The sequence below is a fragment of the Delphinus delphis genome, chromosome 15, assembly GCF_949987515.2.
Source record: "Delphinus delphis chromosome 15, mDelDel1.2, whole genome shotgun sequence".
Classification (NCBI taxonomy): domain Eukaryota; kingdom Metazoa; phylum Chordata; class Mammalia; order Artiodactyla; family Delphinidae; genus Delphinus; species Delphinus delphis.
Window position 1 is genome coordinate 66,491,438 of NC_082697.1, and position 60,948 is coordinate 66,552,385.

General features: G+C 50.1%; 2 protein-coding genes, 2 non-coding genes and 1 pseudogene across 4 annotated transcripts in view; 3 read left to right on the forward strand and 2 right to left on the reverse strand.

Moving 5' to 3' along the window:
* Nucleotides 1-24,666, forward strand: part of VWA3A (von Willebrand factor A domain containing 3A) — a 45,400-nt gene extending 20,734 nt beyond the window's left edge. The window contains exons 14-30 of the mRNA XM_060033068.1: nucleotides 664-799; nucleotides 909-1,012; nucleotides 2,634-2,714; nucleotides 3,166-3,260; nucleotides 4,721-4,840; nucleotides 9,196-9,270; nucleotides 9,468-9,612; nucleotides 10,052-10,247; nucleotides 12,589-12,659; nucleotides 15,581-15,733; nucleotides 17,524-17,614; nucleotides 18,278-18,388; nucleotides 18,940-19,037; nucleotides 19,851-19,988; nucleotides 20,913-21,021; nucleotides 23,794-23,938; nucleotides 24,408-24,666. Of these exons, the coding sequence (XP_059889051.1) occupies nucleotides 664-799; nucleotides 909-1,012; nucleotides 2,634-2,714; nucleotides 3,166-3,260; nucleotides 4,721-4,840; nucleotides 9,196-9,270; nucleotides 9,468-9,612; nucleotides 10,052-10,247; nucleotides 12,589-12,659; nucleotides 15,581-15,733; nucleotides 17,524-17,614; nucleotides 18,278-18,388; nucleotides 18,940-19,037; nucleotides 19,851-19,988; nucleotides 20,913-21,021; nucleotides 23,794-23,938; nucleotides 24,408-24,666 (2,127 nt within the window). The remainder of the gene's footprint in view (nucleotides 1-663; nucleotides 800-908; nucleotides 1,013-2,633; nucleotides 2,715-3,165; nucleotides 3,261-4,720; nucleotides 4,841-9,195; nucleotides 9,271-9,467; nucleotides 9,613-10,051; nucleotides 10,248-12,588; nucleotides 12,660-15,580; nucleotides 15,734-17,523; nucleotides 17,615-18,277; nucleotides 18,389-18,939; nucleotides 19,038-19,850; nucleotides 19,989-20,912; nucleotides 21,022-23,793; nucleotides 23,939-24,407) is intronic.
* LOC132439076 (U6 spliceosomal RNA) lies at nucleotides 7,805-7,912 on the reverse strand. Its single transcript, XR_009522305.1, has one exon. It is a non-coding gene; the product is annotated as a U6 spliceosomal RNA (small nuclear RNA).
* A 9,673-nt stretch (nucleotides 24,667-34,339) lies between the features above and the next one.
* Nucleotides 34,340-52,027, forward strand: SDR42E2 (short chain dehydrogenase/reductase family 42E, member 2). Its single transcript, XM_060031010.1, has 12 exons — nucleotides 34,340-34,425; nucleotides 34,714-35,509; nucleotides 35,989-36,084; nucleotides 37,357-37,414; nucleotides 38,104-38,222; nucleotides 38,916-38,991; nucleotides 42,909-42,991; nucleotides 44,582-44,719; nucleotides 45,235-45,300; nucleotides 46,923-46,986; nucleotides 48,692-48,765; nucleotides 51,788-52,027. Exons 1-12 carry the CDS (start codon nucleotides 34,340-34,342, stop codon nucleotides 52,025-52,027), a joined length of 1,896 nt encoding a protein of 631 aa, XP_059886993.1.
* Nucleotides 52,028-58,472: 6,445 nt separating this feature from the next.
* Nucleotides 58,473-58,554, reverse strand: TRNAL-UAG (transfer RNA leucine (anticodon UAG)). The gene has a single exon. It is a non-coding gene; the product is annotated as a tRNA-Leu (tRNA).
* Nucleotides 58,555-59,288: 734 nt separating this feature from the next.
* Nucleotides 59,289-59,666, forward strand: LOC132438796 (large ribosomal subunit protein eL22 pseudogene; annotated as a pseudogene).
* The last annotated feature ends 1,282 nt before the right edge of the window (nucleotides 59,667-60,948 follow it).

The window sequence follows — 60,948 nt, forward strand, 5'->3', positions numbered from 1 at the left end:
GATCTTTCTAAAGTTATTTAAGTACAAAAAAAGGAAGTCAAAAATTAAAATTAACGTTAATTTCAATTAATATTATTATAATTAAAAAGATTTAATGTTATATGTTTGATTTTTTTAAATATTAAGTAAATAACAGTACAGTGGTACTCGTAGCAAAGTTCATGAAGGAGGTGCTCGAATGTCTGGAGTTTGGGAATTGCTGTTCGGTGTTTTCCTCATACGTGAGCTATCTGTGATTTAACCTCTCAGAAGCTCAGGTTTTTGGCTGTAAGTGTGGGCGAGGGCGGGTGGGCTAGATCAGGGCTCCCTAAATGATTCGGTGCAGGAGATACTTTTTAGTTCCCTGGAGCCTTATATTTGAGCCCTTGGCAAGACCACCTGTCATCTTGGAGTCCGAGGTGCTTACCTTAATGGTAAGGGTGGGAAGGCGTGAGGAGGATGGACAAGTGAAAGAGGAAGGGAGTTTCTGGGTACACCTCTCTCTTCTCCTGGAAATTCCAGAAATCTCCTGAGAAGCGGATGGGGATAGTGGGAGGGGAAGGCAGAACTGCCTTTAGTTTACCAGGTAATGTTTTAAGATGCTCCCTTGGATGGGTGGGGGAGACCGTGGACTTTCCAGCTCTAAAAGATGATGATGTAAGGATGATTTTTCATTTCGATTAGATTTCCACAGAGGTTGCAAAGAGGCCACTCACGAGTCTCTTGCCTAAACCCCCAAAACATGAGGATCCCCTCACTATTGAGTTCCCAAACTTGGACAAGACTTCTGCAGAATGGCTAAAGACCAATAGCCTGAAAGGTAAATACCCAAAGAGGGAAGAACCCAGGACTCAGGTGACTAACGGAAAGGAATGAACCCTTTGGGGCTTCATGAGTGGTGCCTCAAACCCCACCATTTATTTTTACAGCCAAGAAGCTAAGCCTTTATCAGGTTCTGGCACCCAATGCATTCTCTCCCGTGGAGGAATTTGTGCCTATTCTCCGGAAGACAGTATCAGCAACTATCCACGAGGTAACTCAGATTCAGAGTTCTGTCCAGTCCTTTGCAGGGGAGCTCCTGCGTGGTACTTCCTTTCTGAAATGTTCAGGAAATAGAAGTCATAAGACAGAGCCCAAGGAGCAAGGGCCTGAGGGCCTGGAGTGGGATGGAGGCGTTCCACCCAGGACTCTAGAACCCTCATCAAATCTACTCTAACTGCTGTTTTTCAAAGATACGAAAATGAAACTTGGGAGACTGGGGTAAGAGGGAGTATCTTGGGCACCACGGTCATCTCCTCCATGGAGGTTTTCCTCCTCCCCATTCAGAACACACTCTCTTTGTGTCCTCGCTATACCTTGTACAGACTTCTACTATCGCTCCTGTAATGCGCTAATGTGTGTATTTGTCACATGTCTAATCCCCACCAAAGTATGAGCCCTTTAAAAGAAAAAGCTCTTCTCCAACCCTCTATCCCCGATATCTAGTACAAATAAGCACTCAGTGAATGGTGGCTGGAAGGAAGGATGGAAAGAAGAATGAAAAGGATGAATGAGCGGATGGATGGAAATGATGAATGAATAGGTAAAAGAATGGATGGATGGTTGGATGGATGTATGGATGGAAAAGTGAACAGATGGAAGGATGGAAGGGAAATTGGAAATGGATGACAGGATAAAATTAAAAAGATGAAAGGATGGGGACTTCCCTGGTGGTCCAGTGGTTAAGACTCTGCACTCCCAATGCAGGGGGCCTGGGTTTGATCCCTGGTCAGGGAACTAGATCCCTCATGCCACAACCAAGATCCCTCACGTAGAAATAAAGGTCGCGTGTGCTGCAACTAAGACCCGGGCACAGCCAAATAAATACATTAAATAAATAAATAAATATTTTAAAAAAAAGACGGAAGAATGAAAGTAAAGATTAAAGGAAGGGTGGAAGGATGGAAAAATGGAAGGACGGTATAATGGTAATGGGCAAATAGAAAGATCAGTGGAGGAACTTCCCTGGTGGTCCAGTGGTTGAGACTCTGCGCTCCCCCTGCAGGGGACATGGGTTCGATCCCTGGTTGGGGAACTAGGATCCCACATGTCGCACCGTGTGGTCAAAAAAAAGAAAAAGAAAAGGAAGGAAAAGAACGATCAGTGGAAAGGCAGAAGAATGAAAGGAAAGAGAGAGTGTGGGCATGTAGAGTTCTGGCAGCCCATGGAGGGATGACTAGATGGAAGGAGTGATAGGTAGAGATATGACAACTTGGTGGAGGATGAAAGAACAAAGTGAACGAATTTGATTTTCAAAGTGTCCGTGAAGGCGCATCTGGGTTCCCAAACCTAAGAACTCATGGCTGGTATGTTTTAAGGTCTCCAACTCTGCTATTACCAAACCTCCAGCCCTATCTTGTAGTAAAGACCCTGATGTTCAGAAGAGCCTCCTGAGAAGGGAGCTGGCTTGCTGTCAGGCACAGTTCATGCAGGGGACTGCATCCCGAAGGCCCTCTGCTGCCAGCGTGGGGAAGAATCCAACCCCAGATGTGCTAAGAGCCCATTTCCCTCTCTTGCATCTCACTTGGAGAGCCCAGTGGCCAATTTACACTTCAAATCCTTCCCCACCTGTGCTTCTGTTCACCTGCTCCCCTCCTGGCCACACCTGAGTGCAGAAGGCAATGGTACAGTTTGAATGGCATGATGGGACAATGAAGAATATTCACGTGGACCTGCCCTTCCTGTATGAGTACCAGGTCAGTGGTGGGTCCCATTAGTCAGAATATGGGGTGCGGGGAGGGAGATGGGTGGAAGTGTGGAGGCACCAAGCCACTGACTGAACTCCCTCTCTTATAAACAGAGACTGTACTCCACCCACAGGCCCCTGTGGGACTTTCTCCACCTCCTCCCCAGGCAGGGACCTGGATCAAAAGCCTCTGATCCAAAAAAAAAAAAAAAAAGCCTCTGATCCTTTGGGTCAACATTTACCTCCTCCCCATCTGAGGCAATGAAATACTTTGACTCTTCCCTTCCTGATCCTGTGGCAGACTCGTCCATGCTTTAACGGAATGTCTGTACTGCCTGGATACCCATGGCCTTGACATACCATTCCCAGAAACCAAGTGGGGTACACCCCCTTCCCCCCAGACCCCTTAATCGGCCATGCTCTGCGCAGTTGCTCACTGTGTGTGGCGCATGAGTTTGCAGAAACAGCTCAGCAGAGCTATGCGGATGTATGAGAGACGGATCGAGTGGCTCTCCTTGGCCAGCAGAAGAATCTGGGGCACCGTCTGTGAAAAAAGGTACCTTCCCCCAGTAGTGTTCTTGTCCTTCATGGGTGTCATGTGTGACACAGCACTCAAGCAACTCATGAATTCCCTGTTGGTAGCATCAGAAGCCAACATTTAGATTAAGGATCAGTAATCACTCAGTAGAACCCCTGGAGGGAAAAGTCACCACCATCATCCCCAACATCAACAAGCATCACTCAATACCAACAATGTCACTCAGGAATCTTTCTGCTAAAAAGCAACAGAAACTAAGTGCAAATTGACTTAAACAAATCAGGGAAGTCTGGTTAAGGTAACTGAAAAATCTAGACTAGATTTGATAGCTGTCTTCAGGCACGGCTTGATCCAGAGGTTCATGCATGTCAGGAATCTCTCTCCATCCCTCAGCTCTGTTTTCGTCTCTGTTCTTTTTGTTTTCAGGCTGGCTTTCCCCTCCAGGTGGCGAGATAGCCGCCCAAAGCTCCCAACTTCCTTCCTTCCAATTTAGCACTCCCAGGGCTGGGGGCAAGGGTCCATCCTTGAGCTATTCACTAGGGCCAAGAGGGTTTGATGTTCTGATTGCCTGGGGTCAAATGTCCACTCTTAAAGCTTGGGCTGGCGTCAGCTCTACTCAACTCAAATGGACTGTTAGAGACAGAGGTATTCCCCCTCCTCGCCCCCCAAAAATCAAGATGCTGCTGTGAGAAGAGGTAATGGATGCTGAGTAGGCAGAAACAATAGGTATCCAAAATATCATTATCGCTTCCATACCTTACTTGATGCCTTACCACCTACCAAGTATTATGCTTTGTAATACTATTCATCTATTATATCATTTACTTCTCAAAGCAACCCTATGAAGTCTCATTATAAGTAGTTTATAGTTAAATATGCCAAGGATCAGAGAGGTATTGCGACTTGCCTAAGGCCACACAGGAAGTGGGACTTGAACCAAGGCCTTCTGACTCTCTATCCAGTGGATTTTCTTTTGCTATCCATAGCTGTCTCAAAATGAGGATGTGGGGGGAGGAGATGGGACTATAAGATTTGAAGTAATAAAAGGAGAAGGCTGAATAGCACTAGAGATCTTAAAACAGAGAGAGAAAATAATGATACATTTCCCCAGAGGCCCCAGTTACGCCTAATTTCCCATCTAACTTGCTTAGCTTGTTTCTGTTTTCCCTTCATAGACCCAAACCTATAATAATATTGAATACTAGTAATTTAAAACAAGGAAATGTACGAAATCATTATATGCAGCCCTGCCCTTAAACCATCTCCACCACGAGGCTTTATACCATGATAGACCCTCCTGGAGAGAAGGTTCTACTGTTGTAAACCCGCCTGTGTTGACTTCAGACCATGGAGATTTGGCCAGCTATGAATTTGGCATGCAGAACTCCCCTGGAAAAAACGTTAAATAGTAAAATGGAACAAAATAAACATTATCTGAGAGGTTCGGTTCTCCTCTTAAAGCTTGTGTTTCTTTTTAGGGTGGTTATACTGCTCGATATCTCTGTGACCAATTCCATGTACATTATTCATATCCAGCACTCCCTGAGACTTCTGCTGGAGGAGCAGCTGTCCAACAAGGACTGCTTCAACATCATCGCGTACGCTCCCGCTTCCTGCTTCCCGCTTCCCGCTTCCCGTGGTGGGGAGGGCGTGTGCACTCGGATGCCATCCCTGGGCTGAGGCTCCTGGCAGGACAACAGATGTATGGGCACCCAGCATCCTAGGAGGGCCGTCAGTTTATCTGATTTGAATGATCTTGTTTGGGGCATTGAATAATTAAATGGTTGCAGGACAGTCCCACTGGGGCGAAGGTGATAAGCGGACCCAAAACACATTGCTTGATCAGCCAGGATAAAGTAACTCAGCCCATTGCCCCATTTGGCTACCAAGCTGATAAACACAAAAGAGAAAAAGAAGGGCCCCCAGGCTTGGCTCCTAGCTCAGTTCTAGCAAGCCACAGTATTTCAAGCATTCAGAATTCCAATTATAAATTTTAATTATACATAGATATATCAATATAATTTTTGTATATAGTTATATGTTGTGTATTATATATAGCTATATAGAATTAAATTATACAGTTATATATAAAACTATATGATTTAATTATATATAAAACTATATATTTAAATTATATATAAGTATATATAGTATAAATTAAAACTATATAACTATTTAAATTATATATTTTATATATAAATTTTAAATATAAATAAACTTAAATTTAAAATGTAAATATTCAATATATAACAAGTGTTTAACTACATATACATTTAAATTATATATGACTATATATAATACTATATATATTTGTTATACTTCTGTCTACATAGTTACTTATATTTTTAATCTATAATTATATATAATTTAAATATATGTATAGTTATATATATACATTTTTTAATTAATTTTATTTTTGGCTGCATTGGGTCTTCGTTGCTGCGTGCGGGCTTTCTTTAGTTGTGGCGTGTGGGCTTTCTCTAGTTGCGGCGAGCAGGGGCTACTCTTCATTGCCATGTGCGGGCTTCTCATTGCAGTGGCTTCTTTTGTTGCGGAGCACAGGCTCTAGGCACGCAGGCTCAGTAGTTGTGGCTCACGGGCTCTAGAGCGCAGGCTCAGTAGTTGTGGCGCACAGGCTTAGTTGCTCCGCAGCACGTGGGATCTTCCCGTGCCCCTGCATTGGCAGGGAGATTCTTAACCACTGCGCCAGGGATATATATTTTTATATATATATTTATTTATTTATATATTTTATAAATATATATGTAAATATATATATTATACATATAAAATATTTATGTATATTTTTATACATATAAAAATATATATATATATTTTTATACAACTTCACATGAAATAGGAAGTGTTCTAAACCTAATAAGTCAGCAGTTTAATATTATATATTAAACTGTACCAGGGTCTAATCTTTCCCTAATAAATTCTACAGAAAAAATGCTTAGAGAAGCATTTTGGACAATATTTTCATTCATTCATCCATCCATCCATTCATTCATTCAACGAACTTTTATTGAAAGCCTGCCATGCACCGTCACTATGCCAGGCATTAGGGATACAGAAGTTAAAACACACAATACCTATCCTCAAGGAATTTATGGCCTAGTAGTAGGAGACAGGTGTGTCAAAATATAAGTGCTATTAAATGTTTTCTGAAGAAATAAGTAAAAGGGAGGATATGGGACTTCGAGGGCTCAAAGGCAGGGTCAGTCTATTCCACCTGGGTAGAGTAAGGTCAGGAAATCTTCACAGAGGAAGTGACCCTTTAGGTGAGTCTTGACAAATGAGTAAGTGTTTGCCTAGCGCATGGGAGTGATGGAGGAAATGGGGAGAAAGGGCGTTCCAGGTGTAGGGAACAGCATAAGCAGAGGCACAGGGGTGTGACGGACGTACTACAGAACCCTGGGAACTGTCAGTGTGAATAGTTCAGTGTGAGTAAGGGGTGAGAGGGAGAGACTGGGCATGACCAGAAAACAAAATAAAACACCAGGGGATGGAGGCTTTATATAGGAGTTTTTATACTCCAGGACGTATAGGTATTGAAGGATTTTAAGCAAGAGTAATAATCTTGAAACGCTCGAGCTACCAGGGGAAGGATGGACTGAAAGGATGCGATACCGGTGGGGAGACCAGTTAGACCACTGCAGGGGTAGAGGGGGCTTGAGCCAAGGCAGTGGGAATGAAAGACGGGGAGGCCTGTGAGGGGTGCGGGGGAGTTAGAATCTACAGAATGCAGTCACTGTTTGGCTATAGGGGATGAGGGAATGGTGAGGAGAGGATGTGCCAGGTGGAGCAGAGCTTGGAAGATAAATGTATAGAGGTTGAGATCCGCAGGAGTCTGGGGATTCTCCTGTTAGGAGCTCTAGCCAAGAAGTACGGGTTTGCGAGCCATCAGCATTTTGGTTGAAGACATGGGAGGGCAAGAATTACACCTGTGGAGACGTGAAGGGGGAGAGATGACAACCAAGGACAGAACTTGGGAAGAACTGCCATTTGGAGTGTGGGCAGAGAGAGGGAACCGCCAAAGAAACAAGAGAGGAACAACTAGAAAGCCAGGAGGAAAACCAGGAGAGAAAGGTGTTTACGCTTTCCCAAGGGAAAAAAAACAGAGTTAGAGCCTGCAGAAGCAAAGAAGGAAGGGGAAGAATGCAGGAATCCACTGAATCTGGCAGTGGCGCTCCCTGATAGGAAAACAATGAGATACAATGTTTCTGCAATTCATTTTGGCAAGTATTTAAAAGATTGATAATACCCAGTGCTGATGATAATCTGGTGAAAAGGGCACTCTTGGAAAGTACTGGTGGAAGTGTAATTTGGTATAGCCCTTGTATTAAATGTTTTTATTCCAGTATAGTTGATTTACAATGTTGTGTTAGTTTCAGGTGTAGAGCAAAGTGATTCAGTTTCGTATATATATATGTATATATATATATTCTTTTTCAGATTCTTTTCTCTTATAGGTTATTACAAAATATTGAGTATAGTTCCCCATGCTAGACAGTAAGTCCTTGTTGATTATCTATTTTATTTATAGTAGTGTGTATCTGTTAATCGCAAACTCCTACTAATTTATTGCGTGTCAACCTTGTGCAGGGACCATGCTAATCTTCTTGGTATCGTTCCAATTTTAGTATATGTGCTGCTGAAGCAAGCACTAAATCTTTTAAGTGTATGTTCTTTGTTCCTTTGATTAAGCCTTTCAGTGCAGAGTTCTAATGGTTGGCAAACCTGGAAAAAAGCAAGAGGAAATTGGTAAAATAATCCTGACAATAGAATTCTATTCTATTGAATAGAATAGACTATGCAACTATGCATATTTTAAAAATATGTATTTATTTTAAATACATTTTAAATACATTAAAAAATATGTATTTGTCTGCGCCGGCTCTTAGTTGCAGCCCGTGGGATCTTTTAGTTGTGGCACGCAGGATCTAGTTCCCTGACCAGGGATTGAACCCGGGCCCCCTGCATTGGGAGCATGGAGTCTTAGCCACTGGACCACCAGGGAAGTCCTACACTTTTTTTTTTTTTAAATCCAAAAGAATATAGGACAAAGAGTTAACAGAAATTGGGGGGAGGGGGATAAAATTGGAGGAATTTTCACTCTTTGTATATTGTTAGAATTTTTATCCAACTGAAATAGAGATATTTCCATGGGAGGGGGAAAGGAGGTCCTTGTTAATATTTATCAGAGAACTGGGGAGGAAGCTTAACTGCAGGGGGTTGAGAAGCAGAAGATGAGGAGGACGTGGTAACACTGTTTTTCTAGGGAGCATGTCTGTGAGGGGGAAGAGGAAAGAGAGAGAAGTAGCTGGTAGACGAAGAAGTTATATTTAAGAGAGGCGATGGGGAAGACGGAAGTAGACGCTGGGCATGTGTGTGGGAGAGAGGTCACTGTGGGACAAGGTCTCAGAAGAGATTGGTGGTGGTGAAGTCAATAGCCCAGGAGGAGGAATCGCTCTTGAACCAGAGAGAGGACATCTTTTCCTTGATAAAGGGGATAAATCCTCTTCTCAAAGATTTAAGTTCTGTCTTATAGGGAAAATGAGCTGATACATATACAAAAGAAAAGCTATAGTGCAGATGGAGAGTGAAAACTGTGTTGTGAGGATGAATCAGAGCTAAAAAGGGAGAAACGACTTCTTCCCTGGGGGTGAGGAAGTTCACACAGAGAAGGGCGTGACCCTTCTTCAGGAGGGAAGTCTGGCCAAACTGGTGCTGACTGTGTCTCCACTGAGGGCACAGCTCTGCTCCCACCATGAATGTGCTGAGACGTGTCATGACCAGCAAGGAGATCTTGTGGCTGGCCCAGGCCAGTGGCATCCTAACATTCTGGGGGTGTAATCAAAATCTTGCCCCCTTAAAATCCTGGGGAGCCCAAAGTGCTGGGGCATGGATTTCCCCCCTAAGAACAAGCCCTCTTTCCTTTTTTTCCAAGGTTTGGAAGCACCATTGAAAGCTGGAGGCCCGAGATGGTTGCCGCGAGCCATAGCAACTTACAAAGTGCCTGGCGGTAGGTGACCTGCTGGGTCTGACGTCAGCCTCCCCTGTGCTATTATTTTCTGGGCCCCCTCCCCCAGAAAGTAGCTCTCTCTAGAATCTTTGCCATCCGAGGGACTCAGGCATAAATCAGGAAACAAGCGCCTTCCATTCCCCGCCCTCCCCTTCAGCATGGCCCTCCCTCTCAGCATGGCCCTCCCCGCCCCCCAGGTGGGTCCTGAGCCTGCAGTGTCAAGGCAGCAGGAACGTCCTCAGCGCCCTGCGGAAGGCTGTGGAAGTGGACTTCAAGGACAAAGACAAACAGCAATCACAGGGCATCTACCTCTTCACCGGGGGCATCCCTGACCAGGACGTGGTGGGTAGGCCAGTCCTGGGCATCCCTTATCCTTCGCGACCCCACATCTTCCGCTAGGACGCCTAGCAACTGGTTTCTCCAGCATGATTTTTCCAGTCTGGACTTTATCGTGCCAAAGAATCACCTGGAGATGTTGTTCAAATGCAGATGTTGTTAGACCTGGTTCCGAAGGGGCCTGAGAGTCTGCATCTCTAACAAGCTTCCACGGGGCGTCGAGGATGCTGGTCTAGGATCTCAGGCCCAGCTCCCCGGCCAGGCCCTATTAAGATAGTAAGAGAAATGGTGACCCAGGCTCTTTCACCTTTCCATCCTCAATGCCACATACTTACTAGACCAGGTACACAGTAGGTCCTCAAGAAAGCAATTAGGCTGAATTGACCCGAGATCAGCGGCTTGGAGAGCCCTCAGCTGTGGGCCCCTCCTCCCTGTCTCCGCACAGGCCATGCTCAGCGCCTACGTGGCCGAGGCCCGTGTGGGCTGTGACTTACAGCTGAACGTGTGTCTCTTCTACGTGGGCGAGTCACAGATGGACACCACGCCCCCTGCCTGCTATGCCAGCCGCAGTGACACGGCCGCCGCCTACCGGGAGTTCACCCGGGCTGCTGGGGGCCGCTTCCACTGGTTTGGAGACACAGGTGCGTAAGGGTTGGCTGAACTCTCCACATCTTTCTTTCCAGACAGTTGTCTCAGTGCCAGTATAGCTCCCTATGCTATAGACATATTCCAGGAAAGCGGTATGTGAAAATCACATTTGCAAATGTAAAATTACTGTTCTGGAGATGGATGGTGGCGATGGCTGCAAGGCAGTGTAAATGTACTTAATGTTGCTGAACTGTACACTTAAAAATGGTTACAGTGGTACATTTTATGTTATGGATATCTTCCCATAATTGTTTTAAAGTGAAAAAGAAAAAAAGTAAAACACTTAAAAATATTTTAGGGCTTCCCTGGTGGTGCAGTGGTTGAGCGTCCACCTGCCGATGCAAGGGACACGGGTTCGTGCCCTGGTCCGGGAGGATCCCACATGCCGCGGAGTGGCTGGGCCCGTGAGCCATGGCCGCTGAGCCTGTGCGTCCGGAGCCTGTGCTCTGCAATGGGAGAGGCCACAACAGTGAGAGGCCCGCATACCAGAAAAAAAAAAAAAATTATATATATATATTTTAGAATGTCGGGGCTGGAAGGGGCCCTAAAGGTCCCTTAGTTTAGCGTTTCTCAAAAGGTGATATGTTCGGAGCAGGTGGTTGGCAAGATAGTTGTACATGGAACACAAAGCAACAATTTTTGGCCATAGCTGTAGGAGATCAGAATATGCCACCTCAATATGTGCCACTTTGGCATAAGGATTATTTTGAGCTGAAGACAATTAAGGAACAGCAGATGCCACAAAACCTCTCTGCTCCCCCTTCCCCCATTTGCCTAAAAGCAGGACATAAATTTCTATGTCCTGCTTCTGTGCCAGGAGGAGAAGGGTGAATCTTAGACTCTTAAGCTCTGGTTGGCAGCTCTGGGCTCTCCACAGCACCAAGAGGAATCTACGTAACAACCCTCACCTAAAAAACCCTTGTCTTCCATTAGTTCCCCCCAAATATTTACCTTCCCACAGTTTGCCGGCCCTCAAAGCCAAACCCCATTTCCTTTGTCTTGTCATTTCTATTGTTCTTCGTTAAGATGCTACAGAAGCCCCAAGTTCCAACCACTCCCTCTGAGTAACTCATCGCTGAGTTTCTCCCCCATGTATGCACACCACATGCATTAATAAACTCTATTTTTCTCTTGTTAATCTGTCTTTCGTCAGTTGGGTTTCCAAGGCCCCAGCTGGAGAATCTAGGAGGGTAGAGGAAAATTTTTTCCCTCCCCTAAATGATTATATGATTGTTTTAATATTTCATTTAAAAAATGCTAGCATTCATTGTCAGCAGTGACATAAATTTTCTCTTTAAAATATGCTTTTAAAGGATGTTAACCAGACTTTTATGGTGATCATTTCACAATATACACAAATATCAAATCATTATGTTGTACACCTGAGAGTAATATAGTGTTATACGTCAATTATATCTCAATTTTGTATATGTGTGTACTTCTAAGTAAATGAAAGTGAATTGATTAAAAATATATGTTAAGTAAATTATGGTTTAGATGATGTGCAGACAAAGCAAAATTGTGACGTGATTCAGGAGGGACTGAAGCTTGGGACATGCTAGTGCATTCTGACCTCTCTGATTTATGGATGAAGAAATGACTCCCAAGAACATGAGGTGCCTGTGATTACAAAATTAGTGGCATAGCCAGGGGTGGAACTCATGAAAAGTGCTAGGCATATACATTTAAGTTATTATTGTTGATTATTATTAATAATAGCAGACATTTATAGACTAGCTATTATATGCCAGACACGGTTTTAAGTGTTTTACATATGTTGTGATTCGTTCCTCACAATAACCCTATGAAGTGTGTTATTACTATTATCCCCATTTTACAGATAGGGAAGCTGAGACGCAGAACCCAAAGCATAGATGTAGTAAGTAGTAGAACCAGGATTTGAACCCAGAGTCTGTCTTGTTAGTCATTATACTCTAGTCCCTCTCAAATGAGTCATATTTGAGATATTACTAGACATTATTCACTACAGACATTAGCTACTTTAATTAACCCCAAGGTGGATCTTTTTATTCACTGGAGGAGCAGGACCTTTCCCCTGACCTACGCTTCCTGTGGGTGAGAGCTCTTGGCTGGGTGCCAGGGTGCTGGGTCCCAAGGCCAGCCCCGCTCTTGGTATCCTCACTATACCCATCCATCCCCTTTACCACCAGAAAGTATGGGGGGTGGCTAGTCAGCTAAGCCCATTAAGACCCCACCCTGCCCCTTAGGCTGAGGTCACCTCCACATGGCCCACGTGTTTACAGATGTGGACACTTGCCAGGATCTCCATCCCTTCCCCACGATCGATCATGACTTTGTTTGCTTCGTTTCCAGGTATTTACGAAAGCGATGATATCAGTGCCATCACGTCTGAGATGGAAAAGGCTCTCAACTACTCCCAAAAGGTATGCCTTAGGTGTGGGGCAAATGACTGCGCTGGCTTCTGTGTTAGGGTCCTGGGGCTGCCATATGAAGTACCACAAACTGGGTGGCTTAAAACAACAGACATTTATTCCCGCACAGTCCCAGAGGCTAGAGTCTGAAATCAAGGTATCAAGAGGGCCATGTCCCCACCGAAGGCTCTGGGTAGAATCCCTCTTTACCTCTTCCTAGCTTCTGGTGATGGTGGCTGTTAAAGAAAATGAAATTGCCCTGGACACTTGTTAAAAATGGCAAGGAAGGGCTTCCCTGGTGGTGCAGTGGTTGAGAGTCCACCTGCCAATGTAGGGGACACGGGTTCGAGTCCTGGTCCGGGAAGATCCCACATGCCGCGGAGCGGCTGGGCCCGTGAGCCATGGCCGCTGAGTCTGTGCGTCCGGAGCCTGTGCTCTGCCACGGGAGAGGCCGCAGCAGTGAGAGGCCCGCATACTGCAGAAAAAAAAAAAAATGGCAAGGAAGACATTATTCAAGACGACTGCAATAGGGGAGAGAGATTGAACTCAACTCCGATTATACAGCAAAGATAGCTGGACATTTATAGCCAATGAGCAGAGTGAGAGGGTCAGTGGATGGAAAATTACTAAGATGAAGTTGACCAGATATCGAGGGTAGGGGGATTCTTGCTAAACAGGTTCAACAGGATTCTTTGCTAAAACTGGGTTCAGCAGGCCAAAGTCAAAGCCCAGTCAAGAAGAGGGCTCAGAGGAACATGACTAAAGTTTGGTCAAGGAGGGAGTCCTTGGCAACAGCAATCCTTGCCTGTCCTTGGCAGCAGAACCCCAATCTCTGCTTCCATCTCCACATGGCTCTCCTCCCTCTGTGTGTGTGTCTGTGTCTCTTCTCCTCTTATAAGGACACCAGTTGTATTGGATTAAGGGCCCACCCTCCCACTACAACCTCATTAACTTACATCTTAATTACATCTACAAAGGCCCTGTTTCCAAGTCAGGTCATGTTTATGGGTACAGGGGAACTTCAACATGCCTTTTTGGGGGACACGACTCATCCCACATCAGCTTTCCACCTTTGTGCTGATCCACAGACACCAAAGGCTTCCAATGAAATGTGAGAGTGTCCTGTAAGTCACTGGTTTCAGGTCCGTGTGCTCTACGTCCTGGCCCGTACGTTCTTGAACACATCAGTCTCATTCCTAAACTCAAGGCCTTTGTACCTGCCACTTCCTTCACCAACTGTTCCCCTCCCAGGTCATCCATGATTGCTCCTTACGATTCAAGTTTCACTAAAATGTTACCTCCTCAGAGAGGGAGTTGAGCAGTTCAAGGTGAGACGAGAGCGGGACCAGATCGCATCGGAAGCAGTGAGAATGGAAATAAGGGAACAAATGTGAGAACATGTCTTTAAGGAAGAATTGACCAAACTTGTGGCTGATTGAGTGAATGGGGTGAGGAAGAAGAAGAAATCCCAGGATGACTCCCAAGTTCCTTGTGGTGGGACCTGGTAGACAGGACCCAGAGAGAGAAAACAGGTGGGGATTCGGGGAGGGTGGGCCTAGAACAAAGGTGAGTTTGCGGGGCCTGTGAGATAACAAGTGGGGGCATCCTTCAGGCAGGTGGATAAAGATGAGGCCTGGACATAGAGGTGTGGGGCAGCTCAAGCCATGAGGTGCACAGAGGACACGTAGGTGGACGTGACTCACATTTCAAATACGACCATTGTCAGGACTGCCCGTCTCCCCAACTACATGGTGAGCTCTTGGGAGGGCAGGGCCATAGATTGGCAAACCTGCAGCTCCCCTAGACGTGCCTGAGCTGTCCTCCCAGAAAGGGTCCCTCTTTGCTGCTTTATTCAACTGCTTCTCAGGTGCACAGTAGTCCTGCTCCCTCATCTGATAAACTCACTCACAAGGTGTTAATGGGCACTAATGGTTTAACCCACCCTTCTTATGATGTTAGTTACATTTGAGTGGTGTCTTCTAGTGCCTTGATTGAGAATAATTACTGAAGAAGCTTGCAGGCAGTTGAGAAATATATAGGCAAAGGAACGAATTATCACACCACTCTTCTGCCAGCATCCAGGGTCGGCCCTGGGCACATGGTGAGCTGACCACCACATGTGGCTGCTGGGTCCACATATGCAGAGAACACTGGCTTTGGAACAAGACCTGCCTGGGATTGAATGGAAGATCCTCTACTTACTCACAGTATGGCCTTGGACAAGTCCTTTAAATTCATAAGCTTTGGTTTCCTTACCTGTAAAATGGGGCTAGGATAGCCCTTGCCCTGCCAGTGTAGTTGCATGTCTTGTTGGCAAGGAGGTTTGAGACCCCCCAGGCAGTAACTAGCCCGGTGCCTGATGCATCCCAGGCCCTCCATACATGGTACTTATTATTTTGGCTGCATTGGGTCTTCGCTGCTGCACGCGGGCTTTCTCTAGTTGCAGCCAGCGGGGGTCTACTCTCCGTTGCGGTGCGCGGGCTTCTCATTGCGGTGGCTTCTCTTGTTGCAGAGCATGGGCTCCAGGCACGTGGGCCTCAGCAGTTGTGGCCCACGGGCTCAGCAGTTGTGGCCCGCGGGCTCAGCAGTTGTGGCCCTCAGGCTCAGCAGCTGTGGCACACGGGCCCAGTTGCTCCACGGCATGTGGGATCTTCCCGGACCAGGGCTCGAACCCGTGTCCCCTGAATTGGCAGGCAGACTCCCAACCACTGCGCCACCAGGGAAGCCCCATGGTACTTATTATTAACAGGCCTGATCCACAGTGCTCTTGGCCCCAGGCAGCACTCTAGGGACAGAAAGAGGAGTACAGGGGCCCCAGTGGCCCCAGCACCTCCTGCTGTGTGTGTGTGTATGCGCGCGTGCGCGTGTGCGCCAGTGCCCCGCGTGGAGACACGCTGGCTCGGGCGCTGCTGACGCTCCCAGTCCCCCTGCAGTGTGCCTTGATCGTGTCGTCTCTGAAGAACCAGTCCGGAAAACAACAGGAAAGTGCAGCCCTCCTGAGAGACAAGCCGAAGACGCTCCAGCTGAGACGTCAGCCCGGGAAGTTCTGTCCCTCCAAGCCCAGAGCACGCTCTGTGGCCAGAACGGTTTGACTCCCCTCCCCAATAACACACAGGGGATTCTGTTTCTGCCTTGTCTCCTGGTCTTTCCTAGATCTTGAAGTGGCCTGGGCCAGGCCCCCAGACCCCAGGGCCAGCAGAGGTGGGAGCAGGGTCCTCAGTGGTCAGTGTCCTGGCCTCCAGGGGGAGGGGACCCCCGGGGGGCCTGCTTCTCAGCTCTGGCCACCCCTCCACCCCACCTTTGGCTCTGCCTGGCTGTCCCAGCTTTGTGGTTCCAAGGGCTCCGTGGACTCGGCACCCTCCGTTACACGTGCTGGTTGTGAGGCAAGAGGGCTTGTCTGGGAGGGTCTCTCGGGGCAAAGGAATTAGGGGCTTGGGGCGTCTAATGGGTCCTTTCTGCTGCTGCCCGAGGCTTTTGGGGGCCTGATAGGAGCCTGAGGGTGCACCTGGGCCTGCCGGGGGCTGATCCCCGTTCACAGCCTGTCAAATCTGTCCCGCATAAAATACCCACCTCGGCACTCAGAAGGGGCCTCTAGAAGTGTGTCTGGGGGGACACCCCAGACTCCACAGCACTTGGGAGCAGAAGGGCAGTGAGATCTGTGAGCACTTCAGCATTTCACCAACTGACAGGCCCTTGTGAACACAGCACACTTTCAGAATGAAGAAATCCACCCAAACCGTGTGCAGCTAACTCCCTTCCTGCGGTCAGCACTTCTGAGCGGTTCTGTTCCCATGGGCACTGCCCTCGTGTACAGAACTCCACCAGGTTTTGGGCGCCAGCCCAGAGACATTGCGCCTTCCCGTCTTCCCAGATTCTGAGGTGAAACCCCGCGGTCTCGGAGTCCGCCTTGGGCCTTCAGTGGTTCCCAAACTGGCTTGGTTACGAGGGGGCTTGGGCTGCGCCAGGGCCTCTGGCAGGCCTCCTGAAATGCAGGTGTGGGAAGCTGGGTTGCTGGCGGGTGGCTCTCTGGGATGGCAGCTCTGGGCGTTTTTCACAGCCACCACCCAGAGGTCTCCTCCGCTGGTCCAGGCCCTGGGTGACTTTGTTTAACCATCACCACGTTCCGGTTGTACCCGGTAATGAAGGAACCCCTTCCTTAAAACCGAGGTGCCCAATAGGGCATGGAAGTTACCTGAGTGGTTGCTTGTCATGCTGGAGGCCCAGAAATCCCAGTCCAGTAGGAAGAGGGGCAGGTAACTGGTGAAGAAAGTTCAGGTAAATCCCCACAGTTGTCCTAGCAGGCCCTCTCTCATAACACACACACTCACACTCACACGCACACACATGCGCGCACACTCACACACGGATGCACGCTGTCACACTCCCACACACACTCACATATACATGCACGTGCACACGCGCACGCACTCTCACACACGCACGTGCACTCTCACACTCACACACATAACGCACACCCATGCACACACTCACATATACACACACTCACACGCGCACAGTCTCACACTCATGCACTCACGCACACACATACACACAATGCACACCCACTTTCACAACGCACACTCACGCACACATGCACACACACTGTCTCACACACACGCAAACACACTTAGTCACACACACACATACACACTCACACACACTCTCACTCACACACACACACACACACACCCTTTTCACCTCAAATCCCAGAGTCCTCTCCGAATGTGCAACAGGAGATGGGGCGAGTGTGTGAGAAGTCTACTTCCTGAGGCCTCGCCATGCAAAGGTTCCTACTTGACAGATTGAGGCTGGGATGACTGGGGTGCTGCCCCCCACAGAGAACAGACCTCTGATGGAAAAGACTGCTGTTTTCTAGAGCATTAAAGATGACCCTGACAGAGAGAAGAGTCCCCCCTTGAAAGCTCTGCTATGGAGTCCACTCAGTGGCAAAGCGGGTGTCCCCCCAGGTAAGGCATGGCCCCGGGGGTGGAGGGGTGGACAAGCACGGCTGAGGCATGGATTCGTGATGACAGTAACTAAAGTGATCAGCGATCGTGTGCCAGCCCTTCTGCTAAGATTGTCCCATTTAAAGCTTATAACAATCCGTCCTGTATGGCAGCGAATCTATTAGTTCCTCCATTTCACTGATGAAGAAATTCAGGCTCAGAGGGGCTAAGGAGAATGTCCAGTGTCAGCCGGTCATGACAGGGCACCAGTATTTTTATGAAAGTACTCAGCTCATAGAACCTAAGACCATGTGTCTTCTAATGTCAGACACATAGCAGAGCGGCTCAGAGCAGAGTTCTGGAGTCAGCAAGACCTGGATGGAATCTTTACTCTGCTTCTTACTGACTCTGAGTCCCACTTACCTCATCTGTAAGCTGGGGTACTATGAGGATAAAACAAGACAGGCTAGGGGAAGCACTTCGCACCAAGCCTAGTATATATCAGCAGCTCTGGCTTTACTGATCCAGGGGAGGCCAGAGGACCCAAAGGACCTCAGATCCACCTGGGAGCCCCATTTCAAGGGCAGAGCATAGTTGAAGTTGACTAGTCTCTAAGCCAAGCTGCACAGCTTCACCACATAAACCCTCAAGGCTGCTCCAGCCGACAGGCCAAATGTCCTCTAGCTACAGCCCAGCCAGTGAAAGAAGGGACTGCAGATCGGAGGAGGAAGACCAAATCAAGGGACGCAGAGACCTCTCTCTCGCTGTTCTATACAGAGACAGGGAATAATGTGGGTAAGTTGGAGGCTGCACAGATGTCTGGACAGCCCCCTTTCCCCGTGGGACCTGGAAGGTGATCAGGCCCCAGGGAAAGGAGAAATCTCCCGCAGTCCCGGGACATGGGCAGCAGTGCACCCCAAGCAGGCCTATCCTCAAACCACTCACATCTCCCAGCCCAGGGAAGTGAGCTTGCAAAGTCTTGACACAGGCAGGAGAGTGGGAAGAATTGATGCCGGCGTCTCCCCAGGTCCCTGGGCGCGGCGCTCCTGCTCTGTGCATGAGGGGCAGTGTCCTCAGACTGATGGGAAGGGAGTGGAGATGAGCCTCCCAGGTCAGTCGGATTGATTGCTGTGAAATGGCACAGGTCCCAGTAGCAACCCATTGACATGTAGAGAAGGAAGATCCCAGCATGCTTCCCCAGATCAGCACAACAGCCTCCCTCCTACCTCTCAGCAAATTGCACTTAAGGAATGTTACAGCTGACTTGATTGACAGAGAAATTGACATGGAAAAGGGAGGCTAGGGTAAGAGAATTGCACAAAGTAACCCTGCTCTGTTTCTCCCAGGCTTCGTGTACAGGAAGTACCCTCAAGGAAGAGCCCTAAGGAGGACTAGCTTTTCTATTGAGTTGCCCAGAAAGGATACAGTCTGCTCCAGCCTAGAGGTATTTTGCTGTCTGCACCAGCACATGCCCCCACGCAATAATTCCTTCCACCAGCCATTATTTCTGAGAGGGTGGGTATACTTGGAATTGAGGCCAAACCTGCTTAGAATGACTGTTTAAAGTGTCAGGATAAGGATTCAATAGAGCTACGTGGGAACCTGGGTCTGCCACTTCCTAGCTGGGTGACCTTGGGCAAGTCATTCAGTCTCAATGTCTTCCTTTATAAAATGAAAACAATTGTACCTAATAGGATTGCTGATTAATTGAAGTATATTTTGTGTAAAGTACTTAGTGGCGTCAGATCCTTTCGGACGCAAGCAGCAGAAATCCCCCTTCTTGTGCAGATCCAGAAGATAGATCATCTTTTCTTCCCACAACCGGTCAATAAAAGTCTGAGCTTGGTTCTGACCCAGGATGCCATGCTCTGATTGCTTTAAACCGAGCCATTCTTGTATCTCTCATTGCGACAAGGAGCCTGAGACTATCCTCATTGGTTTAGAGTCTAAACTTTAGAACAATCCCATTCAAGTTTCATGGGAGAGGGTTGAAATGGAAATTGGGGAGGCAACAGTATCCACCAGACTAGGGAGTAGTAAGTGCTCAATAAATTTTGTTCCCTGTTCCCCGTATTTCTTGTGCATCTCTCCCCAGCACAGGGGCAGGAAACTGAATGTGATGGAGGCTCAGTGAGGACCTGGGAACCCCACATTTCAAATACAAGACAGATTTCAAACATGAGGTTTTAAAAGATGAGTCAATCATTCCATTAAGCCTGAATTACCCAAGATAATAGTTCTTTCCTTTATTCTAAAGTGGGTAGCAAATTATGGACTAAAAAAACTGAAGATGGAGATCTCCAGATACCTCGGTCCCAAATGCACTCATCAAAAGTCAACACAGACGTCGGCATCAGCCAAATACTGCAGTATCTTCCCCAGCATAGAGATCAACGTAAGTCAAGATTGGTGTTGGTTTTTTTTCTCCCAGCTCCTGTCTCTTCTCAGGCACAAATGGCTGAGTGTGTTGGGGAAAACTCCCCATGAATGTATGCCCCTGGCTTCAATTCCTGCTTCTAAGAACCCCACCCCCCACAGGGGGACTGCGCTCAAGGAATAGGAGATGCAGAATCCTGTTGGAAGAAAAGTCAGCCCCTCAGAGTGCTTGAGACCATGCTCTAGGGTTAGAGGGGCTCAATGGAGGGGGAATTAGAAACAACTGCCGAGAATGCAGGGCAGTGGCTGGAATCCTCACTGATAAGAGCTCTGTACCCTGCCCCTGACGATGGTCCCATCAGGATGGTCGGGAACAGCGGTTATGGCAGGAGGTGAGGGGGTTCTCTATTTTCTCGTTTTGAGGTCATTTTTTTTATTGCTTTGACACTGGAACAGGTACATTTAGTAGAAAATGAAAATCTAATCGTGCTTTTAAAACAGAGACCCCATTTTCTCTCCTTGCCCTCTGATATGACATTGTCAGCTATAAAGCTAAAACGAGCCACCAGAAAAATGTTATGGGAGTTTAATCATGCCGCCCCCCTCCTCCATCGGAGGTCGTCTCTTAGTTTGAAATGCATCGACCTCCCATCCTACCATTAAGGGTTTTCTATTTAAAATTTAGAGATACTATGTCTTTTTCTTATTACAGTGACCGCATGTGCCACAGAAATCGTCATCCCAATTCCCACACACCTTCTGAGAACTGTGCATTTGATAGTTCAATAAAAGGGAAAAGCTTTTAAACGAACAGACAAAAATGTATGCTTCACAATGTTTTGAAAATTGTGAACCACGGTAGACTAAACTATTTTCGGGGGTAATGGGGAGGTGAAGAAATAGCTGACGGGGTTGGAATTTCCCTTTGCTTGCCGTAATCCAGGGGATGGTGAGACACAGTCAGTGTACACCCAGGGAAATCGAAGCGTACATCACACACCTGGAGAAGGTGATGCGGCGCTATGTCCAAAGGCTGCAGTGGCTGCTGTCTGGTGAGCCTGCCTGCTATCCTGGAGGGCGGACGAGCGTGATGGGCAGCGGGAGGGCAACCCCAGGGACCCCAGGGTCAGTCCTTCCCAGGCTAGGCACTCACAGACTGTCACCCAGGGGCAACATGACTTCTGGGTTCAGAGGTCAGGCAAGGTGCTGGATGACAGGGCGGTGGAGCACGAGCCAGAGCAGCAGGGAGACCCAGGCCTGGTCAGGCCGCTCTGCAGGCTCGTCTCCCACACCTCGCCTCCTGGGTGTGACTGAAGGGCTGCTGCCCCTCAGGAGCCTCAATTTAGTATTGATTGGGCCCCACAGAACCAGTCCATGAAGGTAGAGATGGGAGGGGCTCCGGACAGGGAAGATGCCCCTGTTCTTCTTTACAGAGAGCACCAAGGCCCCTCTGGGAGAGGTCAATGGCAGGGCTGGCTGAGAGCCAGGCTCACATCCCAGAGGAGGCTGGGCTGGGCATTAGGAGATGGTCTGAAGCATCCAGTCCAAAAGGCCGGGCAGACAGCTAGAACTGAACCGGAGGCTCAGTTCAGGCTTTGGGGCCTGGAGGGTTCCTGGGACGATAGAGGAAGGATCCCAGGGTGGGCCACTCAGGTGCCTGCTCAAATTCATTAAGTCCAGTCCTCTGCAGTAGAACCTGGTATAAACAGTCCTTGGGCTGACTGCTGCTTTCCAAAGCCTCTGGAGCGGGCAGCAAGCTCGGGTGCAGCTGTCAGGTCAGAGGCTGAGGCGGGGCGACGAGGTCGTGTGCGTATTCCCAACGCACACTTCCCGCCGGGGAGCGTGTGAAGGGCAGCCGTGCAGCCGCTTCTTGTGTGGTATGAGTCGCGCCCCCACCTCACATACAGCTACACACTCAACACCATCTAACGCCTCCGAACGTACCCAGGGGATGCTGCGCTGAGCCACTCATTCATTATTCAACGAATAAGTGTTGTTCTCCCGCTCCGTGCTGGGGAGGTGGTAGGGGAAACACTTCACAGGTTCCCTGAGCTCATGGTCTAGGGGAGACAGTTGTTACCCAAAAAGCAGGGTGACAGGTGTAAGGAGGAGACAGGCATGGTGCAGTGAGAGAGGGACAGGGGGCCTGCATAGAGAGATCACGGAGGGCTTCCCCGAGGAGGTGACATTTGAGCTGAGATCTGAAGAATGACTAGATGTCACCTGAGGAAAGAGAGGGAAGACTCTCAGGGCATGACTGAGGTGCTCAGCGGGGGAGGAGGCTGAGTACAAAGACTGAAGGAAGCAGGGTGGCTGAGATTAAAGGGTGCCACCACTCCAGGGAGATGAGGCCATGGCCCAGACTTTATCCTAAGAGCAATGGGAAGCCACTAAAAGATTTTAAATAAGGGGAAAGTGATGAAGTTAGCATCGGCAACAATCCCTCTGGTTGCTGCGTGCAGTATAAATTGCTGAGGGGACGGAGTGCAATCAGGGGAACCTAGTAGGAATCCAGGGGAAAGATTAGGATAGTTGGGAAGGGAAGTGATGATGGAGACGGACAAAAAAAGCAGAGTTAGGGAGGCGATAACAGCGGGACTCGGTGGCTTGCAGGGTGTTTCCACTGTCTGGTTCCCAAGATGGATCAGCTGGCCTTCTGTGGTGGGAGGCCCGTCGACCAGCTGGCTGGCTGTCCCCGCGGAACGTCCCACACACCTCAGGATGGCTCCCCTCATGTCCTCATGTTGCCATGAGCATTGCCAGAGAACAGCCCAGATGAGTCCTGGAAGATTCCTGGGCAGTGGGTCCAGCCAGCTCAGGCTACCTTTTCCTGGAGACCAGTGGACCCTTTTTGCAGCAGTTTTCCATTTTTTCTACTCCTGCCTCCAGTGAGGTCTGAGGTGTGATTCGGGAATGCTGGACATGCCATCTTCTTCTCTTTGGCTTCCCCCGTGTTACCTCCGTTTAGCCTTGGGGCACCAGAAGGGCTGGGGTTAGCGGTTGCCTTCAAGTGTGGATCAGAGGACCTGGATGTGAATCTCGGCTTCGCTGCCAGGCTGTGTGACCTTGGGCAAGTCACTGGCCCTCTCTGTTTCCCCTTGGGATAAATCCCAAATCCTTTAACAACCTCTCCAGCTTTCTCTCTGTCTCTCAAGCATGACATGCTCCTCTCTCCCACTCAGAGCCTTTCACAGTCTGTTCTCCCCGCACACACCCCCTCTCATCCTTCAGCCATAGCTTGTCTGCTCCCCACCCCACATCCATCAAATTCAGATTCTCCCAAGTAGGTACTCCTTAACTTTGTGTCATAACCCTCAGCAGAGTGGTAGCTGTTGGTATAACATCCGTCTTCCCTGCCTCACTGGCAGCTCCGTGAGGGCAGGGACACTCTCTCATCTCCACTGCACTTTGCTCAGTGCCGGGCACACAGTGCACGCTCACTTGATTTCTGTCAGCCAATCTACAGACTCCATGCCCTGTAACATCATTTCCAGCCCCAAACAATACTGTGACACCGCTTAACCCAATCACTAACTTTAGGGGTGAGGAAACTCAAGCCCAGGGAAGTTATAATCATTTGGGCAAGTCATCCGAGGCAAAGCCATAGCAGAAACCTCGACCTCCGAAAGCCCAGTCCACGCACCAGCTCTGCCCTTGGACAATGACCCCTCTAGCAACACCACAGAGGCCATCTCCCAGTGGGTTCACATCTGATCCGTGATCACTCAGGCAACGGGTGTGGCAAGACCTTGGATTTTATAGCTGCAGTGAGGAGAGCCACCCTCACTCCTCCCCTGCCTCTGCCTCCACCCGCCTCCGAGCAGGAAGCCGCCGACTCTTTGGTGCCATTTTGGAGAGCAAAGTGTGCATCCTGCTGGACACGTCGGGATCCATGGGCCCCTACCTGCAGCAGGTGAAGACAGAGCTCGCTCTGCTGATCTGGGAACAGCTGCGGAAGCACTGTGACAGGTAAGAGGCAAGGGTGCTGGTGCGCGGGGGTCAGGAGATCCAAGGGATGGCTCCTGAGGTTCCCCTGGCCAAGGTCACTCCCTCCTCAACACTTATAGAGCACTTTCCCTGTGCCAAGCGCTTTACATGCGTGATGTCATTCAGTCTGCACAACGGTCTTATTATTATCCCCATTCTTCAGCAAAGGAAACAAGGGCTTAGAGAGGTTAAATCATTTGCCCAAGATTGCATAACCAGTAAGTGGCTGAAGTGGGATTTAAATCTATTTCTGTCTGCACCCAGAATCTTCACTGTGTATGTTCTCATCCTCAGGTGGTCCACAGGGGGCCCAGGGCTTGCTGTAGGGTCTTCAGGGATAGGTGTGAGTCCTCACGGAGGTTACTTCCCCTGAGGTCAGTATAGACGGGTGCGTTCTAACCAATCTCTTTCACCTCCTCTCCGGCCCCCACCTCTTCTCCGCTCTCCACAGTTTTAACCTGCTCAGCTTTGCAGAGGGCCTACAGCCGTGGCAGGACACTCTGGTGGGGACCACAGACGCAGCCTGTCACGAGGCTGTGAAGTGGGTGACCAACCTGCATGCTCAGGGGAGCACCTCAGTCTTGCAAGCATTGCTGGCAAGTTCCACCGCCAAGCCTGACCCAGTGGCAAAGCAGAAATACCATCGCCCCTATCCTGACATTGCGCCATGCTTTGCAGTTTACAAAGAGCACTTTAGAATTTACTGTTAAATCATTTCATCTTCCCAGCAACCCAGTGAGGATGAGATTCTCGCTGTTCTCACTTTATAGATGAAGGCACAGAGGCCCAGAGAGGTTAAGTGACTTGCTTGGGGTTAACCAGCTAGGAAGTGGGCTGAGCTCTTTCTCCTAAACCTCAGCAGCTTCCTGGTCTGTCAAAGGCTGAAAGAGGAGGCTCTTAGTCTTAATGACAAGTCGGTGAGATCCAACCAGACTTGGGGACAGCAGGCCAGTGGTTTCTGAGTCCCGGTTGGCCCCTCTTCTGAGCCAGACAACCTACATGCTCTCTCAGAAAGCTTTCAGTTTTCCTGATGTGGAAGGACTGTACCTCCTGACGGACGGGAAGCCAGACACAAGCTGCAGCCTTATCCTCAGTGAAGTGCAAAGACTCACGGAGAAGAGAGACGTGAAAGTGCACACCGTCTCCCTGAACTGCTCAGACAGGTGGGCGGTCAGGAGCTGTATCCCTTCCCCACGGCCGCGTGTCTGAGGGGCAAGGCTCATCCTCACCTAATCCAGGGACTCACGTTATACGCTGAGCTCTCCTGGGCCCAAGTCCTGTGTGTGAGCAGTTAGGAGGCCCTGGGCAGGCATTGCACCAGAGAGAGCCCCTCTGTGCCCCTGCCCACCCGTCAGCATCCTGACTTTCTCCAGCGTGGAAATGGATTTGCACCGATTCCCACAGTCACACGCTGTGTTCTCCCGTTTCATCTTCCTTCGGGGCACATTTGTGAATATTTAGGGGGAAAAAGTTTAAAGTAGCTATGTTTTTGGGGGGTTTTTTTTGCGTTACACGGGCCTCTCACTGCTGTGGCCTCTACCGTTGCGGAGCACAGGCTCCAGACGCGGAGGCCCAGCGGCCATGGCTCACGGGCCCAGCCGCTCCGCGGCACGTGGGATCTTCCTGGACCGGGGCATGAACCCATGTCCCCTGCATCGGCAGGCGGACTCTCAACCACTGCACCACCAGGGAAGCCCACTATGGTTATAGAAGAACATGTGTTAGACAGGAGAGATTCAGCTCCTTCAGAACATTCATATTTAATCTCTCTGTCTAAACCGTGAGCTCCGTAAAGGTCACACTGTGTCCCTGCCAGGCCAGACACATAGTAGGCACTGGATAGATGTCCAGTTAAGGAATGGGGCCCCGTGCTTTGAGGGTGACCCTCATACGGTGAATCCACTTCACACAGCAGTAGCCACTGCCACCCAAATACCAGCTGGGAGAGTGGCTTGGTGATGCTGACACAGTCTCAGTGGCACAGACCTCAAGGTCCAAGACCCCTTACCCCACTCATGTGACTTCCCCAGGGGCTGGGGGCTCACAGAGACCTCGGTGGGCCTGGCCCCAGCCCTCTGTTCCTCCCCGCAGGACAGCGGTTAACTTCTTGAGAGATCTGGCCTCTCTTACTGGGGGCCGCTATCACTGCCCTGTCGGTGAGGACTCGCTCTTAAAAATGCAGGGCCTGCTGACCAGGGGCTTCATCAAAGAGAGGGTAGGTTGTGGAGCTACTGGGTGAGTTCTGTTGAAATAGCTCAACAAAATGTCAACAGGCGTGGCTTTTTCCTCCTGATTGATAAGATCTCTGCTTCTCTTGTAAAACAAAGTATTGACTAAAAAAGGTTGTGTTTCCCTGCTGCTCTCCTTTTAGGCTGCCTCCCCTCCAGGTTGGGAAAGAAGCAGGGTTAGGGGCATTATTTAATAGTAGAACAGTTCACATTCACTGAGCACTGCCTACGTGCTACAGGTTTGTTGCATTATGTAAATTACCTCTTTTAAGCCTTCCAACCATTATTATACCCATTTAATAGACGAAAGAACAGGCTCAGCCAGGTTTCGGAATACACCTAAAGTCAGAGTAAATGGTAAAGCCAGAGCCCAGACACCCATGCTCCTAAGTTCTGTGCTTTAATTCCTGCATATTTCTGTCTTCCCGCCTTAAATTCATTGAAGCGCAGATATTCAAATGATCTGTTAAAAAATAAATACGGTAAAGTCATAGGTTTTTTTTCTTTTTGTGGTACGCGAGCCTCTCACCGTTGTGGCCTCTCCCATTGCGGAGCACAGGCTCCGGACGTGCAGGCTCAGCGGCCATGGCTCACGGGCCCAGCCGCTCCGCGGCATGTGGGATCTTCCCGGACCAGGGCATGAACGCGTGTCCCCTGCATCAGCAGGCGGACTCTCAACCACTGCGCCACCAGGGAAGACCAGTCATAGGTTTTATAATGCCTGCAGGATAAGATCTTACAATCTGATAGAAAAATTATGTACATATTCATACCTTCTAGGAATGTGCTGCTGTGAATTACAACATTTCCAGGCCAGCAAATCATCCAGTAAGACAACCAACCAGAATTCCAGATTTTTTTTTTTTTTTTTTGGCGGGGAGGAATTAAAGTTTACAGAACATTGCATAATTTTTGAAGTCAATGCTTTGCATGATTTCTTTGAGTAACGTTTTAGGGGCAAATATTACAAATAATACAGAGATCAGAATAAGTAAAAGTAATGAATATTCACCCATATCCTTATTACACAGGAAAACAAACGACGATATTGGGAAGGTTCTCGTTTCATACCTTTTATCAAATCAGATTCTTTGAATAGTTTCTGGGTGCAGAGTGGGATGTTTGCCACTACTGCTCCCAGGGAGAAGGAACAGTTTCATCTCTTTCTTATATTCTCTTGCTAATTGTGAGAACTTGTACTTTTTTTTTTTTTTTTTTTTTGCGGTACGCGGGCCTCTCACTGTTGTGGCTTCTCCAGTTGCGGAGCACAGGCTCCAGACGCACAGGCTCAGCGGCCATGGCTCATGGGCCCAGCGGCTCCGCGGCATGTGGGATCTTCCCGGACCAGGGCATGAACCCGCGTCCCCTGCATCGGCAGGCGGACTCTCAACCACTGTGCCACCAGGGAAGCCCCAGAACTTGTACTTTTAAGGCTAGGCTCTAGAATTTCATTAGTTGACATAAGAAAAAGGCATATCTGTGGAGCTGTTTTACTAGAAGAAATAGAGAAGGGACTGGATAGGTTTTACTGATTAACAGTGAGATAAGGTGTATATACTACTTCTGTTCTACTGGGCAGAGCTGTGCTGACTTCAGTGAAGTCCTTAGACCCTTTTAGTTTCCACCATCCCCTTCCTACACTGACTCTCAGACATCTAACTGCAAAGTGTCCTCTTTGCAGAATGACTGCCTTGACAGGTGGTGAGCTCCCTGTCCCTGGAAACATGCACGCTGAGGCCCACAAGATTTCCTGCACTGGGAGGAAGGCTGCTTTGAGTTCACTCTAAAACTTTTCTCCTGAGATTTTGGATTTTCAGGTCCCACCCAGTCATTTAATGGATCTAATTTCATACTCATTTCCCCTTTTCAAGGACCCCATGCTGCCACTATTTGAAGGAGATGATTTAAGGAGATTGGCCCAGGAGATCACCAAGGCCAGAAGCTTCCTCTGGCAGGCCCAGTCCTTCAGGTGTGCCCTTCAAGCAGCCCCTCCCACCTGCCTCGTGGCTCCAGCCCACCCAGACCCTGGGCCCCCCTCAGGTCAGTGCCCACTCGGTCATGACACCTTTGCTCCAAGAGCTCCTGCCCTGCTTCTCCCTGCCAGGCCCAGAAATTTGGGCATCGAGGGTCCGTCTTTCTTCATCTCCTGTTCACTAGGTCCCAACTCCAGAAGAAAAACAACACAGAACCGAAGGTCGCTCCATTTTAGAAAAGTGTTCTCAGGTAAGGGGAGGGGATGAACTCATCAACTTTTGAGCACCTGTCAAGGACCAGGCAGCATGCTCTATTTTGTGGACAGCAGTGACTATGGGCAAGGATCAGAAACAATGATTCCTCTAAATAGAAAAGCCATCCTACAAAGAACCACTCAGCAAATGTTGGCCCAGAGGGAAAGGTGCCCTAGAAAGCTGTAACCCACAGATCAGCATGATTCCAGGCACCAGGACTCCCTGGAAGCCGAGAAAGGAAAGCTCTCTATCCCTGGGTCCACCCCGATGTTCCCGCATTGTCCCCAACACACCCTACCCTCCAGTCACAAGATTGTCACTTGCTGGAAGTCCTGCACTGAGCCCCCTGCTTGGAACATCCTTCTGCCACCCTCTGCCTGGTGACTGCTTCTCGTCCATGAAGACACAGTGCAAGTGGCATCAACTCCACTGTGAAGATGCCCCTGGGACCCATCAAGAGCGGGGAGATTCCAGTCTTCCCCCCGTAGCATCCTGACCACGCATCCCTCTTTATAGAGGTGACACTTAACTACACTTAGCACTCCACATTATGCTTCCTTCTCCCTTGTCTCTTCTCCTTGACCGTGAGCTCCCTCAGGATGAGGCTGGTGTCCTAACCATCTCTGGGTCCCAAGAATCTGCCACGTGGCAGACACATAGTAAACAGTGAGCATGAAGCTTAGCTGTGAGAGCCCAGCTCTGGAGACCAGCCAGATAAGATTGTTTCTGCCTCAGTCCTCTTGTTCTGTGCTTCCCCACCACCCTGATCCACAGGTGCGACGCAGACTCACCATCAGCCCCTCTTGGAGGAAGAAGAAACAAGTGAGCCTCACCACCACCCACCGCCCCTGCTCATCCGAACTGAACTGAAGTCTGCTCTGGAGCCCAGTCCAGAGCAAATGCTCAGCTCAAGCATGTGAAAATCGGGCTGGAGCTGCTGGGCCAGCCCTACTGTATACATATGAAATGACTGTGTCATGTGTTATGTCAGCTGGGGTCATTTCTAAGACAGGAAAAATTGCTTTTATTTAATTAATAGGATCAAAGTTACTTTTAAATGGATGTGATCATTGGTGTGTGTGTGTCTCTGTGTAAATTTTTGGTGTGATAAAACTTTATTAAAAGACTCGTATCTAGATATACGAAGAACTCCGAATCAATAAGAAAATGATAAACATCCTATTTTTAAAAATGGGCCAAAGGCTCAGACAGGTATAAATGAACAAGAGGTGTATGAAAATAGGCGCTCAACAGCCTTACCCATCAGTGAAATGCTAATTAAAACTACAGTGAGAACCACTACACACCCACCAGAGCGGCTAAAAATAAAGACTGGCAATACGAAGATAGGCAGCAGCTGGAACCCTCACGCGTTGCTGGAGTGGAGGGTGGAGCGGTGTAACTTGGTGCCTCCACGCTGGAAAACCGTCTGCCAATTTTCACCGAAGTAGAACGTGTGCCTTCTCTCTGCCAGCAATTCCACTCCAAGAGGAATGAGCACCCACGTTCGACAAAAGACATACACAGGAATGTTTACAGCAACTTTATTCGTAAGAGTCAGAAAATGGAAGCTACTTAAATGCCCATCAGTGGTAGAATGGACAAATAAATTGTGATACATCTGTGCAGTGGAATACTACGCATCAATTTAAAAGAATGAACTACAGCTATATTCAACAAGCTGCATCAATTTTATGAGGAATATTGGGCAGAAGAAACCAGACACAAAAGAGCACATACAGTATAATTCCAGTTATATGGGTTCAAGAATAGGCAAAACTATTGTTGGTGACAGAAGTCAGAAGGGTGATTACCTTGTGTGTTGGGGCCACTACGGGGCTATATCTTGATCTGGCGGTGGTTACACTGGTATATACACAAGTAAAAATTCATCAGATTGTTTAAAAACACAGTTTACTGAGACTTGACAAGCCATGGCTTTGGCCAGGCTCTGTACTGGCCCAGGGAGACAGCAGTGACCACAGCCCCTTCCACAGTGGGTCTCAGTCTGGTCACTGTCTTGGACAGCTGCCCTCTGCATCATCTCTATCCACGCCTGTGGTCGCTGCAGTACGTCACTCAGGCTGTCATAACAAAGTACCACAGACTGAGTGGCCAAAATAACACAAGTGTATTGTCTCCAGCTCTGGAGGCTGGAAGTCCGAGATCAAGGTACAGACAGGCCCATGCTCCGTCTGAAGGCACCGGGAAAGGTCCGTTCCAGGCCTCTCTCCTGGCTTCTAGCAGCTCCTTGCTTCTGGCAGCATAACTCCAATCTTCCCGTGATGCTCTTCCTGTGCACATGTCTGTGTCCAAATTTCCCCTTTTTATAAGGATGCCAGTCATACTGGATTAGGGCTCTACTCTAGTATGACCTTATCTTTAATTACATCTGCAATGACTCTATTCCCAGCTAAGGTCGCATGCTGAGGTACTGGGGCTTAGGACTTCAACATATGAACTTGAGGGGGCACAATTCAGCTATAACACTTGTGTTGTAAACTATGCTTCTCCTAATTAGATGACACCAGCCAGATGACTCTTGGGCCTGGGGAACAAGAGTTCACCAGCCCTGCTGGTGGGAGAGGAAGAGGCTGGTCTTTGTGAATGGAAGGACAGACCAGAGACGTGGTTTGCAAAGCAGCGAATCACAGGTACTGGGTTTGAATCCCAACCTCCTCTCATATAACGATGATAACAGCTACCGTTGGTTGAGCACCAACTGGGCAGGCATAATACTCAGCATTCTGCATATGGTACCTTGTGAGCCACAAGGCTTGCAACAGCACAACTGTAAAGTACACACCAGTTCCTGTTAATGGATGAGGAAACCAAGCCTTGTAGCTGCCCAAGACATGCAACAAGAAAGTGGCAGGGCCGAGATTTAAACCCAGGGCTGACCCCACGGCCTTTTCCCACTACACTCTGAGCCCCTTTTTATCTCTCTGAACCTGCTTCACTGTCTCTAAAATTGGGCTAAAACAGAGTTGTGAGGATTAAGCAAGATACCTTACCACCTGGCACATCGCATGTGCTGGCTGACCTTTTTCTCTTCCCCGCACCCACCTATGTCCACAGAGGAGGTTCATTTCGGTGAAGCCTTTCCAGTAGCCCTCTTCAAACCGAAGTAACCAGCCCTTGGTGCTCTGCAGCTGTGCCCACTGTTGGGCATATGCCTGCCCTCTGCCACTGGCACTTGCAAATGAATTTTCCAGGGATGGTGCGATCCATCTGGGTCCCCAGTGCAAGGGAAAGGACAGCACTGAAGAATCCCCTATTAAATGTGGAATGATGGCATTGGAGAATGGCTAACCCAGAGGTGGGTGGAAGGATGTAAGAAAGGAAGGGTAGATAGATGGGTGGAAGGCGGGACAGAAAGATATGAAATGAACTGGATGGATGGAAGGCTTGATGGATAGATAGGTGGAAAGACAGAATAACGGGTGAATAGATGAATGGATGAATGGATAAAAACATAGTTTAAAATTGGTAGAAGGATGGATGAATAGACAAAGAGATGGATGGAAGAATAGGTGGGATAATGAATAGATGAAAGAGAGGAAGGAGGGAGGGGAGGAGGGCAGGAGGAAAGAAGGCAAGAGGCAGGCTGAACAGACGGGACCACGTGGGAGGGGACATGGATGGGTAGGTGGGTGGAGAAAGAAACACCGTTTCTTGGGGTTCTAGGCCGTCTATGCGGGCAGGACCCGGACCAGCACGCAGGACCTTCGCGCCCTTTCCCCACTAGCATCGTGGCCCATTTCACCCTTCGACCGGCCTCAGTTTCCCCTCTGGGAGAGCGTGCGTGTCCCCGCCTTAGAGACGACGGTTGCGGCGGAGGGGGTAGTGGGTGCAGCCGGGACGCAGGAAACCGGCGCGGGGCGGGCGCGGGGCGGTGCCAGGAGCCCCGGTCGGCCCCGCCCCGAGGAGGGGGGCAGCCCCGTAGCGCCGGGCTCTGCGCGGAGACTGACTGACGCGGGGTTGCAGCCGGGATCGCGTAGCGCCGCGGGAGCCGGGCCGGGTGAGCGCAGCCAGGACGTGAGGCTAGGGACGCGGGGCGGGGGGCGCACGCGGCAGCAGGGAGGACCCGCCCCCGAGCTGCCAGGCGGCCACTCTCAGCTTGGGGGTCCGCTGCTGCCGCTCCATCGAGGGGAGCGCGCCCGCGCCCGGAGGGATCCCCGACCATCTTCCACAGATTCTGTTCACCCAACCCCGCTTTGGGTCCCCAGCGACCTGGATCCAGGGCCAGCCATTCACTGAGACTCCATCAGAGTTCGCAAATGTTCTCTGAGCCTCAGTTTCCCTCCCCGGATGATGGGAACAGTAGCCCCCGCTGCACAGGACCGCCAGGAGGATTAAATGTGGCAGTGCCGGGGGGGTCAGCCGGGTGCTTGGCCCTAGGCTCCCTCCTGCAGAACAGTCCTGAGTGGCTTCATTCACTCAGCGGCTGTTTACTGACGGCCTGCTTTGTGCCAGGGTGCCACGCACCCTATAGTGATCCAAGCCTTCTTGGAGCGTGCATGCCAGTGGTCTGTGAGGACGCTGCCATCTGTGAGAGTTATGGGGGTTCAGTTGACAGACGTGGATACTGAGGTGCACTGAGGTTATAAGGACCTTGCCCAAGGGCACACCCAGCAAATGGGACCTGAGGCAGGGTCCCAGCCTTTGTCGCTGGAAGCAGCCCCAGAGGCTAGAAAGACAGTTCTGGGGCCACAAACCCTTCCCCAGGACAGAGTCCCCTGGGCCTGGGTAGAGGAGGGCTCCACTCTGTGGTTGTATTCCCCCCTCCCAGTGGAGGAATTAGACCCATCCCCTGTGACGACTAACATCTGGGGTGTCTCCCCTCCCTGTCACACCCGTGAGTGTCAGTGCTTGTATGGGGCATGACTATATCCCTCACTCAGAACTTCGGAGAGCAGGGCAGTGACAGAGGAGACTAGAAGATGCTGTATAGCTGTCGCGGCCCCTGCCCCGTGACCACCACCAGCAACACCTGTGGGGCTCGTTACTCAGTCATTCGGTCACCCAGTTGCACCTGTTCTTTTTTTACAGCCACTGTGTGCCACGCAGGGCAGAGTTTACCTCTCTCTGTATCCACGGGGCCTGGCGCACGGCAGGCTGACAGTACACAGTTGCTGCTGTCATTAATGATGATGATGGTGATCCGGCCTCTGGGCCAGCCTCATCCTCGGGTGGAGCAGGAAGTGGGAGGCTGGGGGTGCGACGATGGTAACAGGGACTGACAGCCTGGCTCGCTTTAAGTCTAGAGTGAGGAGGACGAGATCCTCAGTGCTGGCCCCCGAGACCCACAGAGCTGATCCTGAAGCCCGCAGGGGGCTTGGCAGGCCTTGTGGTACCAGCCGTCTGCACTGCGGGGGGACCTGGGAGAACCAGAGGCAGCAGTTGCCAGGGCAGAGGCGGTGCAGCACTTGTGCAAGTTTCCAAGGCCCTCTGGATCCCATGTGGATTCCTCCCTTCTCTCCTTCTCCAGGAAGCCCTCCCCATTTCCCCATCAGAAAGCAGTCACCCCCCCAGTCAGGTGGGGTTCCCCTTGGCACGATTTGATCTGTCTCCCTCTGGTACTACATGGGAACCGGGATTTTAAGGAACTGGTGGAGAAGTCAGGAATTCTTGGTGTAAATCTCAGCCATGCAGCGTGACTTTGGGCCTTGGTCTCCTGAGCTGTGAAACCCAAGGCCTGGCCGCTTTGTCTCTGACTCTGAGGAAGGCAGCGGCCACCTTGGAAGTTCTCAAGATTCTGAAAGGGACAGGTTTGGGAACTCAGAGGGTCTCTAATTCCCACCAGGAGGTCTCCTGAGCCCCCAGGGGTCTGATAATCCGCATGAGTTGAGACAACTCTAGAACATACGTTCTTCTGTTTTTTCCCACAGGTGGACAGATCCCGGGTCCACATGGCTCAGTAGAAGATGAAGCCCAACCTGGCAGGCTCCTCCCCAGAGGCCTGCAAGGCTGCAGCGCAGGGCGAGCAGAGCTGCCCTGTCTGCCAGGCCTGGGCTGGGGTCTCAAGCCTGGGGTCTGAGTCAGGGCCTGGGCCGGGGCCTGCTGCTGCGTCCAGACCTGGGCTGGGGCCTGGTGCTGGGTCAGGACCTGGACCTGGGCCTGGTACTGTGCCAGGGCCTGGGCCGAGTCCTGGTGCTGCTCCGGGGCCTGGGCTGGGGCCTGGTGTGGCTCTAGAACCTGGATCAAGGCCTGGTGCTGCTTCAGGGGCTGGGCCAGGGACTGGAGCAGTGTCAGGGCCTGGGAAGGAGCCTAGTGCTGTTCTGGGACCCAGACAAGGGTCTGGCGCAGTGTCGGGGCCTGGACCAGGGCCTGGTGCTGCCTCGGGGCCTGGACCAGGGCCTGGTGCTGCTTCGGGGCCTGGACCAGGGCCTGGTGCTGCTTCGGGGCCTGGACCAGGGCCTGGACCAGGGCCTGGTGCTCCTTCGGGGCCTGGACCAGGGCCTGGTGCTGCCTCGGGGCCTGGACCAGGGCCTGGACCGGGGCCTGGTGCTCCTTCGGGGCCTGGACCAGGGCCTGGTGCTGCCTCGGGGCCTGGACCAGGGCCTGGTGCTGCCTCGGGGCCTGGACCAGGGCCTGGTGCTGCCTCGGGGCCTGGACCAGGGCCTGGTGCTGCCTCGGGGCCTGGACCAGGGCCTGGTGCTGCCTCGGGGCCTGGACCAGGGCCTGGTGCTGCCTTGGGGCCTGGATTAGGGCCTGGTACTGCTTCGGGGCCTGGACCAGGGCCTGGTACTGCTTCAGCGCCTGGACAAGCTCTGGGGCCTGGGCCAGGAGCTGGGTCAGTACCTGGTTCAGGAGCTGCACCTTTATCTGGGTCAGGGGTAGGGCCCGGGCCCAGACGGGAATCAGGGGCTGGGCAGAAACCCAGTGAGCCAGTGACAGCCCCAGTGCCAGTACTGCAGCAGAAGACTCAGGCCACACCTGTGCAGGCCTTTAAGCAGAAGGTTCTGGTGACTGGAGGAGGAGGCTACCTGGGCTTTAGCCTGGGTTCCAGCCTGGCCAAGAGCGGCACTTCTGTCATCCTGCTCGACCTCCGCAGACCCCAGTGGGTGCTGTGCCCGGGGACCGAGTTCATCCAGGTGCAGTGATGGCGGGGGGCAGGCTGGTGGTGGAGGTCAGGGGATGGTGTCTGATGTGTAACCGGTGCCTGGCGTTGAAGAGCACAGTCTTCGGAGTCAGACTGTTTAAGCTCCAACTCCAGCTCCCAGCTGGGCAGCCTTGGCCACAGGGTCCCGCACCTCTGAGCCTCGCGTCTTCATCCACAGAAAGGGGACGCTAACAATATCTGCCTCGCAAGGGTCTCGTGGGGAGTTGAGAAGACAGTGCATGTAAAACACTGAGCACAGCCTCTGTGACTTAGCTCCATACGTGGGGCCGATGATGATGAAGACGGCCAGTGGGATCATCTAGTAAATCCTGCCCCACAGCCTGTCTGGGCCCTGCAGGTGCTGGGCCCGGGGTGGGGAGAGGGGCCCGGCCCCGGGACCCGGCACAGCTGTTACCTCTGATTGCCTTGGACCCAGACCTCCTACCTCCGTGTATTCCTTCTCTGTTTCAGGCTGATGTCCGTGACGCAGAAGCCCTGCACCGCGCCTTCGAAGGCGTGGACTGTGTGTTCCACATGGCCTCCTGCGGAATGTCTGGTGCCGAGCAGGTGAGCGCCTCCCACGCAAGGCTTAGGCCCCGGCTCTGCCCGCCCCCTTCATGCCCGGTGTCCATCAGGCTCCTCACCAACTCCAGGGAGGATTTGGGCTACACCCATGGGACCACATGCCAGTTCTGCCGTGTTCTAGCTGCGTGGCTAGGAGAGTTAACCTCTTTGAGCCTCTGTTTCTTCACCTGTAGAGTGAGGACACTATTGGTACTTATGTCACGACCTCCCCAGAGAGCAGTGTAACAGTATCTATCAAAGCACGCAATACCCTTTGACTCAGAAACTACACTTACTTATGTATTTGTAGCATTGTTTTTAATAACAAAACAGGAAATAACTGAAATGCCCATCCGTTGGAGATTATGTAAATAAATTGCGATATAGCTAAACGATGACATTCCAGGCAGCCATTCAAAAGAATGAGGTAACTCGATATGTACTGATAACAGGACAATTTCCAAGGTACGAAAACAGTGTTTGACACTGTTTTTTTTTTTTTTTTAAAAAAGCTATATACTCACACATTGTGTGCGCTGATATTAATGTGTCGATTATCTCTAGAAATACAGAGACTGGTAACAGTCTGGGGAGGGAAAAGGGAGCCTTGGAATCAGGATTGGGAGGGAAATTTCCTCTTCATTGCATTCTTGTTTTACTGTTTGAGTTATTTTTAACCTTGTGACTGTGTTACCTATTGAAAACAACCACAACAAGAATAAATATAGTTTGAAAATCAATAGGGAACCCACCTCTCATGTGGTTGTAGGGATTAAATGAGATGTAAAGGCTTCGCCCAATCCCTGGCGCACAAGCAGCTCTCACTGTAGCCCAGTTGTTTTTATTTTTCAAAGCCCAGCCCTCTCACTTGGGTAGGGACAGTATTACTTGTCCGTCTTACGGATAAGGAAGCTGAGACTTCTAGAGCCAGGAAACAATCCAACACATCTGAGGCTCTTCTCTGTGTCAAGCCCTGTACCATGTCCTCTCATGGGGCTTATTAAATCCTGCTGACCACCCAAGGGGGTCTTCCCTCACTTCATAGATGAGGGAGCTGATGGCCAGAGGGGTGGGTAGAACCTCCCCTGTGGCCCAGGCATATGGGGACGGAAAAGGGCACTAGAGCCCAGGGCCCCCGCACTGCCCATGGGCCCCTCGGGATCCCTGCCTCTGAGCTGCAGCCCCCCCGCCCTGCCACCCAAGCCCAGCCTCATGGCCTCAGCTACAAGGCATGAGACAGCACCCCGACTCTCCCACCTCCATCTTGTCTTTTAGCTGCAAAAAGAGCAGATTGAGTCTATAAATGTTGGAGGCACCAAACTAGTGATTGATGGTAGGCGCTCAGAGCAGAGTGTGACCTGCTGTGTGTTTGTGCTTCTCTCCCCACCCCTGCGCAGGCCCGGCTCTGGGGGACAGGGCAGGGGGACAAAGGTGGGAGCCTCCCCCCGACCCCCGCCCTCCCCAGTAGAGGGCCTGTGGGCAGCACATCCTTCCTGTTCTGCAGGCCTGCCCAGGCCCCGGCATGGGGCTCAGCGTGGCCTCAGTGTGTCTGGGGACGCGGGGAGTGGAGTTTGCACAGAGGGATTAGGGGTTGCGGGCGAGAAAAGTTGCTGGAGCACCAAATTAGAAAACTCACACCTGGGCTCTCTGGGCACGTCCTGCCTTGTCCTGCATTTTTCTCTTTGATTCTAGAGTGTGTTTTCCCTATGTCCCCACTGAGTGAGACTTTCTTCTGACTTGTCCCTGGCAAGCTAGCTAAGGGGCCGCAGCCACACTGAGAAGGAAGAATGAGCCAGCCCGGCCCCCAAGGGCCCAGGGAGCAGGGACTTGACCCCTCCCCAAGTTAAGGGAAGGAGGCTCTTCCGTCCCGAGCCAGGATGTGTGCAGGAGGCTGGGTGGAAGATTTGCCCAAGGAGGTCCCCATGGGTTCCTCCTCAACCAGCTCCCTGCTCACATCAACTGTGTGTGTGTGTGTGTGTGTGTGTGTGTGTGTGTGTGTTGCCGTGTGACCTGTCACTGTAGTTTGTGTCCACCGGCGGGTTCCAAGGCTTGTCTACACCAGCACCGTCAATGTCGCATTCGGCGGGAAGCCCATAGAACAGGGCGATGAGGACTCTGTGCCATATTTCCCACTGGAGAAGGTACCTGGCTTCCAGGAGAGGTGGGCGGGGCCAATGGACTTGGAACCCACAGTCCAAAGGGTAGGGATGGGCGGAGCCAGGGCCAATTTCACAATTCAGGGTAAGACCCAGGAAGAAAGGTCCCCAAAACGGCGTGGCGCCAAAGCCTTCTCCTATTTTGGCTGGTCGTGCCAGTAGGAGCTTTGAATCACATAGACCTGGCCTTGAACCAGCAAAGCCCCTTTCTACTGTGGAACCCTGAGCAAACCGCTTCACTTGGAGGCTCCCCTTCTTCGTCTGGGTGTGATAGCACCACCCTATGGGGACGTGGAGACCAGGAAATGAGTTGATGTATGTGAAAATGCCCCGTGAGCGCTAAAGGCCTCCATGTGAAAAATCCATCCACTCACGTCCAGCATTCACATCCCAGAGCAGGCACTGTGGCTCGCAGGAGCCTCCCCGAATCAGGGAGCCCCTGGTCGTTTTTACTGCTCTGAACTCTCCTGTTCCTGTGGCTCCCACCCAGAGGGAGAGGAAGGGGAGTGGGGCTCAGGGCCTGGCCATTTCCCAGTGGGGGTCCCAGAAGTGAACCCCCATGTGGTCTGAAGCAGAGGTACAGCCCTGGGGCCGGGAGGGCTGGGTGGGCCGGGCAGGTGTGGCCAGCAGTGTCTCTGACCCCCGTTCGGGGGCTCTGTGCTTCCTGTTCTCTGATAGCACGTGGACCACTACTCCCGAACCAAAGCCATTGCTGACCAGTTGATCCTCATGGCCAACGGGACGCCTCTCCCAGGTGAGTACTGGGAGTCCCTGCTCACAGCCAACGTGCATGCCCACTGCTCCCTCCCTGAAGCACATGTGCGACTCTAGCTTATAGCTGGTATGTTCCCAGCTTCCTTCCAAAGAACCCTTCCCCAGGGCCTTGGACATTCGTCATCCGACAAATTCTGAGCACCCACACTCCACCAGGGATACAGCCCGGAAAACGTCAGGCCCAATCTCTGCCCTCACATTGTTCATGTCCTGGTGGGGAGACACTTGAGCTAGTCCACGTCTAGCTCTCTTTTCTGCCATATAGGAGGGCATCCAGTTTTGGGGACCCTCTTTATAAGAGTACAAACTTATGAATATGCATGAAATATAGCCCTTTGGAAGGGCTGTGCAAGTGAGGAGCCCTTCAGTAACTCCCAGAAGAATCGGCCTTGGCTGCCTTACTGGATTGCCTCTTCTTACTGTATTGTGATAGAGAAATAATAGTAGATTAAGGACAGGTGGCAGCATGGCACAGTGGCTAAGCACCCACGTACTGGCATCAGACTGAAATGAGTTCAAATCCAAGCTCCACCGCCTCTCAGCTATGTGATCTTGGGCAATGCACTTACCCTCTCCCAGCCTCGGATTCCTCACCTATGAAAAAATGGATAGTGGAATTTACCTCAAAGAGCTTGGGTGAGAACAAGATAATGATGGGCACTGTTAAAAAAAAAAACCACTAACATGGACATTTTGTGTTTATTGAGTGCTTACTACATGCCAAGCCCTATTTTACACGCTGATTTTACCTGCAAAAGTCTCAATAAATCTTTATAGCGTCCATACGAGGTAAGAACCTTAGCTACCCCTTGCTTTCCAAACTCAGGAGTCAAATATCAATAGATTCAGATAAATTCCTGCTATCTAAATTATCATTATTTGCTTTCTGAAATTCAGAAACTAAAAAGAAACAGAAAACCTGGTTTCCCTCACTGTCTAAACTCAGGAGCCAAGTGGATTTGGAGAACGAAGGTTGTTTGAAATTATAATCCCCAATTTTACAGGAAAGAAAACTGAGACTAAGAGGTTAACTGACTTAGCTCAAGGTCACATAGCTCTTAGGTGGCAGAGGTGGGATTTGAAAACCCCCTCTCCCCCTAGGGGAGTCTAAAACCAGAGCCTGGGGCTTAACCATTGTACTCCACTGTAGCTGTGGCTGAGTAAGTCTCTGAGCATGAAATCTTTTCCCTAAAAGCCTCCCCACCCCACCCTCTCACCCTGGGCCTGTCAAGCCTCAACCCCTTATCCCAGTGGGAACATCCATCTGTGTTTCCCAGGAGTTTGACCCTCGGCAGTTGAATTCTCTTCTCTACCAGGGCCTCCCCTGGCTGGACCAGCAGCCTACAAGCCAGACACCTAATCCTCTGGCTGATAATTATTTATACAAGCATCCCCAGCTTTCCATGGTCAGGAGAGTCATGGATACCCTGGGCGCAGTCCCTCTGTGACGTGGCCACCCAGCGCCCCACTGGCCAGTGTCAGCTGTAGACCAACCAACCTCCCCGCACCATGCCCAGGTGACCCAGAGTTTAAAATTAGCTGCAGGCTGTTTACAGAAAAGCTCACCTGATACCTGCCTTGCAGGAGTCCAGCCACGTCACCCTGGGTGATTTCCAGTCCCTACTACCCAAGCTGGTCCCTGAGACTCTGCCTCTAACCTGGCATGGAGCACCCTGGTCCCTGTAGCAGAGTCCTGAGGCATGCAGACCCCAGCTCCATGTGAATGTGTCGTGTCCTCCTGTCTCTGGGTTCATTAGTGTCCTGGGGCCGCTGGCACAAATTACCACAAACCTGGTGGCTTAAAACAACAGAAATTTCTTCTCTCGCAGTCCCCACAGTTCGCAGTCAGATGTCTGAAATCAAAGTGTCATTTGGGCTGCGATCCCTCCAAAAGTGCGAGGGGAGAATCTTTCCTTGACTCTTGCGGCTTCTGATGGCCCCAGAAGCTTGGGGTCCTTCTTTGGTGTGTGGCTGCGTTGCTCCAGTCTCCTCCTCTGTCTTCACATGGCCTCTCCTCTTCTCCATCTGTCTCTTCTCTGTGAGTCTCTTATAAGGATACCTGACATTGGATTTAGGGCTCGCCCGGATAACCCAGGATCATCTCGTTTTTAGGTCCTTAATTACATCCTCAAAGACCCCTTTTCCAAATAAAGTAGCATCCACAGGTTCCAGGACACCGACATATCTTTTGGGGGCCACTGTTCAACCCAATACACTGGGCCTCATTGTAAAGTGAGGGTTTTGGTGGGGGAGCAGTCAGGGTGTTTGGCTATGACCCGGAGACACTGACCCTGGCTAATTTATGGAGAAAATGGAATTTATACTGGGATAGCCTCTGGAAAATATATTCCAGAAAAATGACCACCAGGGCTCAGAAAGGACAGGGTCAGGGCAGTTCCAGGGACCTGGGAGACAGGAGCTGGTGATCAGTCTCTCAGGGTGAACCCACTCCTGTGATTTTCGATCCCATGTCAGTAATGCACAGAGTCACATTCCTGGGTGAGAACAGGGCATTGGCCCAGCCTGGGTCCCGTGGCTGCCATCTCAGGGAAGAGAGGTGCATCTGGACTGACAGTCCCCCGCTAGACCTGGTGCAAAGGGGAAGCGGCCCCCAAAGGAAGGTGGGCTTCCGGTCCCAGAGGATGGCATACACTAGGCTCCCCAAACTGGAGGCACAGCTGCTTGGGAAACCTGAGCCTTGGAGGAGTGAAACATCTTCCAGGAGACTCCATCTCAGTTAAGGAGTTGGGGTTGGGGATCGAATAATTTACAAATAGTAATTAAAAAAAATTTTAACCTTAAACACAAATGAATTATGAGAATAAATTGAAAATTTTGTAGGTCCTCTGAAGACTTAAAAAGAATATGTTTGGAGCAGCCCTTCAGGCTGTACCCCCAGACTTCCCCTGGGGAGACATGCTCCCACTTCCACCAGTGGGGGCCCCTCAGAAGAGAATTTGGGAAACCCTGGACCAAGCTTTGTCTTGGTCTGGGGACTCTGCTGGCACAGAGCAGTGAGAGTTAGGGGAACAGACCCCCAGCTCTCATGCTGATGGCTCTAGTCTTTTCATTTCTCCATTGGTTGTCTGGAAAGTATAACTGCTACCACGAGTTACAAAGCACCCATTTTCCAGGTGAGGAGACCCAGGCTGAGAGAGCTGAGGGCCTATTTGTTGGTACTGTATCACCAGAGGTATTAGTGGAAAGTGCCTGGACTTTGGTCCCCATCTCAGCTCCGCGAGGCTGAGCTGTGTGCCCTTAGGCAAATCACATCCCTTCTCTGAGCCTTGGTTCTTTTATCCATAAAACAGGAATAATAAGAGCTCCCACCTCATAGGGTGGCTTTGAGGGAAAAATTCCAGGCTTACCAGAGCACCAGACACATAGTAGGACCTCTCTGAGAGCCATCGTGATCCTTATCTGATGACCAGAAAAAGTAAAGTACTATAGCTATTGGCATGAGGACGTGTGGGTCTGTGCGCATCTGTAAAATGGACACAGTAGGACTCTGGGAGTTGAAGGAGGTCATGTCTGCCAAGTGCTGGTTAGACTCTCACGGGCCATGCAGATACCTACATCTAGGTCTTGCCTCTGTTACTGGCCTGAGAGCACTGTGAGGGCAGGGACCATTTCTTGGTCATCCTTGGATTCTTCACAGCATCCATCCCAGGGCCCAGTGCTGAGGGGGGTGGAGGTGGGGAATGTTTGTGAACAGTGTTTGTTGAATGACTGACTGATCGACTGAGAGAATAATTAATTGAATGAGGAAACCCCAAGGCCCTGCCTTCCCCACTAACCTTTCCGGGTAAGAACCAGGAGATGCAGACAGCCTTTCTGTCCCTCTCCCTGCTCATCCACCCCTCCCCAGGCCCCTGACTGCCCTCCCCTGTGTTGTAGGAGGAGGCGCTCTGCGGACATGTGTGCTCCGGCCCCCAGGGATCTACGGCCCCGAAGAGCAGAGGCACCTGCCCCGTGTGGCGGTATGTTGTCCCAGCCCCAGGCCGGAGGCACAGGAGGAGCCTGGCTGATATGTGTGTGAATGGGGACCCACGGTCATCGCGTCAGTCTTAGGGCAGTGTCCCGAGCGGGGGACCCTCAGTTCTGGGAGAAGTCCTGCCCCCATGAGGCCCACCAGGAACAGAGCTCTCGGGGTGCGCCAGCCAGGCCTGGGTACCGGTAGAGGAGACGTGGAGCTATGACCCCAAAGAAGCAGAGGAAACTATTGCCCTGCTCAGATGTGAGCTCCCTAAGGGCCAGATGGCTCATCTCATGCTGCCAGCACCAGGCTTTTCACACAGAAAACCTGTCTCCAGAGAAGGCTGGTTGCCAGGGATATAGCTACAAGGGCCTCTAGATCCTGTCCTCAAATTTCTCACAGCCTAGTCAGGGAGACAGATTCCACAGTCACAGATTCAGGGTGGTAAGGGCTGTGTAGAGGTGAGAGGGAGAAGATGGGAGCACAGCAGAGAGGGCCTGGCAGGGGAGGTCCAGGAGGGTTTCCTGGAGGAACTGATGGCTGTGCTGTTTGGATACAGAAGGAGCTAACCAAGGAAATGGGGTGGTAGAGAGAAAGTGGTCCAAATAGAGGAGACAGCTTGGGCACAAAGCTGGAAATGAAAAACTGTTCCAGGTTTGGGGACAGGTCAGTGAACAAAACAGATGATTCCCGCCCCTGTGGGGTTTATATTCTCACAGGAGGAGAGAGAGAGAATAAACATGATACAATACAAGGAACGTTTGAAGGTGCCAGGGACTATGGAGAAAGAGGAAAAGTGGAGTGGGGTTGGGGGAAGCTGGGGGTGCCGGCAGTCGGGGAGCCTCTTCAAGCAGGGATATTGAGCAACTTGAAGGTGACGAGGTGCATCACACAGCTATCTGGAGGAAGAGCCTTCCAGACAGAGGGAACGGCTAGTCCGAAGCTCTGAGGTGGGGCCCTGCTGGCACGTTCCAGGAGGCCGAATAGCTCGTGCAGAGTGAGCAACAGGGTCGGTGGGAGACACGTCAGAGAGTAGCTGGGGCCAGAGCAGAAGGGCCTCCTCTGCCACCCGGCGCCCGGAAGTTTCTGAGCAGAAGAGACACGATCTGACTTAGGATTCAAAAGGATCCCCCAGCTGCACGGAGAACAGGCCACAGCGGCGGGGGGTGGGGGTGGGGGTGGAAGCAGGGGACCAGTTAGGAGGCTCTTTCAGTGTCCAGGTGAGAGATGAGGGCGGAAGTCAGTACAGTGAGGAGTGGCCGAATTCTGGACAGATTGTAATGGCTGAGACGACTGGGTTTGCAGACGGGTTGGGTGTGGAGCGTGAGGGAGGGGACAGCCAAAGCTGGCTGCAGGCTTTAGGCCTGAGCCCTGGGTGCTGTGGGCTGGGGGTGGGGGGCGGCCAAATGGGGATAAGGCGCTCACAGGACAGGACAAGTCTGCCTTGTCTATCGGGCAGCCAAGTGGAGACTTCCGGAAGGCATGTGGGGCTGGGACAGAGGAGTCCGGCCTGGGAGCCTTCTGCATGTGGATGGAATTTAAAGCCACTCCAGGCTAGGTCTGTGTTTCTCGCCCTCTCCCCCCCCCCCACCAGAGCCACATCAAGAAGAGACTGTTCATGTTCCGATTTGGGGACCGCAGGACGAGGATGAACTGGGTCCACGTGTGCAACCTGGTGCAGGCACACGTGCTAGCAGCCGAGGCCCTCACCGCCAGCAAGGGCTACGTGGCCGTGAGTCTCCTGCAGTGCTCCCCCGACCTTACCCCTCGGGCTGCAGGCGGGTCCCCCATCCCTCGGGGATTCCTGGCTCACACACGACATAGCCCCCCAATTCAAGCTGCCTGAGGGGGTGGGGGGAAAGTGGCCTTTTAGAGCGTCGTTAGCTCCTTGAAATGACCCTGCGAGGTAGGTGTTGTTGAGCCCGGAATTACAGTCCCCGAATGCTAAGCGTTTCACATATATTGTCACCTGCACCTTTACAACAGCCCAAGGGGGAGATGCCATTATTATGCTCCCATTTCTCAGATGAGGAGACTGAGGTACAGAGAGGTTAAGTGACTCCACTGAGGTCATACAGCTAGTCACTTGGCAGCCCCGGAACTCAGAGGGACTTGTTCAGGTCCGTCTCCAGGGCTGCTCAGCAGAAGTGGGGAGTTGGGGCAGCTGCTGGGAGCCATCGGAGAGGGTGGGGTCAGGCGGCGGCGGGCATGTGCCTGACCGTCCCCCTCCCCGCGTGTCCCCCTCAGAGTGGGCAGGCGTACTACATCAATGACGGGGAGAGTGTCAACATCTTCGAGTGGATGGCCCCACTGGTAGGTGCCCGGACACCGCCCCCATCCCAAGTGAGAATTCAGGGATCCCCATGTCTTCTTTCCCTCTCACCTTTTCCCAAAAAATCAGAGGATTTCACATTAAAAACCAGCTCTGGCAACAGTGTCCACTGGGCAACATTGGAACTGGCTGGAGCTGGGTAGTGGCTGCCCCTTTGGGGGGCTGTGCGCTTCCCCAGTTTGCCATAGTCCCTCCCAGCCCGCTTCCTGATTTATGTTGATGTCCTGCCCTGTGGGATTTTGCTTGTGGCCCCCGTACTATGTGGTGAGGCCCTGAAAGAGGTAAGTAGAAGGTAGGCAAAGCACAAAGGAAGGTGTTTGCCCTCGGGCCCCTACGCTGCAGCCCCTCTGAGAGTCCTGGCCTCCTCTCGCAGCAGCCTACAGACTCCAGGAAGGGGTAGACCAGAAACCCCGCGCTGGAGGATACATCCTGGGGGCATTCAGGCCCTTTGCATGTCACCTCTTAACAGCTTTATTGAGATATAATTTATAGACCATACAGTTCACCTATTGAAAGCGTACAAGTCGATGCTTTTTAGTCTGAGTTGTGCGACCATCAGCAAAACACGTTTTAGAACATTTTGTCACCTTCCCAGAAAAGAACCTCCCCAAACCATACCTTTTAGCTGTCACTTCTATTTACCTCTCACCCCACCCCACCCCTAGCCATAGGCAACCACTAAGCTACTTCCTGCTTCTGTAGATTTGCCTGTTCTGGACATTTCCTATGAATGGAATCATACAGTATGTGGGCTTTGTGTTAAGTTTCTTTCGTTTAGCATGTTTTCAAGGTTCATCCGTGTTGTGGATGTGTCATAAAGTACTTCATTCTCTTTTATTGCCAAAAAGATATTTCATTCAATCGCTGTGCCACATTTGGTTAATCCGTTCATCAATTGATAGAAATTTGGGTTTTCCATTTTGGGCCTGTTATCAGTAATGCTGTATGAACATTCGTGTGTAACTAGTTGTGTGGACATATTTTCTCATTTCTGTTGGGTATATACCTAGGAGTGGAATTGCTGGATCATACGGTAACTCTATGTTTAACCTTTTGAGTTACTGCCAGACTGTTTTCCAAAGTGGCTGCACTATTTTACATTCCCACCAGCAGTGTAAGAGGGTTCCCGTTTCTCCACATCCTGTCAACACTTGTTATTATCTGTCTTTTTGACCTGGAGGGTTTTCATACAAGTGAAGACCTCAGTTCATCCTATGCCAGCCCATCTCTTCATGCTTCTCCCACCACCCTCCACACGTATCCTTTTCTTTTTTTAATTTAATAGCAGACAAACAGATTCTAGAAAATAATCAGATTCTATATAAGTGCCTTAGAGTGTCTTTGGGTGTACGCAGATGTAAAAAATAACTAAATGATGGGACTGCACCCTATGCAGTCAGTTCCTACTTAGTTTTCCAGGTCACAGTGCGGGCTTCATTTGAAGACTGGTGTAAACTTGGGGCTGGCTGTGGGGTCTGCCCCCTTTGGTGGGCAGCTGAGGAGGGGCCAGGAGGTGCTCTGCTGGCCCTGGGGTAAAGGCAACACGTGGCCTATACCAGCCCCCCAAGGATCTGTTCTCACCTCAAGCCATGTTTCCTTGCAGTTTGAGAAGCTGGGGTACAGCAAGCCCTGGATCCAGGTTCCTACTTCCTGGGTTTACCTGTCAGGTGAGGAAAGGAGTGTGTATGTGAAAGCCCTCCACGTGCCAGATGTACACTCATTCCCTCATTTTAAACCCAGAGCCAGGACCTGGCTGAGGCGAGTGGGGCACTGAGAGCACAAAATTTAAGGAAACCCTCGCTCGCAGGAGTCAAATGCTCCAAGCCCCACCTGCACTTGCCCAGCCCTGAGAGCAAGTGCCTCCTTAAATTTTGCACTCGAGGCACCTCACTCCCCTCACCCTAGTCCTAGCCCTGTTTAAACCCTATCCCACTTGCAAGGTGGGTGGGGTTAGGCCCATTGTAAAGATGAGGCAACTGAGGCTCTGAGACGTTAGCAACCTGCCCATGGTGCCCCAGTCCCACTTGCAAGGTGGGTGGGGTTAGGCCCATTGTAAAGATGAGGCAACTGAGGCTCTGAGACGTTAGCAACCTGCCCATGGTGCCCCAGTCCCACTTGCAAGGTGGGTGGGGTTAGGCCCATTGTAAAGATGAGGCAACTGAGGCTCTGAGAGGTTAGCTACCTGCCCATGGTGCCCCAGTGAGAAAGTGGGAGAGGCAGAATTCCCACTGGGCTCCGCTGACTGCGCAGCCCACGCCCAGTCCTGCTGCCTGTGCTGGAATGCCCCATCCCCCAAGGTCGCCCTGGAGTTAAGGCTGCTTTTGGACATGTGAGGGTTCCGTTTGACCCTAGAGTCTCCTCCTCACCCTGAAGGTCAGTCTCCACTCTCACGCCCCAGCTTCCCTATTGCTGGCCTCCTTCCAGCTGGAATGAGCACGGGCTTCAGGCTTGGAGTGATCAGCCCGAGGGGGCAGGTGGCCCCCAAGTCACAGATAACTGTGTTCCTGGAAAACCTCAGCTGGATCTCTTGCACTTTAAATGCATTGGGGGACTTCCCTGGTGGTCCGGTGGTTAAGACTCCGCATTTCCAATGCAGAGGATGTGGGATCGATCCCTGGTCTGGGAACTAAGATCCCACGTGCTGCACAGCGCAGGCAAAAAAAAATAATAATAAGGCATTGGGATGCCCGCCATTTAAAGCAGGGGTTTGCACATTTTTGTCCCCCAAGGTGCCCACACAGGATGACTTCCCCTGCACAGCATCACCACCAGGACTGACACTCCTTGACCCCCAGCTGAGAAAGGTTCAACCGCAGGTCCTGGCGGTTTTGGAGACTGTCTATAAATTCCCAGTTCCCAGTGAGCTGACTGTAAACTCAGTGCTTCTTAACTTTGGCTGCACAGTAGAATCACCTGGGAGCTTTTAAAAATGCCTCAGCCACACCCCCAGACCAATTACCTCAGCATCCGCAGGAAGCAAGGGGGTGGGGGAAGAAGGAACATTTTAAAAAGTGCAGCCCAGGCTGAGTTGAACCACCGTTCCCACTTCTTTCTCCCTGACTCAAGAGAGCATATCGGGATAGAAGTGCGTGAGAGAGACGTGATTGTAGAGATCACTTTGAATCTGCTCAGATTTATTTTAAAATGTCAGTCTTTTAATATTAATAATAACTTACTTGTGACATATTTCACAGCCAAACAAGGCACCCCAGGACTGCTGATTTAAAGGAATCCAAGGACAGGAAAACTTGGCAACGTGAAGACTCCCCCTAGCAAAGCAAATAATGCCCCCAACTGACTTGTCTCTGACGACCTCCCTGGAGTTTGCCTAGAGCAGGCCCCCTGGTCACTGGTCCCTCTCTCCCCACACAGCCACGGTGATGGAGTATTTGCACCTGGCCCTGAAGCCCATCTGCAGCCTCCCGCCGCTGCTCACCCGGAGTGAGGTAAGTGGGCTGCTGTGAGGGGAGCCCCTGTGTCCTGGTGCCCCTCACTTGCCTTCCTGCCCCTTCTCCACTGCCACAAACCCTCACCTTTTGACACCGTAACTGGATGCTTGTCTGAGGTCTCAGAACCTGCCATGTGGGCTCAAATCTAGGGCCAGCTCCTGTATAACATCCCAACCTCTGAGCTTCTGCTGAGGCTGTGCTCTCTTGGTCTGAAGGGCAACAGCTCCAAGCCCATCCTTTTTTTTTTTTTTTTTTGTGGTACGTGGGCCTCTCACTGTTGTGGCCTCTCCCGTTGCGGAGCACAGGCTCCGGACGCGCAGGCTCAGCGGCCATGGCTCAAGGCCAGCCGCTCCGCGGCATGTGGGATCTTCCCGGACCGGGGCACGAACCCGTGTCCCCTGCATCGGCAGGCGGACTCTCAACCACTGCGCCACCAGGGAAGCCCAAGCCCATCCTTTATCACTGTCATTTCATTCATAAGCAGTTTGTCTTCCCAGCCAGACTGGAGGCTCCCAAAGGCAGGTTCCATGAAATGCACTTTTTGGAATGTCATTCCTCCCAATAACTGTCAATACACACACACACACACACACACACACACACACACACACAGCCTGTTGATTCGAGGCTCACAGTTCCTGCTCACTGAAGAATAAGTATATATTAAGTACCTACTGTGTTAAGAACACTGTTCTCAAATAATGATGATGCAGTTTTCTATTTGCATATACAGTTTAAAAGAGAGGGTGTTTTAATGCAGGTTGTAAACAGTAAAGCAACAAGTGGTGTTTGGTGTTATTTGCAAAATCCTTCCAGTCCACTCTCTCATTTGATTGTCCCTGATGCTCTGTTAAGTTTGGAGGGGCAGAAAGATTATGATCTCATTTAATGGTGAGAAACTGAGCACTAGAGAAATAAGTGATTTGTCCAAGCTCCCACCATTCTGGAATTGGCTTCACATTCCAAGCTCAGTGCTCTCCACCTCAGAGAATTGAGAATGGGCCACAGAAAGACGCAGTTCCCTATGGTCTCTCCTTTGAACCGTCTGGACTAGCAGAGGAAAGAGAATAATGAAAATAGGGACCATCTATAGAGTGTGAAATGCCAGGCACTGTGTTTATCTCATTTAATCTTCACAACTACTCTACACTGTGGATTCTGTTATTATCACCTCCATGTACAGAGAAGGAAATGAAACACTCAGCGGGGGGAGGGGGAGGGGTGAAATAACCTGGCTCATGACCATTCCCTTAGGTAGCAGCATCGAGATTTGAACCCAGAGGAGACCTAAATGATTTCAAGCTTAACCACTAGCTTGTGAAATGTCAGGAATCATAGTCACATAAAATAGCTGCCGAAGTGCTGCTGAGTTGTGGTCGGGTAGGGAGCCGGCTCCCCTCTCTCTCCACTCACTGGTGGGTTTCCTTGTTCAACTCGGGGCGGGGCAAAGGATCCCTAGTTAGCTGGGAAGTTTCTGGGCACTGTAGCTCGGGCGCCCTCTTCTGGTCAGTCTATGACACACCAACTAGCCCTCTAGTTTGACTTCATAGCCTTTTTTCATTCGTTTGACATGTATTGAGCACCTAATGTAGGCCAGGCACTGTGCTGGGGAGTGGAGGCAAGGCAGTCCTTGCTTTCTATTCGCACATACAGTTTAAAAGAGAGGATGTTTTAATGCAGATTGTAAACAGTAAAGCAACAAGTGGTGTTTGGTGTTATTTGCAAAATCCTTCCAGTCCACTCTCTCATTTGATTGTCCCTGATGCTTTGCTAAGTTAGGAGGGGCAAAAAGATTATGATCTCATTTAATGGTGAGCTCACAGTCCAAAGGGGAAGACAGCCCAGCAAGGGCTATACTGGGGGAAATAATGAGGAACTTCAGAGTACACAGAAGGGGCACCTAAGCCAATTCTGAGGAAGTTAAGGAGGCTTCCCAAAGGAGGTGACATCTAAGCCTGACATCTGAGAATGCTGTGTCCCAGGACCCTGCCTATCTAGTTCACAGCTGTACCCGCCAAAGCCCTGAATTTACTAGCTGAGGCAAAAAAGGACAAGAACTGGCCTCTCTCCCTCTCTCCTCACACAAGCATCCAAGACCAGGGGCTTGACCCCAAGGGCTGTTTCAGGGCCACTGCAGAATCAAGCAGCTAGTGGACTCCTTCCCAGTGTCCAGCTGAGGAACAAAAGGCAAAGAAATGAGTCAGGTGGGAGGGTATCTTCTGAATCCTAGCATAGCTGGGAAGGGCATGAGCTAGAGTTTGGCTTCTCTGTGTGACCCTGGGCTAGTCACTTAACCTCTCTGATCTTCAATTTTCAAAAGAGGAGATGGTGGTATTACCACTTCAGAAGATTAAATGAGATATGGCCTAGAAAGTATTTAGCGCATGACAGGCACCGAGTGCTTACTCAGTAATTGTTGTTGTCAGCACTACCTTTGAAGCCTGTGGGACCCAGGCCATCTGGCATCAGGAAACGCAGCTTCAAACCCTGGAGAGAGTAATCACTTATGCATAATTGAATTCCTCTCTTAGGGAAGCTCAGTTAAATCAGCCAGGGCGTGAAGCTTGCACCCTGGAGCCTGCCTGCCCGGACTCCATCTGGGGCTGTGGGCTGAAAAGTGAAGGATGTTTCCTGGAGACAAGTTTTCCGGATAGCTGCACTCAGGCCACAGGCAGAATGTATCAGGGCCTCCTGAGCCCCGGCATCGTGCTAGGGCCGGGGAAGGGGAGTGCAGAGGTGGGGCCTTTACTTTTGGGGGACTGAGGAGTTCAGTAGGCTGGGGAGATGCAGAAAATGTATCCTGGAGGCGGCCCCCCCCCGAGGAAAATGGAGGTGGAAGAGAGACAGGAAGTCCTCCCCATGAGGGCGTCGCAGACGCAAGATCCAGCATAGAGGTCCTTTTAAATCTCTGTGCGACGGAAGGGAAATCCCTACCCTCTCTTATCCGAGTGAAACGTGGTAGAGGTTGCTCCCCACGCCCACTAGTCCCGTCCCTCGGCTGCCCCGCCTCTCCCCGCAGGTGCGCAGCGTGGCCGTGACGCACACCTTCCAGATCGCTAAGGCCCGCGCTCAGCTTGGCTACGTGCCCGACAAGTTCAGCTTCGCAGACGCCGTGGAGCGATACGTGCAGTCGACGGGCCAGGGAACCCGCGGCTCCACAGCGCGGACGCTCCTGCGGCTGCTGCTCGGGCTGCTGCTGCTCCTTGGCCTGCTCGTGCTGGCCCTGCACTTCCTAGGCCCGCGGCCGTTCGTCGTCTGACCATCGTCGCCGGCCTGTCCCTGCCCCTGCTTCGCCTTCAGGACTTGGACCAGACCCTGCTCCGCCCTCCGTACTTGGGCGCTCCCTTGAGTCCTGGGCTTGTCCCTGCCCCACCCTCTGGGCTTGGATCTGCCTAGCAGGTCTTCCGCTTGGATATTCCGGCGTTCTAACCCCGCCCCTGTCCCGCCCCCTGGGTTTCGACGTGCCCTGCCCCGCCTCTTGAGCCCTGACCACGCCCCTTCCCCTCCCTCCGGCCTTGGTCTCCCTCTGACCTGGCCGGGATGCCTACGAGAAGGTCCTATCTTCACAGCCTGCTCCGCCTTCCAGGCCTTCTCCCCGCCCCTGCCCAGGCCTGGCCCGCCCCCGCGTTCTCCCCTGCTCTGGTCCGCCCCGTTTCTGGCTCTAGCCGAACGCCTGAATCTCCTCGCCTTGGTTTCTCCTTTGGTAACTAGACTTGCTCATCCCTCTTGGTCGGTCCCTCTCCTCTCCTGTTTGTGATTCAGCCTTAGCCCCATCCCCTCCCGTCTGGCTCCACTCCTAGGGGCCTAGCTGCAGCTGCTCGTGCAGCTGGCCTGACGTTTGCAAGTTTTCGCTGGCTGCTGCTACCTCTCTAGGGACACGGACCCTCCTCGCTGCCCGAGCTTCTCTGTGCTTGTCCTGAGATCGTCTCGGGATCTTGGATTAGACCCCTTCTAGGAGCACTGGGTTTGATCAGCCGCTATGCTTATGTTTTGGGTTCGCTCACTCATGCAGGTCTCCCTGTGTGTTGATAGACAGGGTTGGAAGGACACCTGAGACCCAGGCTTCTGCCCAGCCCAACTTGGCCTTTTTGGGTTTCCGGTGCATGAGTCTGGGGATGACTCAGTAAGCACAGACTTCAATACCAGAAGGGACATCAAAAAAGGAAAATTAAAAAAATTTTTTTAGGGTGGTCAAAAGATACAAACTTCCAGTTAGTTATAAAGTAAATAAATTATGGGGGTGAAATGTACAGCCTGGTAACTATAGTTAATAATACAGTATTGTATAAATGAACGTTGCTGAGAGTAGATCTTACGTTTTCATCACAAGAAAAATAATTGGAACTCTGTGTGGTGATGGAATTTAACTAGACATTGTGATCATTTCACAATATATATATATATGGCAAATAATTATGTTGTACAGCTGAAACTAATGTAATGTTACATGTCAATTAAGTCTCAAAAAAAAACCTTTAAAAAATTGGATCTCTCTAAAAAGTACCAATATAGTAATAATGGGAATTATTAGAAATTAGTTGGTCATATTTTTTGTTTTACTATCGCTTCAATTTGTTAATGAGGGGGCCAGTAGTGATCACTATAATCTTTAATGTTTAAACCACAAAATTTTTTAATCCAGCACTGCTCTCCACAGAAACAGTGCCTCCCTATCATTTTGGTATCAATTGTGAATACCAAAATATTAGTGTGTAAATACATCTGTATATATATCATAATATGCACACGTGGAATTGGCTGATAAAACTATGGATCCTAGCAGAGAAGAAAACCATCACAAGCCTAAAGAAATCTGTGACGGGGTCGGGGGGAGCAAATGTGTTAGGGCCAACGTGGCCATCGCCCGGCGTGGGCATCAGCAGTATGTCCTCTGCTGAACAATTAAGAAAGTTCGTGAAGCAGTTCAAAAATGTGTGCTCCTGTTTGCTCTGTTGAATTTGCATGTGTGTATATAATTTTTAAAAGCTCAGTAATAATCCTTTATGCTTTGTTTATGCTTTATCCTTTATGTTTAATGCTTGACAGTTTGAAAGAGCTTGCATCTGTATGCTCGTACTTAATTCTCAGGCCCACCCTTACATAGAGCTTATTATTCTTATTTTATAAATAAGGAAACTGGGGTTGCCTAACTTCAAAGAGTAGAGGAGGGTGGGGGTCACTTCTCTACAGGCGGGGTAATTTGGAGGACCTGCCCAAGGCCCATTGGCCTAAACACGACACATGGTTATTTCTGCTTTTCTGCACCTTAGCCACGTCAGGGCTTGGGTTGAGCTCTGGGATCTTTCTCAGTCTCAGATCCACAAACCTCAGGCCATTTGGGGCTTTCTTTCTTCTCAGTAACATGCTTGCATGTAAACTCACCTTCTCCTCTGGCTTTCTCTACCAGTCCTGAGAAATCTGTTCTTAGGGCAGGGAAAACAGGTTTTCACTGTTCACATAATCTTCTAGATCTTTTGTCTACCGCCAAACCTCAGCTTGTGAAACCCAAAAGCAAAATCGATTTCTTTGTTTTCTGGATTTCTCTAAGTCATCTCTTCCCCTGAAAGTAGACTGTCTAAACCCTGGGCATGGGGCCAGCATGGGTCACTATGCCAGAAAGCTTCCTTCCTCTCAAGTGTCTTCACCCAATGGGAAACGAGGTAGCACTTCCACCCAGCAGAGGAACCAAGTGCCCATGAGGATTTTAGAGGCTGCCCAGATAACCACCCTCCGTGAGGTTCTTTTTTTTTTTCTTGTATACCTTCTCATAGATATTTTATTTTAAATATTTATTGGAAATAGTTGATTTACAGTGTTGTGTTAGTTTCAGGTGTACAGCAAAGTGAATCAGTTCTACATATACATATATCCATGCTTTTTTAGATTATTTTCCTATATAGGTCATTACAGAGTATTGAGTAGTTGCCTGTGTCATACATAGGTCCTTATTAGTTATCCATTTTATATATAGTAGTGTGTATGTGTCAATCCCAATCTCCCAATTTATCCCCGCCCTTTCCCTCCTGGTAACCGTAAGTTTGTTTTCTACAGCCGTGAAAACTCCAGTAAGTTCATGTGTACATTTTTTAGATTCCACATATTAGTGATAGCATATGATATTTGTCTTTGTCTGACTTACTTCACTCAGTATGACAATCTCTAGGTCTATCCATGTTGCTGCAAATGGCATTATTTCATTCTTTTTTATGACTGAGTAATATTCAATTGCATGTATGTACCACATCTTCTTTATCCATTCCTCTGTCTATGGACATTTAGGTTGCTTCCATGTCCTGGCTATTGTAAATTGTGCTGCAATGAACACTGGGGTGCGTGTATCTTTTCAAATTAAGGTTTTCTCCAGATATATGGCCAGGAGTGGGATTGCTGGATCATATGGTAGCTCTATTTTTAGGTTTTTTGTTTTTTTTTTTTTTTGCGGTACGCGGGCCTCTCACTGTTGTGGCCTCTCCTGTTGCAGAGCACAGGCTCCGGACGCACAGGCTCAGCGGCCATGGCTCACGGGCCCAGCTGCTCCGCGATATGTGGGATCTTCCCGGACCGGGGCACGAACCCGTGTGCCTTGTATCGGCAGGCGGACTCTCAACCACTGCGCCACCAGGGAAGCCCTTATTTTTAGTTTTTTAAGGAACCTCCATACTGTTCTCCATAGTGGCTGTACCAATTTACATTCCCACCAACAGTGCAGGAGGGTTCCCTTTTCTCCACACCCTCTCCAGCATTCATTGTTTGTAGATTTTTTGATGATGGCCATTCTGACTGGTGTGAGGTGATAGCTCACTGTAGTTTTGATTTGTATTTCTCTAATAATGAGTGATGTTAAGCATCTTTTCATGTACTTTTTGGCCATCTGTATGTCTTCTTTGGAGAAATGTCTATTTAGATCTTCTGCCCATTTTTTGATTGGGTTGTTTTTTTGATATTGAGCTGCGTGAGCTGTTTTTATATTTTGGAAATTAATCCCTTGTCGGTTGTTTCATTTGCAACTATTTTCTCCCATTCTGTAGGTTGTCTTTTCGTCTTGTTTATGGTTTCCTTTGCTGTGCAAAGGCTTCTAAGTTTAATTAGTTCCCATTTGTTTATTTTTATTTTCATTACTCTAGGAGGTGGATTAAAAAAGATCTTGCTGCAATTTATGTCAGAGAGTGTTCTGCCTATGTTTTCCTCTAAGGGTTTTATAGTATGCGGCCTTACATTTAGGTCTTTAATCTGTTTTGAGTTTATTTTTGCGTATAGTGTTAGGGAGTGTTCTAATTTTGAGACAGCAAGTAGGAAGCGGTCCTAGCTTTCTTGGAGACACTAAGCAGAAGCATTATAAACGCAGAAAAAAGAGTCATTACTGTGGGCAGCTCAAAGTGAAATAGCCAATCAGGATGGACCATTAAGGCGAATTCATAAACTTTCCATTATGGGTGATGGAGCTATTCCCCTTTGTAGACCCAATGCCAGGCGTCTAAAACATCATCTGGTCTCTCTCATCTTAAAAATGTTTCTCTTGGGCTTCCCTGGGGGCGCAGTGGTTGAGAGTCCGCCTGCCGATGCAGGAGACACGGGTTTGTGACCCGGTCCGGGAAGATTCTACGTGCCGCAGAGCGGCTGGGCCCGTGAGCCATGGCCGCTGAGCCTGCGCGTCCGGAGCCTGTGCTCCGCAACGGGAGAGGCCCCAACAGTGAGAGGCCCGCGCATCGCCAAAAAAAAAAATTTCTCTTGACTCCGCATTCCCCCTCCCGCTACTGCTACCATCACTCATCAAATTTCATGATGAGATGTCCACACTTATGTTTCCATTTCTTCTCTTCAACTCACACCAAAATGGCTTTAATTAAGGTCATCAATGACCTTGTCCACAAATCATAAAACCAAAGAATATTTTTCAGTCTTTATTCTGCCAAGTCTCTTCTGCATAGTTGGCTACTCCCTCCTTCTTGCCATAATCTTCTTGACAACAATCTATATGACAACACACCTGTCTTCCACTTGTGTCTCCAGTCCTTCTTTATCTCCTTCACTGGCTTCTTTTCCATTGCATTCCCTTTAGGATGATGGTCCTCAGGACTCCATATTGGTCCCTCTACTTCCTCTGCATGCTCTTCCTGGGCAAGTTCATCCATTCCCATGACCTCAGTCTCCAATGCCTCCCAAATCTGTATCAGTTACTCAGAGTGTTCTCTTGGCCTCCAGACTTCTATGTCCAATCTACTCAACCCCATGTCCTAAATCTCAAACTCAGTGTGGATCAGAGTGAAATCATCTTTTCCACAAACGTCCTCTTCATCCCGTGTTCCCTCCTAGGGAGACGAGAGGCACTGCCAGCCATCCAGTGGCTCAAGCCCAAAACCTGGTCATCGCTTTCGATGTGTTCTTCTTTTTCATGTCTTCATCATTGAGTTCTGTCAGATCCACCTCCAAAATGTCTCCCTGTGCAACACACTGTCACAACCATGGTACAAGCCACTCTCCTTTGTCCTAGACAACTACAGTAGGCTTTGAATGGAACCTCCTATTCCTACTGCCAGAGGCAACATCCAAAATTGGAACATGCCACCCTCTGGCTTAAAACCTTTCCATGGTTTCGCATGCCCTCAGGGCCAAGTTCAAAGCCTTAACTTGGCATTCATGGCCCTGCTTGCCTAACACTTCAGTCTCATCTCTAGCCATGTCCAGCTGCTCTCTGTCCAGCTGCCCTGAATTACCTTCCCAGCATCTCAGACTCACCAGGCTCTCCTTTGCCTCTAGGATATTCCACATGCTGTTCCCTCTTCCTGGAACTCCCCTCTCCCACCTTCACTAGCTAATCTCTCAATTTCAAGTCCAAGCTAAAAGTCACTTGTTCCGTTGTCCCTGGGTTGGCTTCTGCATTCTGCATGACACTCCTCATAGGTCTAATTAAAGAAATTACAGTGGCTGTGAACTCTGTGAGGCCCAAAACATGCCTCCTGTTTTGCTCTGTAGCCTCAGGTTGATCTTGATTTCTGGCACATAGTAGGCCCTTCATAAATGGTTGTTGAATGAGTAAATAAACAAGCAGGAAGTGGATCAATGAAGCTGGGACCTCAAGGCTGATACACCTGGTGGGGGGCAGGGCTCCTGATACCCCAGACCCTCCATAAAGTCACCTGACACAGTTTCTACCAACAGTGATTTATGGAGTCAGCCTGAGCTCTCTGCTGACACAGAGCGGGCCAGAAAGGGACCCTTCCTAACTGACGTCTTGATTAAAATCACCTCCACCTAATCTTTGTCCTTGGGAGGTAAAGGGGCCCACTCCCAGTGGACTCAGGCCTTGAAGCATTAAATTAAAGGCGCAGACAGACTGTTGAGAGCTTTTCAAGGTATCTCAGGATGCTTTCCCATGGAAATAGGGAGACGTTTTTGTTTCCGTTTTTTAAGGTAGCGGGATTGGTGGGTTTGTGTAGTAGGCTAGGGAGTGAGGTGGATTGTCCTGCAGTTTCCTTCTTTTCCCCTCCCTTCCCCATTCCATTAAAAAAAAAAAGGCTGAACTGGAAGAAATAACTTTTACAGGTTGAAATTCCTGTGTAAGGAGAAAGTGAATGAAATGAAGGATCCCTCTGAGGATTTTCTACTGTGGGGAAAAAAAAAAACGTCAGAAGGCAGAAAAAGTGAAGAGTAACTGGGAGAGGATATGGAAGTTGAAGGACGGAAAAGTGAGACCTATGAAGGTGTGGCAGCGGTGGGATTCGAACCCACGCCATCGAAATGACTGGAGCCTAAATCCAGCGCCTTAGACCACTCGGCCACGCTACCGCCCAGTCACAATCTCTTCCGTTCATAGTATATTAGTCTAGTGACGCGGCGCCTCATGTTCTCTAAGCCCCACCCTCATCGGTTTACGCATGCCCGATATCAGCCTGACGCTTCACGCGCCAGTTACAGCATATTAACCCCCGGCTTCCTCCTGGGCTTTGGAGTCAGAGTGCTCTTGTAATCGGCAGTAGTAAGTTCAGTTGGGACGCAGCGTTAAAAAGGAAAACAAAGTTCCCAATCGTTAATATTAATATTCACTCGTCATGTATGTTTGCATTTGATTTTCCACGAGCGTGGCATACTGCCTACGGCCACGTGGGGGCAGTGTCACGCTGCCGCTTGCTCCTGGCTGGGCTGCGGGTCCCGCCGGGTTTGCGCGGAGACGGCCGAGTCCCCATCTTGTTTGGAGTCTCTAGCCCTACTTCAGGGAACCTCTGCAGCCTCGGGTGGCCCCATGGCCGGCCCCTGCCACCGCGATGTAAAAATCATGGGTCCAGGAAGGAAAATCATTGAACGTTTTTACAGATCCTTGCCTTATGTAGGCTCCCTCACTCATCACTTGTATCTACTTTTTACAGAGGGGGAAACTGAGGCTCAGACTGGCAAAGTAACTTGTGTTAGCTACCCCCAGGCAGAGCCAGGATTCCCTAGCCTCCCAAAACCCAGTGTTCTTCTATGTAGACTATTTCAGTGTGTTTTAAAATGCAGTAACCCTTTCTGCCTTCGCTGCCTCCATGGCGCCCGTGAAAAAGTTTGTGGCGAAGGGGAGCAAAATAAAAGCAGGTCCCGAATTTTACCCTTGACTGTACCCACCCTATAGAAGATGGAATCATAGATGCTGCCAATTTTGAACAGTTTCTTCAGGAGAGAATCAAAATGAATGGAAAAGCTGGGAATCTTGGTGGAGTGTTGTAACAACCGAAAGAAGCAAAAACAAGATTACTGTAACCTCTGAGGTGCCTTTTTCCAAAAGGTATTCGAAATACCTCACCAAAAAATATTTGAAGAATAATCTACATGATTGGTTACGCGTAGTTGCTAACAGCAAAGAGAGTTACGAATTGCGTTACTTCCAGATTAATCAAGATGAAGAAGAGGATGAAGATGATTAAAACTCAATTATCTGGAATATGTTGTGTGAGTTCTTGAATAAAACTTGGGAACCAAAATGGTGGTTTTCCTTGTAAAAAAAATAAAAAAAAACAAAATGCAGTAAATTCAGAGCAAATGCATATCAATAAATACATAACAAACTTCCATTTTCTGCCACCGAGAATTAATTGTATTCAGCTCTTCTGAGATATCACCCCCTGCGGCTACAAGAAGGAAGCAGAGATCTCTTTGAGTCATTCCCCCACAAATGAGTCAAAGCATTCTCCAGTAGTTTGCATCATTTGTTAACAGCAACTATAACAGAGAAGAACAAACCTGACTCCATGCTGAATCTATTCCTTTAGCTCTAACCTTTGTGCTCTGTTGCCTGTGCTTAGTCATGCTGGCTCTGCACCTTCTGTGAGAGATTGTTGCCTGTAGTCTGAAACATACAGGATACCCCCTTCTCAAGGCTCTGACCTTTAAACTTAACACTTTTCCGTTCTTATAGAGAGAAAAAGTTGCAGAACAGAAAAGAACATTTGTCTTGTTGGAGGTTTACAGGAACATGGTGACCTGACCTATGTGGACAGCTGCGAGAACAAAGGATTCCAGCACCAAGAAGTTTACAACAACTAACCACACCTCCTCCCCTTTTAATATAAAAGCCTGAGTTCTAACATGGGGAAGATGGTTCTTTGGGACAGCAGTCTACCACCTTCTCACTCTGCTGGCTTTCCAAATAAAGTTGCTATTCCTTGCCCCAATACCTCGTCTCTCAATTTATTGGCCTATCGTGTGACGAGCAGTACGAGCTTGAACTCTAATGTGACCCTTCCCCTCCCAACTCTCTCTGTTTCTAATAATTTAATTCAAGTAAACATTTATCCAACACCTACTAGGCCAGATCAGGCAAAAATCAGGTCTTTCGGGAGAAGCAGAGCTGCTCAGAACTTGCATGACAAAGGTGCTTCACCAGAACAAAAATCCAGTGGAAGTAAGGCCATGAGCTCGTCTGCTCCAGTGAGCAGGCCTGTCTCCCTGCAGACTTCTGCAGCAGTGCTGACTCGGCTTTCCTGGTGATTTATGCCTTAAGGTTGAGGCTGGGAGGGCAGTTCCTATGCAAAACCTAGGCCCAGGCAGGCAAGGGTGGAGAGGCTACAGAAACCAGGGCAACTAGGCTCTGTTTAGTTTTTGTTCTTTTCTTTTTCTTTTTAAGTAACAGTTAAAAATAACTTTTGCTAAAATAATAAATACATGTTCCTTGTTGAAACTCCAAGCTAAGAAAGAAAAGCACAAATA

What these genes read in the sequence shown, in the direction of transcription:
- SDR42E2 (XM_060031010.1), top strand. Translation starts at nt 34,340, where the DNA reads ATGAAGCCCAACCTGGCAGGCTCCTCCCCAGAGGCCTGCAAGGCTGCA. An exon ending in TGCCCTGTCTGCCAGGCCTG is followed by an intron (nt 34,426 to 34,713) that starts GGCTGGGGTCTC and finishes CAGACAAGGGTC; the next exon opens with TGGCGCAGTGTCGGGGCCTG. An exon ending in CGCTGCTCACCCGGAGTGAG is followed by an intron (nt 48,766 to 51,787) that starts GTAAGTGGGCTG and finishes CTCTCCCCGCAG; the next exon opens with GTGCGCAGCGTGGCCGTGAC.